Source organism: Vicia villosa, linkage group LG7 (genome assembly GCF_029867415.1).
Source record: "Vicia villosa cultivar HV-30 ecotype Madison, WI linkage group LG7, Vvil1.0, whole genome shotgun sequence".
NCBI classification, from domain to species: domain Eukaryota; kingdom Viridiplantae; phylum Streptophyta; class Magnoliopsida; order Fabales; family Fabaceae; genus Vicia; species Vicia villosa.
The window spans coordinates 16,092,218-16,164,306 of record NC_081186.1 but is presented as its reverse complement, the minus strand read 5'-3'; the positions used below and the strand labels follow the sequence as shown (position 1 = coordinate 16,164,306).

Sequence of the window (72,089 nt, the reverse complement as noted above, 5' to 3'; positions counted from 1 at the left end):
GTAAGACTTCAAGGATCGGTTCAGAAACTGGGTGGTCAGAAACAAGAATAGGCGCAGTGCCTTTAGTCTTGGGTGAAGGAGGAGGGGTGAGAACTTTGGTGGTTGGAGGTGATTTAGTAGGGGCTTTTTCTGGTTGAATTTTTGGTTGACAAATTTGGGGAACTTCTGTTGGTACAAATTTTGAAGGTAAAACAGGTACAGAACCAGGTTCAGAAAGTACAATACCTGAAGATCCCTTCTTGTGAGGCCTTTCAGGTTCTTCTCCAACTATCTTCCTCTTCTTCTGAAGCACCATCTTCTGCTTTCCTTTTAAAATTTCCTTCTTCCTTTCTTCTTCCTTCTTCTCTTCTTCTACCGTCTTCTTTTCTTTTTCAACTACTTTCTTTTCCAACATCGTTTCTTCTTTCTTTTCTTCTTCTTTCTTCTTGTTGTCTTTCTTCTTATCTTTCTTCTTTTTCTTCTTCTTTTCTTGTTCCTTCTTATCATCCTTCTTTTGTTTTTTCTTTTCTACTTCTCCTTCTTTCTTCTGTTCCTCCTTCAGCTCATCAGCCTTCTTTTCATTTCTCTTCTCTTCACTAATTGATGGAAGGTCTAACCTTCTCTTTGTTCTCCTTTCTTGCACAACTTCTGGAACTTCATCCTTAGAAGTCAGAAGTTTCTTCTTGCTTATCCAGATAGGATCACAGTCAGAACCAGCTTCCCTGTGCATAGTGTAACGCCCGTATAATTTTAATATTAATTTAATCAAGAATATTGAATTAATAATTAGAATTATTAAGGATTTTGTGAAAATAATAAATAAATAATGAGTTATGGCATTTGGGTCATGTGAGAAATAGTAAAAGGGGGGTGTGATATAGGAAGGCCCTTTACTAATATTATTATTATTTTCATAAAATAATTGGAATTGGGAAGAAGGAAAGAACGTGAAAGAACAGAAGTATGAGGAACGAGGAACGTGAAGGAGAACGGTAGAGGGAGAGACCAAGAATCAAGAAATTTGTATAAGGTAAGGGGGGACTTATCTGATTATCATCTATTATAGGGTTAGGGGTCGATAATACTGAATAGATGTGGAATTCCGGTCGATTGAATCATATGATAAGTTTAGGGATTGAGTCAATTGTAGGATGTTTGATCTCTATGTTTGAATCTATGATGTCTGCGTTGTTATGGTCTCAATTGATGTGTAATTGGTCTATTATGAGACGTATTTTGTGTTGTTTGTGCATTCTATTTCTCTAGGTTCGTACTGGTATGGTTTGGGTGTGTTTGGGTGTGTCTGGAATGCATAGAATGTTGTTTTCTGCAGGTTGGGGTTTCTGAAATCGCCGGTTCGCGCCGCGTGCACAGGGTGGCGCCGCGAACAGGTGGGCAGAATGCCAGGAAGTTGTGATACGCTCAGGTCGCGCCGCGTACCTGTGTTCGCGCCGCGAAGGCGTAACTTTTTCTCGTTTCGCGCCGCGTGTGGATGTTTGCGCCGCGAACAGCTTGGCAGAGAGCCAATGAATTTTTGGGACGCTCAGTGCGCGCCGCGAACTGGTGATGGCGCCGCGTGCTGTTGGTGTTTTGAGATATTTTAAAAGTCCAAAGATGCATAACTTTTTAACCGTTGGTCCGTTTGATGCGCCGTTTTGAGCTAAACGAACCTTGTAGGATAATCTATATGATGATGATTGATTGGTTTTTAGAATGATGAAAATACATGTATGCTATTCTTGTTGAGTATGATGATTGATGCAAATACGTGTATGTTTTGTGTATGATGATTATGGAATTGTAATTGAATGATGTTAATATATATGAACATACTTGAATGATGATGATGATGTTGATGATTGATGATGATGATGATAGTAGAAGTATGTTGTATACGTTGCATTCATTCATGCTCATTGATGATACTGTATCCATAAGGGTGTGTTGGATCAGTGAAGGGCATGATTCCCATCGTGTGGAATCTGTGCTGGCAAGGCTGTATCTTGGACGATGTTGGATCGGTCATGGGTTATCCCCATTTGATGATGATTGGTACCACATGCATAGTGTCAGTTCATACATATGCATAATTTATAACATGATTGGATGTATTCCAGTGTTGTAAATATTAATGATGTATTGATTTTGGTTTGATTGTTGTGAATGTCTGTTTATGAAACAATTGGGTGAATGATACAACTGTGATGTGTTATGGCTTTATAACCTTATAACATTTGTTAATTATGATGAGACTCACCCTTACATGTTATCATTTTCAGATTGAGGATAGCGGCTGTTCGACTCGGTGAGGATTAGCTCATGAGTCAGTGTTTTAGTAGCGTCAGGTGTCATGCTCTGATAGTTGTAACACTAGGGACGCGATTGTTTAGAGTTTATGATTATGACTCTAGTTATGTTTTGATGTTTTGAAGGATAAGTTTTGAAGATGTTAAACTTAGTCCGTTTTTGATAAATTTCCGCTGTGTGAACATGAAACGTTTTAATTTATGATGATTACCTCAGTGAATGCATGACATGACTGAATGATATTTGCTTATTATGAATTGTGGCACCCTTATTTCATGTGCTCTGAATAATTGTTTTAAAATTGCCGCGGGGTTAGTAAGGGGTGTTACAATAGTGGTATCAGAGCATAGTCGGTCGTTATGACCAGAGTCTTAGTGTCAGTTTTGCTTTCCTGTGTATGCAACTAGTAAGAGTTAACTGTCGATACTTCTGTTCTGATTAAATTGGTTGTGATTTAAGCAGAACAATGGCTGGAAGAGGAGGAAGAAAAGATGATGCGATCGCTGAGGCTCTGGGCATGATTGCTGGTGTGCTGGGAGGAAATGCCAATGGAGCTGCGATCGGTGCTGACAGGCAGCTGAACAGTTTTCAGAGGAACAATCCTCCATTGTTCAAGGGCACGCATGATCCTGAAGGTGCTCAGAAGTGGCTTAAGGAAATCGAGAGAATCTTCAGAGTCATCGATTGTGCTGAGGATCTGAAGGTGAGGTATGGTACTCACATGTTGTCTGAAGAGGCTGACGACTGGTGGCTTACTACCAGGACTGAACTGGAAGCTGATGGTGTGGATATTTCTTGGGCTGTGTTCAAGAGAGAGTTTTTGAGAAGGTACTTTCCTAAAGACGTGAGAGGTCGAAAGGAAATTGAATTTCTGGAACTAGTTCAAGGTAGTATGACAGTACCAGAGTATGCTTCGAAGTTCGTTGAGTTGGCAAAGTACTACGTCCACTACAACAATGATGAAGCTAGTGAATTCTCGAAATGCGTCAAGTTCGAGAACGGTCTCCGTGATGAGATTAAGCAGGGTATCAGATATCAGAGAATCCGGAGATTTGTAGACTTGGTGGACTGTAGTAGGATCTTCGAGGAAGATAATCTCAAGCTGAAGTCATCTCACTCTCGCGGGTTAGTTGACAGGAAAGGGAACAAGCCTATGGATAAGGGTAAGCCATATGGTAGAGGTAATCCAAAGACTGGTGGTTGGAAGAAGCCTAGTGGGGGAGACTCCAGTGCTTTTGTCAGGTGCTATAACTGTGGTGAGGTCGGGCACCGTAGGAATGAGTGCAAGCTGAATCAGAAGAAGTGCTTCAAGTGTGAAGAGGTGGGTCATGTTGCCGCTGATTGTAAGAAGAAGATTGTGACTTGTTACAATTGTGGTGAGGAGGGTCACATTAGCCCACAGTGTCCTAAACCGAAGAAGAACCAAGCTGGTGGGAAGGTCTTTGCTTTGTCTGGATCGGAAACCACTCCGGAGGATAGACTAATGAAAGGTACATGTTTTATTCATGGCACACCTTTAGTTGCGATTATTGATACTGGAGCAACTCATTCTTTTATTTCTTTGGATTGTGCCGAGAGGTTGAATTTGGAAATATCTGAAATAAATGGAAGTATGGTTATTGATACTCCAGCGTCGGGGTCAGTAACTACTTCGTCTGCATGCTTGAATTGTCCGGTTGATATTTTTGGTAGGGAATTCGGGATGGACTTAGTGTGCCTTCCGTTGAAACAACTCGATGTAATCCTGGGGATGAACTGGTTAGAATTTAACCGTGTTCACATCAACTGTTTTTCGAAGACAGTAATCTTTCCTGAAGAAGTTCATTCTGATGATCTGGAGATGACGGCTAGACAAGTGGGTGAAGCTATCAAGGATGGTGCAACAGTGTTTATGTTGTTCGCATTGATGAATGTGAAAGGAAAAGTGACGAGTAGCAAATTACCTGTGGTGTGTGAATTCCCAGAAGTTTTTCCGGAAGAAGTGAATGAATTACCACCGGAAAGAGAAGTGGAGTTTTCTATTGATTTAATTCCGGGAACTAGCCCAGTGTCAATGGCACCATACTGTATGTCACCGTCTGAGCTGACAGAACTGAAGAAGCAGTTGGAAGAATTGCTGGAGAAGAAATTCATTCGTCCTAGTGTCTCTCCGTGGGGTGCACCTGTGTTGCTAGTGAAGAAGAAGGAGGGTTCAATGAGGCTGTGTGTGGACTACAGACAATTGAACAAGGTTACTATCAAGAATCGGTATCCCTTGCCGAGGATTGATGATTTGATGGATCAGTTGGTTGCAGCATGTGTGTTTAGTAAGATTGATCTGAGGTCTGGGTATCACCAGATTCGTGTGAAAGACGATGATATTCAGAAGACCGCTTTCAGAACAAGGTATGGACATTACGAGTATTCGGTAATGCCGTTTGGAGTTACTAACGTACCTGGTGTATTTATGGAGTATATGAATAGGATATTTCATCCTTATCTCGATAAGTTCGTGGTGGTGTTTATAGATGATATCCTAATATATTCTAAGAGTAAGGAAGAACATGCAGAACATCTCAGACTTGTGTTGGAGTTGTTAAAAGAGAAGCAACTTTTTGCCAAACTGTCGAAGTGTGAATTTTGGTTAGAAGAGGTCAGTTTTCTTGGAAGTGTAATTTCAAAGAATGGTATTGCTGTCGATCCTACTAAGATAGAGGCTGTATCCCAGTGGGAAGCTCCGAAATCGGTGTCAGAGATTCGTAGTTTTCTTGGCCTTGCAGGTTACTACAGGAAGTTCATTGAAGGATTTTCAAAGTTAGCATTGCCGTTAACTAAATTAACCAGAAAGGGTCAGGCTTTCATTTGGGATGTAAAATGCGGGGAAGGATTCCAAGAGCTGAAGAAGAGGTTGACTAGTGCTCCTATTTTGATTTTGCCGAATCCGACAGAATCATTTGTGGTTTATTGTGATGCTTCGCTGATGGGTTTAGGTGGAGTATTGATGCAGAACCAACAAGTGGTCGCGTACGCGTCGAGACAACTCAAAGTGCATGAAAGGAATTATCCGACTCATGATTTGGAGTTGGCAGCAGTGGTTTTTGTCTTGAAGTTGTGGCGACATTATTTGTATGGGTCGAGATTTGAAGTGTTCAGTGATCATAAGAGCCTGAAATATCTATTTGACCAGAAGGAACTGAATATGAGGCAGAGAAGGTGGTTAGAATTCCTTAAAGACTATGATTTTAGTTTGAATTACCATCCGGGTAAGGCAAACGTAGTTGCTGATGCTTTAAGTAGGAAGACTTTGCATATGTCTATGCTAATGGTGAAGGAATTGGATTTGATTGAACAATTCAGAGACTTGAGTTTGGTATGTGAAGGTACTCCTACTAGTGTTAAGTTGGGGATGCTGAAGCTGACCAGTGGTATTCTTGAAGAGATCAGAGAGGGCCAAAAGGCTGATGTCGAATTAGTCGACAAGTTGACTTTGATTAACCAAGGCAAGAGCGGTGAATTTAGAGTTGACGAGAATGGTATACTGAGGTTTGGAAACAGAGTTTGTGTTCCAGATGTTGCTGAACTCCGAAGAAATATTTTAGAAGAAGGACACCGTAGTGGATTAAGTATTCATCCTGGTGCTACCAAGATGTATCATGATTTGAGAAAGCTATTTTGGTGGCCTGGAATGAAGAAAGAAATTGCTGAGTTTGTGTATTCTTGTTTGACTTGTCAGAAGTCAAAGGTTGAACATCAGAAGCCATCTGGAGTTATGCAACCGATGTTTATTCCTGAGTGGAAGTGGGATAGCATATCGATGGATTTTGTTTCGGGTTTGCCGAGAACTGTTAAGAATTGTGAAGCTATCTGGGTTGTGGTGGACAAATTGACAAAGTCTGCACATTTCATACCGGTAAGAATGGATTATCCGATGGAAAAGCTGGCTCAATTATACATTGAGAAAATAGTCAGTCTGCATGGTATTCCTTCGAGTATCGTGTCAGACAGAGATCCGAGATTTACGTCTAAGTTCTGGGAAGGTTTGCAGAAGGCTTTGGGTACTAAGCTGAGACTGAGTTCTGCTTATCATCCGCAGACGGATGGACAGACTGAGAGAACAATTCAGTCGTTAGAAGATTTGTTACGTGCTTGTGTATTAGAAAAAGGAGGTGCTTGGGATAGTTATCTGCCTTTGATTGAATTTACCTACAACAATAGTTTTCATTCGAGTATAGGTATGGCTCCGTTTGAGGCATTGTATGGTAGGAGATGTAGAACTCCATTGTGTTGGTACGAAGCTGGTGAGAGTGCTGTGATTGGACCAGAAATTGTACAACAGACTACGGAGAAGATTAAGATGATTAAAGAGAAGATGAAAGCTTCTCAGAGTCGTCAAAAGAGTTATTATGATAAGAGGAGGAAGACACTTGAGTTTCAAGAGGGAGATCATGTGTTTATGAAGGTTACTCCTATGACGGGTATTGGTCGAGCTTTGAAGTCAAAGAAGTTGACTCCGCGTTTTATTGGACCATTCCAAATTTCAGAAAGAGTGGGAGAAGTGGCGTATCGTATTGCGTTACCGCCAATGCTTGCCAACTTGCATGATGTATTTCATGTGTCTCAATTGAGGAAATACATTTCCGATCCGTCCCACGTGATCCAAGTAGATGATGTACAGGTGAAAGACAATTTAACGGTTGAAACGTTACCTGTGAGGATTGAAGATAGAAGACTGAAGCAATTGCGGGGCAAGGAAATAGCTTTAGTCAGAGTAGCTTAGGGAGGACCAGCTGAAGGAAATGTTACCTGGGAGCTAGAGAGCCAGATGAAGGATTCGTATCCAGAGCTCTTTACCTGAGGTATGTTTTCGAGGACGAAAACTCTTTTAGTGGGGGAGAGTTGTAACGCCCGTATAATTCTAATATTAATTTAATCAAGAATATTGAATTAATAATTAGAATTATTAAGGATTTTGTGAAAATAATAAATAAATAATGAGTTATGGCATTTGGGCCATGTGAGAAATAGTAAAAGGGGGGGTGTGATATAGGAAGGCCCTTTACTAATATTATTATTATTTTCATAAAATAATTGGAATTGGGAAGAAGGAAAGAACGTGAAAGAACAGAAGTCTGAGGAACGAGGAACGTGAAGGAGAACGGTAGAGGGAGAGACCAAGAATCAAGAAATTTGTCTAAGGTAAGGGGGGACTTATCTGATTATCATCTATTATAGGGTTAGGGGTCGATAATACTGAATAGATGTGGAATTCGGGTCGATTGAATCATATGATAGGTTTAGGGATTGAGTCAATTGTAGGATGTTTGATCTCTATGTTTGAATCTATGATGTCTGCGTTGTTATGGTCTCAATTGATGTGTAATTGGTGTATTATGAGACGTATTTTGTGTTGTTTGTGCATTCTATTTCTCTAGGTTCGTACTGGTATGGTTTGGGTGTGTTTGGAATGCATAGAATGCTGTTTTCTGCAGGTTGGGGTTTCTGAAATCGCCGGTTCGCGCCGCGTGCACAGGGTGGCGCCGCGAACAGGTGGGCAGAATGCCAGGAAGTTGTGATACGCTCAGGTCGCGCTGCGTACCTGTGTTCGCGCCGCGAAGGCGTAACTTTTTCTCGTTTCGCGCCGCGTGTGGATGTTTGCGCCGCGAACAGCTTGGCTGAGAGCCAATGAATTTTTGGGACGCTCAGTGTGCGCCGCGAACTGGTGATGGCGCCGCGTGCTGTTGGTGTTTTGAGATATTTTAAAAGTCCAAAGATGCATAACCTTTTAACCGTTGGTCCGTTTGATGCGCCGTTTTGAGCTAAACGAACCTTGTAGGATAATCTATATGATGATGATTGATTGGTTTTTAGAATGATGAAAATACATGTATGCTATTCTTGTTGAGTATGATGATTGATGCAAATACGTGTATGTTTTGTGTATGATGATTATGGAATTGTAATTGAATGATGTTAATATATATGAACATACTTGAATGATGATGATGATGTTGATGATTGATGATGATGATAGTAGAAGTATGTTGTATACGTTGCATTCATTCATGCTCATTGATGATACTGTATCCATAAGGGTGTGTTGGATCAGTGAAGGGCATGATTCCCATCGTGTGGAATCTGTGCTGGCAGGGCCGTATCTTGGACGATGTTGGATCGGTCATGGGTTATCCCCATTTGATGATGATTGGTACCACATGCATAGTGTCAGTTCATACATATGCATAATTTATAACATGATTGGATGTATTCCAGTGTTGTAAATATTAATGATGTATTGATTTTGGTTTGATTGTTGTGAATGTCTGTTTATGAAACAATTGGGTGAATGATACAACTGTGATGTGTTATGGCTTTATAACCTTATAACATTTGTTAATTATGATGAGACTCACCCTTACATGTTGTCATTTTCAGATTGAGGATAGCGGCTGTTCGACTCGGTGAGGATTAGCTCATGAGTCAGTGTTTTAGTAGCGTCAGGTATCATGCTCTGATAGTTGTAACACTGGGGACGCGATTGTTTAGAGTTTATGATTATGACTCTAGTTATGTTTTGATGTTTTGAAGGATAAGTTTTGAAGATGTTAAAATTAGTCCGTTTTTGATAAATTTCCGCTGTGTGAACATGAAACGTTTTAATTTATGATGATTACCTCAGTGAATGCATGACACGACTGAATGATATTTGTTTATTATGAATTGTGGCACCCTTATTTCATGTACTCTGAATAATTGTTTTAAAATTGCCGCGGGGTTAGTAAGGGGTGTTACACATAGCAATGTAATGAACAATAGCTTCTGGTCGTTCATTCATGAAGAACACCTCAATATCAGCCAAAACAGGACCTCTTCTGGTTCTAACTTCTGGGTTTGCTTGAGGAGTGGAATCAATAGACTGAATTATACCCATCTTCTTCAGAGTATTAGCATTCAGAGTACTCCCAATAATGGTGTAAGGATTATTGATTGTACCAACAGACTCCAGATGTTCAACAATCTTTGATTGAACTAGAAGGTTTGTGATGATTCTCCCTAAAGGAATAACATTCCTCTTTTTGCTTGGACACTTCAGCCTGTTTTCATCTCTAGAGTCATTCACAGCATGCCACAAGTGATTGAATATGATGAAGGGAACATCCACCTTTTTCTGTGTACCAATGCAATACATAATGTATTGCTGGTCCTTGTTGACGAAGTTTGATGAACTAGTTGATTTCCTATGGTAGAAACAACCCAGAAGAATCTTAGTCCATACCTTGTATATGGTTTTCAGATCCTTAACTTCTTTGGATTTCTTCCCATTCTGAAAGATTTCTATGTAGACAGCATCCCAATCAGTTCTTGGAGTTTCTTCAGTAGCACCTTCAACATTCATCAACCCAAACAACTTTCTTAAGAGGGTTTCTGTGATTAAGAAGAGTTCACCATGAACGAGAGAGAGAATAGCTTTAGGCATTACGGTTGCATGAATCCAGAATTCCTTCACTAAGTCTGGATAGACTGGTCCACACAAATCATAGAACATTGGTGCCCATCCCTGAAACCTCATATTTTCTTCAAGACGAATCTCATGTTTCTCCAGATTTTCAACATCTACCATTAACTCACAGATGACTTCCAGTTGATCCAATGGAATCGAACAGGTTATTGGTGGAACAAGTTGTTGCTCTTATTCTTGTTCATGTTGTTGCTGAGAAGACGAACCAGCATTCTGAGTAGAAGGGGAAGCCATTGAAGCTCTTCTGAGATTTTTGGTTTTCTTTTTAGGGTTTGAGAAAAGAGAGAAAAGGTTGCAGAAACGCATAAACTTAGAGAGAATGAATGTGTGAAAAGAGAAAATGAGAGAATGAGAGATGTTTAAATAGACATGGGTTTGAAACAAAATGCAATTAAATTCTAAGAATGAACAGTTACAGAATGCAGAGAATCAAATGCATTTAATGTTGAGTGACGTTAGGGTAAAACGTGATATTTGAAATGATTTGCACAGTTACCTAGGGCGGCGTCTCATCAACTGCACGCATGCTTGTACCTTTAGAGTGAACATGTGTTCATCTTCTGGAATAGCTGGTGACAGCTGTTTGGCTTTAAAAGAAATTTTGAATCAACTTAGACATATGAAACGTTAGTAATAACAGAATCAGAATATCTAACTGATTAATAATTTCAGAACTTCTGATAAGAAAATAAATAATCATTTCAAATCTAATCCATATATCAGATCTTCTCATCCTTTCATTCTGGGCATAAATCCATACTGATATTTTTCAGAATGAACTTAAACCTATCTTCAGCAAGGGGTTTTGTGAAGATATCAGCCCACTGATGTTTAGTATCCACAAAGTTTAAAGAAAGAACACCCTTCTAAACATAGTCCCTGATGAAGTGATGTTTGATCTCAATATGTTTAGCTTTGGAATGTAATATAGGATTCTTAGATAAACAAATAGCAGAAGTATAGTAATGTTACTCTCATATATCTGATAATCTTCTAGCTGACTCTTCATCCAGAGCATCTGTGTACTACATTCAGCAGCAGCAACATATTCTGCTTCTGTTGTAGAGAGGGCAATTGTAGCTTGCTTCTTGCTGTGCCAAGAGATCAGATAACTTCCAAGAAACTGACATCTTCCAGAAGTACTTTTCCTTTCAACTCTATCTCCAGCGTAATCAGCATCACAATATCCTACTAAGTTGTATTCTTCAGATCTTCTGTAAACTAAACCAACATTAGTAGTACGTTTTAGATACCTCAGAATTCTCTTAACAGCGGTTAAGTGAGATTCTCTAGGATCTGATTGGAATCTTGCACACAGACAAACACTGAATAAAATATCAGGTATAGAAGCAGTGAGATATAGAAGAGATCCAATCATACCTCTGTAGAGCTCCTTACTTACCTCATCCTTACCTAAAACACACGTTGGATGCATAGGAGTTTTTGCTTCTTTGCTTTCTGAAAGATTAAACTTCTTCAGAAGTTCTTTCACATACTTGGTCTGATGAACATAAGTTCCTTCAGAAGTTTGATTGATCTGGATCCCAAGGAAATACTTGAGTTCTCCCATCATGCTCATTTCAAAATCAGCCTGCATAGACTTAGCAATTTGCATTTGATAAATGTCTGGAAAAAGCCGTGCGTTAGGCTGGAGGATGGGTCGTGCGTTAGACCTGATCCAATTTTGCATCGTTAGATGTCTGGAAAGCCGTGTGTTAGGCTGAAGGATGGGTCGTGCATTAGACCGGATCCAATTTTGCATCGGTAGATGTCTGGAAAGTCGTGCGTTAGGCTGAAGGATGAGTCGTACGTTAGACCGGACCCTCTGTGTTGATAGTTGTTAGAATGCACCGTACGTCAGGTTGCATTCTAGGATGAGTCGTACGTTAGACTGAATCCTTTGTATTGAGAAGTATTTGTTGGAGGTCGATCATACCAGCACTGTTCGTGGTGACAGAATTAGATCCAAGTCTCTTGATTATCTCTGAACTATTCGCGGAGAATACCCGAAACTAAGTATCAGAACTAAATCATTGTCTTGATTATCTCTGAACTATCTTCGGAGAATACCTGGAAATAATTATCAAAATTAAATCTCTGTCTTGATTATCTCTGAACTATCTCTGGAGAATACCCGGAACTAAGTATCAGAATTAAATCCTCGTCTTGATTATCTCTGAACTATCTCTGGAGAATACCCGGAACTAAGTATCAAAATTAAATCTCTGTCTTGATTATCTTTGAACTATCTCTGGAGAATACCCGGAACTAAGTATCAGAATTAAATCTTTGTCTTGATTATCTCTGAACTATCTCTGGAGAATACGCGGAACTAAGTATCAGAATTAAATCTTGGTCTTGATTATATCTGAACTATCTCTGGAGAATACCCGGAACTAAGTATCAGAATTAAATATTGGTCTTGATTATCTCTGAACTATCTCTGGAGAATACCCGGAACTAAGTATCAGAATTAAATCTTGGTCTTGATTATCTCTGAACTATCTCTGGAGAATACCCGGAACTAAGTATCAGAATTAAATCTTGGTCTTGATTATCTCTGAACTATCTTTGGAAGATATCCAAAATTAAGTGTCAGAACTAAATCTCTGTCTCGAATGAGCGCCAGAATTAAATCGTTGACTTGATTATCTCTGCATTATATCTAGCAGATACTATTCATTTGGTTTGTAGGAATAGACTGAAAAGAGCAGTATTAATTTTTATGCAATGTCGTGATGCATGTATTGTAATGTTTATTTTTTGAAATGAATGAGATTGTATGCAATGCCATGAGGCGTATGATGTATGAATGCAAAATGTTTGTTAATAATGATAGTAGATTGTAGCAACGTCTGGCGGGGAAAATAAATCCTTGAGTGTTGTGGAGAATACAGAACCCGAGGATACTTATCTGGGGATGTTTGGCTTCTGCTTAGGGATGAGAGCCTTTTGAATTATTGATCTTGATGTACCCTGACTGGGGATAAGAGAGATGAATAACCTTATTTGGAGAAGAGAAAAGAGTTGGGGAATCGGCAGTGTCGAAGATGTAAAACTCTGTTGAGGAACTAAGTCTTTGTTGGGACGAGAACATTTGAAGGTATCTTCTTAATGATTACTCGATGGGGATATGATCAGGTGAAACCAGCTTTGTGGGAAGATATGGATGTCTTAAATGTTGCCCCCAGTGATTATAGCACTTGCCATTCCTGGACTCGTACTGATTGGAAAACACCAATGAGTATTGATCGAAGTGTTGAACATGCCTTGCATAGCTTTGCCCCATCTATTAGGGAATTTTAAGAGATTCGCCTCGCGAGGACCTTATGAGATGTGTACTATGGGTGACATGCCCCTAGTATTCATAGACTTAAGATGATGCCCCATGTTGATTGGGAAGTAGCTGCAGATCCACTTGGGTGTATGCCCCTGGTTGTTTGGGAATCTTGAGAGATTCTTGGAATCTTGACCTGACCACCCCAGATTGATTGGATAAACCATGTCATGCCCCTTGTATACATAAGAGACATTGCTTCTGAAGTGGTTTTGTCTGTCGGGATGACTTTTAGTCATTAGTCGTACCCTGTGCAGGTTCTTTCTGTTGCTAACATTTGAAATTATGTAGCAAAATATGTTTAATAATGAATTCATGAGATGCAGTGCGTATGTCTGTCTTGACTTTTTTTTAAAGCATTAAAACAGAAGATGTAAAAAGCGTGATGTTTATGAAACGTGATGTTTATAAAACGTGAGGTTTGTAAAAGGAGATATCAACTCAGCTTTTATGGCAAACCTTAAGGAGTCCGGATACCTTTTTTTGTGACAGTATGCTTTCGAACTAACCATGCTTCAGTTAGGACTTTCAAGGGTTGTAACGTGGCTTGGTTCACGGTTTAAGAAACAAAGTATAAAGGCTTAAAGTTTATTTGTATCCATCCCAATCTTCATGATGTTCTTCGATCCTATGCTCAGTTAACTTTGCGTTTGAGTTATAGCAGGTCTTGAAGTCATAACATTGACATTTGATGATGGTTAAAGCACCGGGAGTTTATTGGACAGGCAATCATCCTCTTTTTGTTTTTGTAATTCTTTTCTTTTTGTCGAGGATTTTTAGTGACCTCTTTTTTGACTTTGTTATCCCTAATTTTTGCCTGAACTGTTTACAGTCAGCGGGATGTTTCGATTTTTTATAAGTCTCCTTCATAGGTTTTGACTTAACATTTTTTCTCTTTTTTCTTCTTTTTTATGGATATTGTCTGTCTGTCTTGAGAATTACGGGAATCCATCATCACTTGTGTAAAGCAACTGGTATAATTGAGTTAACTAAGAATTTATCCTGCCCCGGGTTATGATTAAAGGTTTCAATTTGCACATGAAAGAAAACTTCTACTTCTTAGGCTCAAAAGGGGTTGACGAGGGATTAACATCCTTATATCTCCACTGTTTAGGAATTGAAACAATGCATGTACATCGTCAGTCTAGTCCGTTCAAAAGCATATTGTATGAGGTTACGGTATTGTATTCGTCATCCTCCCTCAAAAGACTTACAGCTTAGTAGGAGTTGAATATCACAAAACATATGCAAAGTAAAAGACATAATTTAAATTGAGTGATAGCAAAATAATTTATTCAAGACAAACATATGCAATGCACTGATGATGATTATTAAAACAGATAATGTCTATCAGGAGTCGAATGTTTAAAGAAACAAAAAAGAAAGTTGCAAATGAAAGTAGATCTAATGATCCAAAAGTTCGTCCGTCTAAACATTAGTGATACTTGTCATGATTAGGCATGGGATCAGTGATCACCATAGGGGTCTTAGGAAGGTTGAATTTGATTTCCCCATCATCGATCAGATCTTGAATCTTATTCTTCAATGTCCGACCATTGTTTGTGTAATGTCCAGGACTGTTGGAATGGTACGCGCACTTCGCATTGAGTTTATAGCCAGGAGTGGAGGTGTTAGGATTCTTAAGAGGGTCCCTCAGAGTAATCAATTCGATCTTCAATGGATGTTGTAATGCGTGAGCCAATGTCATATTAATTTTGGCGAATTGACGCTTAGGTGCATCTGGCTTGCATCGTTGTGGTGGAGTTGGTGTAGAGATCAGAATTGTCCCCACAAATTGGTTGCGTTCATTAAGGCCTTTCTGGTTATGCGCAACATTAGTCATATGAGGTCCCTCAGGAGAATTGAAACCAGTGATCTTGTCATCGATTAAATCTTGGATCTTATGCTTCAATGGTCCACAATCCTCTGTATCATGACCAGGACTATTCGACTGATAAGCACATCTTGCATTGTACTTGTACCCAAGAGCAGGATTGGCAGGGCTTGAATATGGAGGCATTAGGGTTATCATGTTCTGATTGAACAGTTGTTACAGAATTTGAGACAATGGCATGCGCAATGGAGTAAACTTTGCCGCATATGCTGATCCTTTTTCTTCTGGGTTAACAAGGTTTTTCAACTCGTCTTGCCCCTTGACCAAGTTCAGAATCAAAACTTGGAACCGGATATTCTGAGCCTGAAGATTTTTGACTGATTGCTCGAGATCCATTTGTGCTGAAATAAACAGCGAGAGAGAATGGGAAGCCTATTGCGGAAACCTGTTATGCAATGTTTATGAATGTAGATGCAATGTTTTCAAAGATGATTGGTCACCGCTTCGTCTGAAGAATCTTGGCTTTCGTCTTTGAACGTCCATCTTTGGGAATCAAGCTCACCATATCGAGTGGGTCATCGCCTCTGATTCGGGATATCTCTGAATTTGAAGGTACATGGTTCGAGGAAAATAAATCATATTGCCCCTTGATAGGTATGATGTCTCTGAATTGGAAGGTATGTGGCCAGAGGAAAATAAATCCTCTTGCCCCTTGATAGGAATCTAGTCCTTGATAATTAGCACCTGAAATTGGGCGCCCTAAATTCCTAAGATCCTTGAAAGGGTTAGTTAACATATGATGTTATGATGCCATGATGTAATGATGTCATGCAAAATGCAATACGATAGGTAAAGCATAAGGTAATAAGGACGAAATGTCCTACAAACAAATCCTGCAAGAAAATAGAAGGGTTAGTAGCACACACAAACAAGTCACACAAATGTCCTTAGGTTTAAAGGCTTGCATGGAGTTTGACTAGGTAACTACCCTTCCCCAAAGGTACTTCTAAGGATAAGGATGATGTCAGCAACGGGTTCTACCAGTTATTCAGAATTGTCAGCCCTTCTAAAGCACCCTCGGACATGATACATTCGCATCATGCAATTATACTTTGAGAAAGAGCCTATCGGAATTGTAGTATCGGGTAGCGACTAGGTTCTCAACATTTGTCAAGAGTAGTCCCCCCACTACTTCCTAAAGGCCAAGATGGGTTAAAGGGTAACTAAAGGTCCTTAAGCTCCGTCGCACCCAAAGGTATATACATAGACCTCCCTCATTTGAGCAAGGTGTGTATATATCTATGGAGTCCTAACTTAAGTGTGAACTTCATATTGACTCATCTCCCACATATGTGAAAGAGGTCGCCATGACTATGCCACTCCTATCTTAAGTGTACTTGAATCCGGGTATAGGATTCGTCCTTCATTTAATTCCCAAGCAACCTTTAAAATAAATCAATCAAAACAAACAATTGAAAACATTTAAGTGATCCTAAACTTTAAGGTAACCCCTCTTTTATTCGAAAGCATCCCCAGCAGAGTCGCCAGTTCTGTAATACGGTGAACTGACTTTTTGAAATGTGCGGATAGCAAGAGTCACCATCGACTTTTATTTATCCAAATTAACAGAAAGGCTAAAAGAACAGGAAAAACCTTTTAAAAGAAATTTTGAGTTCGGGGGGTAATTTATACAAAGGGAAGGTGTAAGGCACCCTTTGCATCCATGGTTTTCCATGGGCTCTTAATTGCTTAGCTCGCTTTTTGTTAGAAAATGTTTGCAGTGAATAAAGAAAAAGATTTGAAATAAGGACTTTAGCTTGTAAATAAGCGTAGACTTTTTGAAGGTTTTTGATAAAGTGTAAGAAAAAGATTTTAAACCAAAGCAAGCAATTAGGAGGTAATTACCCTTATTAAAAATGTTCTTTTAGCCTTTCAGGGCTATTGTAATACGGTGAACCGACTTTAAACGAAATGTGCGGATAGCAAGAGTCGCCACCGACTTTTATTTTATCCAATCGGAAAGGCTAAAAGAACAGGAAAGACCTTTTGAAAAGATTTTGAGTTCGGGGGGTAGGTTATACAAAGGGAAGGTTTAAGGCACCCTTTGCATCCATGGTTTTCCATGGGTTCTTAATTGCTTAGCACACTTGTTTGTTTGAATTGTTTGAAAGAGTGTCGTGTGTGACTAGTAAAAACTTTGAAGAAGAACTTTAGCTTGTAAATAAGCGTGGTCTTTTTGAATTTGATTTTGAAAAAGAGTGGGAAAAATATTTGACTTTGATTTGAATGGAGCAAGCAATTAAGAACTACCTACCCTAAGATCGTCTTTCTTGTTCTTTAAGTCTTTCGGGCGAAAGGGTCTATCCATACCATGAGAGGGCAGGAAGTCTTTCAATTGGATGTTAAGGGTCATCGAGAAATCGTTCGCAATAAGACTGTCCCTTGCCATAAAGAGGGCAGGTAGTCTAGGGGAAGGATATAATAGTCATTCTGTTTAGGCATCATGCGAGGATACCTTAGCAATTGGGACAATCATCTTTTACCAAGGCAACTTCGAGGGACTTAGATGATTTTTATTCTTTAAGGCAGCCTTGCTTTAGGTATCCTCGGAATCGAGGGACTTGACTATTGAGTACACTTATAGGCAACAAGCAACAGATAAATAAGGCAATAGGCAACAAGAGGGGTTACCCTAAAGGTGTGTGTGTGTGTGTGTGCACAATCACGTGGTTAACTTCGATGATATTTATCTTATAAATTAGTGATCTAAGTCATTTAGCAGGCTTGCACTCCCTAGGATTACTAACCATAGCAGAAAGTAAAGCAGTTTAAATGTCCTACGCTATTACAATAAACACCTGCGGGGAGGGGAATAAAAACAGAAAATAAGAGGGAACAATAATTAGTTTTAAACATCTTTGAACGCCTTGATCTTCCTCGAACCCTTGATTGACTCTGAAAATTAAAAGGAAAATAGTATGGGTGAGTGTAGGAGAAATTCGTGGGCGATCGGAACTAACCCTATTTTAATCAAAGGCAAAAAAATTAAAATTAAAATGATATTTAAAAAAAGATAGTTAGAAACTTAGCTTTTTGACTTAAACGCGCGTGGCTGAAGGATCTTTGATTAACCCTGAAAAGTCAAACACAAAGAAGAGAAATGTTAGTGTATTAATTGGTCTAAACCCTAATTGATTACAAACCCTAAAAAGTTTACAAACCCTAAAAAGTTTACAAACCCTAAAAGGGTTATTTAAGAAAACTTATTATGACCCAAAAGGTTTATAAGGCTAAAAAAATGCGTTAGTGGATAACACCTACCTGAGGATTCTAGGGTTTATAAATGCATCAAGGTTAACAAACCTAAAAATTAATTATTAATTTTTAATTAATTAATTAATTAAAAGTATATACAAAAATAACAATTTTTATTGTTTAAAAACCATTATTTTTAATGTTATGAAAAAACATCGAGTGTTTCGATTAAATATAAATATATAAAAATTATATAAACACTAATTTGTAAACTAAATAAGAAATAAATAAGCAAAAAGGAAATTATAGTAAAATAAAATAAATAAAAAAAGTTTATGTAATTAAATATAAAAAGAAAATTAAAATTTAAAGAAACTTAGCTGGGATTCAGTGTTGTTGGCTTTTGAGTGTGTATGGTAGAGTCTCGCTTCAAGGTCTCTTGGATCTACGTTATACGAGATCCTAAAGTGGGGAGATGAGGGTACATGATGGAGCTGTGCGCACTACGTACACCGGATCTGCAAGGGAAGTCACTCAAAGAAAATTATGAAAAATCATGAGCAAGAGGCAGGGATCGAACCCCTGCCCTTGCACTCTTGGAGTCCTCGCGCTACCAACCAGGCTGCGTTTCCATTGTGCTAATTGAATAGTCAGAAAACAATAAATATAAAAACAAATCAATTAGTGGGAAAGGTCAAACGTGGGGCCCTCGCTCTTCACCACAGCCAATGAGGAAGAGAGAGAACGCCTTTGGATAGTTGACCTGCCAATGAGAATAACGCACGCATGGAAAGGATTTCAAAGCCTCTGACCCACCAATATGCAACAGCCGCATGGAATCCCACTAGTATCCATCATCTTCTCCAATTTCCAACTCTTATTAGCTACAGAATGGCTATAGATCCTATTCCTGTTTTGCTATGAATTTTCGTAGCTAATGCTACGAAACTTGAAACCTGCAGAAAACGATTTAAACAACAACAATAAACGTCCAGATCTTCTAATTAGCAAGATACAAACTCAAATATGGCATCGTTTTGGATAGATAGGGGCTGGAACGTGGAAAACGAAGGCTTATATCCTTGAAACCCCAACAATGGCAAGTGTTGGTTTTGGGCTCAAAGCTTTCGTATTATGCATCCATCCTGTTCTAATACATGTCAGGAACTCAAAGAAATTATTAGCTTCGGTCAACATACGAAAGAATATGTGTCATACCCCAAAATTTGCCCGATCAGATCTATATCTTTTAATTCATCAAGGGTCAAAATTAAGAGTCATGGGGTTTGACATTCCTATTGTCAAACCCGCCCTCTTATAAAATATCCTGAGAAATAAATGGGGTGCAATTAACAGGTGTTTCAAGGGTTTCATCATTTGTTAATATTATTTTCCTTTTACTAACATTTGCATTTTTTGGATTATTATTAGTAATTTTTATTACTTCTAACTATTAGTATTTAATATTATTAATTTTATTATTAATATTATTATTAATATTAATATTAATATTAGGTGATATTATTATTAATATTATCTAGAATTAGTACTATTATTTAGGTTATATTTATTGATTAGGGTTATTAGTTAATTTGAATAGAATAGTTATTAGTTTTAATTATTGTCAATTACCATTATTTTATTTTTTTATTTTTATTTGATTTCTTTTAGTAAATAATAAAATATAATTAGTATTTTTTTGTTAGTATTAATTGTTATTGTTAGGCTAGTAAAAAAAAAAAAGGAAAAAAAATCAAATTGGCCAAATTTTAGAAGTCTGTGTTCACTCACGTTCATGGAAAAAAAGGGATCCTATTTGCAAGATCTCCAATATCAGACCAAATCTCTCATACAAAGAAATCTATCAAATCTTCCCAAAAATAGGACAATCACAATTGATAGACTAGAATTTTGTTAACCTAATTCAGTGATATATAAAACGGAGAAACAACTGCAAAACGGGGGGGATTTTGGCTGCAAGAAGACCAGGGACAGTGGTTAAAAAAAACGTGAATCAAGAAGGGAGAAGGGAAAATTGCAGAACGATTGAGGTCACTCCAAGCCTCCAAATCGAACCCTCGTGGGCTCCTGGACGTAAACCAATCCTTACCGTCGACCAAACCAATCCGTAGCGCGTTATCGTGTTCTTGTTTCGTGTCAAATTCTTTTTAATTTGAATTCGTTCATAAACACATTATTAATCCTGTTTGAAAGTATAATTGTGTTTATAACATTGTTTGCAAGTTATCTGGGCTGTTTAATTAAAGTTTCGCTGCAGGTTGGAGGAGACACCATTGTTAGGTTTTAAGAAGCTTCGAATTGGGGCTTCTCGTGGCAGGCTGAATTGGGCGAAACTAATGACACCATTGCACTCAGGAGGGAATTTCGGGCTATTCTGAACTCATCCCATTGATTTCCATCGCGTTTTTTGAAGGATTGAAATATACAGGCCCTATAGCTACACTGCGTCCGTGGGTAAAACCCTGTTGCAACAGAACAAAAACGTGGCTGAAGGTGACAATTCGCAGGGAAGAAGATGAAGAGGAACGTCTGCGCGTTTCCTTCCTTTCTTTTTTTGAATTTTTTCTCATCGGTTTTCTTAATATTTTGTTTGATGGAGATTCGTATAACAACAAACGTGTATCGGCCTAGTGGAAGCGCATGTGCATATGACTCATGGCCCATTAGTACATCAGTTCGATCCCTGGCCAGGGATCCTTTTTATTCTATTTGGTATTTCTAGTTTCCACAGGATCTGGTGTGCGCGCTCCAGTTTGGTCCACCATACAATCTCATTATCTCAACCACATGATCACGCCAGATCCAGATCAAACGTCCCAGGCTGCGAGCTGACGGTGGACCCTTCCAAAGCGCATCGCATACGATTAGGCCCCAGGTTTTTGTTACTTTTTTTGTATTGTTTTTTTATTTTGTTTTTTTATTAGAACAAATATTTGTTTACTTAATTTATTTGTTTTAATTAGAATATAAATCAAGTTTTATAATATAGTTAGGATTAATACCGTAATTATTCCCGACTATTTCCCCGATCATTTTCCTCGATTTTTCGAGTTAATTTATTTAATTATTTTTTTGACAATTATAAAAATCACTAAAAAACCTAGAAAATTAGTAATGCATTAGGGTTTGCCCGATCCCATTGCCCATTTGGCAAAACATTAACCCTTAATTAATTCTCTCCTCGACCCGACTAAATCTATTAGTCGCGTTAGACGAGAGATAAAAAATACAAAATCTAAAACACATCGAATTTGCTGCCCGCGACGATCAATCTATCGATTTGAGTAACCAGCAATGCCCCATAATCCGTTAGCTATACTGACCAAATCTATTGGTCATCGCATCTAACGGTGACATATCAAATCAGGGTTGTACGCCCAAATCTAAAACATTCAAAACACTTCAAATCAAATTACGGATTTTTATCCTTTTCAATCAGGCAACTCAAAAAGCCTTCAAAACAACTTCAAATACATTCAAATCAAATTCAATTCTAAGGCGTACAACCCTGTGCCCGAACTACGTTGACTCTGATTCTCCCTAAGGAGATACGTAGGCACTTGGATAACCAAGGCGAGTTCCCCTTCCCCTCCCTAAAATCTCAATTCACTTAAAATCTTAATTTTGCCCTTTTCACTTCTTTAGCTATTAACCTTAACTTTTAGCCATAAACTGTTGCCTTAGATTCAAAGCCTTAGGAAAGGGTTGAGGGTGCCTAACACCTTCCCTCGACCTGATTATAATAACTTACTCCGATCTCTTAACTGCGTAGGGTTTCCTATTCGCCCTTCAGAATAGGTGGCGACTCTAAAACCTTTATTTTTAGGGCAGGTTGCTACAATATGGAAAACGAAAACCAAATGCCTATGAACATGAAGAAAGAAAAGCATTCGTTTTAAGGTGTTTTAATCACACCTCATGATCCATGCCTATCCTTTGATACCTAGGAAGAGAATGGAACGCTTGGAATGGATTGAAAGTAACCTCAACTTGCAACACGAGTTTCAACTTTTCTTTGAAATTTTTGCACCCTTGAACCCTAGTCTCCTCACCTATTTTTCGTCCCCTATTCTTGTGAGTTTGATAAGTATATATAATAGAAAATATTAGGTCAACAATATGGGAAGGAAATCATGTAATTGAGGATTTGCAAATATTGAAAAAATTTGATTTGATTTTGTATGAAAATTTGCTATTTTCATTCAATCTCTTTCCAATCAAATATATCTTATTTATTTGAGCCCCAAGAATGATATTTGAATGGAAAGATTGAATCATATACCACCTTGATCTTTATTTTATTTTCTCTTGATTTAATCTAAATAAAATAAAAAATAAATAAAATAAAAACCAAAACCATGCATGAACGAAATTCTTTGGTCTTCAAGGTTCTTCTTGGGCTTTTATATGATCCAAAATAAATCCCCATGATTTAATTCATTATTCTTGGTATTTTTCTTAATTTATTTGCTATTTAAATGAATAAACTTCAAATAAATATAAATAAAAATTCCAAAAATATTAGAATGGTTTTATAGGTCCTTATTTGGGTCAATATCATGTTTGAAGTCCAGAACTTAGGCCCATTAGTCAAGAAACTCAAAATTGTTCAATTAGGATTTCATGTTCTTCTTGAATTTCGCCCAACTTGTGCAAGTCACAACTCCTTCATTTTTTATTGTATGGAAGTGTTCTTGAGCTTTTTAGAAAGCTTAGATTGTCCTCTAAATGATGCTTTTGGTTTCATCTCAATTAAATATTTCATTCTCAAGTTATGAGCTTTGACCCAAAAGGTGTTTTCGTTTACTTTTTTGGAGGACCTGTAATGTATTGGCCCATATCTCCCAAATGGTGCATTTCTAGCCTTGGCATGTGAGAGACGAAGTTGTAGAGAATTCAATTTCCTTCAAATTGAGATTTGGATGTAAAATTTCTGATGTTCCATGTGAAAGTTATGGCTGGTCAAAGTTCAGTTGACTTTAGGTCCAAAAAACCCTAATTTAGAAAGTTTGAGTCTTGATGATTTTAGAGCTTTCCTTGATGAATCATGATCAATACTTGATCAGATGATGAATGATACTTCAAAATAAGGATGTTGACCAAAAATCAGGAATTTTGACTGTACTTTGACCACAGTTGACTTTTAGGTCAGATTAGTCGACCGTTGACTATTTGAGCTTTTGTCTAGGAAATCTTGTGAATCAGAGTTTGAATCTTGGCATGAGGACCCTTTTAAGCATATGAGAGGCCATGGAGTCCACTTGAGGTATCAGAAGTTGATTTCTCTTTGAGAAGATCAAAACCCTAGTTTAAAGGCATTCGTTTAGGAGGTAGGTAGCTTTGAGCAATTGGAGATCTTTGAGAAATTGAAAGTCAGATGGACTGAAATATGATTAAATATGATGGGCAAATTTTGGGGTATGACAGCTATCCATACCATAAGAGAGGCAAGAAGTCCTTTTATTTGGAGGTTGAAGGGTCATCGAGAGTTCGTTCGCCATAAGACTGTCACTTGCCATAGAGAGGGCAGGTAGTCTAAGGGAAGGAAAAGAATAGTCATTATTAGGCAACAGTAAGGATACCTTAGCAATCGAAAGGACTATCACCATTTAATCGAGGGGTGATATCATATTTATCGTAGGCAACTTGAAAGGTCGGAGGGACATGGTGATTTTGAATCAAAGGCAGCAAGCTAAGGTATACCTACATCTCAGGGACTTGACTATTTAGTATAATTAAAGGCAACAGGCAACAGTAAGAGGAGTTACCCTAAGAGTGTGTGGGTGCACAATCAAGTGATTAGTTCAAATATATTATCTTATAAAATTAGTGATTCAATGTTCAATTCATGGTTTATCACTCCCTAGGATTACTAACCATAGCAAGAAAATAAAACAGTTTAATGGTCCTACGCTATTACAATAAACACCTGTGGGCAGAAAAATTATGGCGGAAATATAAATCTAAATTATTACAATAAACACCTGCATGGAAAATAGAGACAAAATATAGAAAGAATACAATAATATTGCAAGGATTAAACCGGCAAGGAAAATGGCATAAGGCAAACCCAAAAGGGGCAAATACAAAATTATGACTAAAAAGGCGAGGCAAGGCAAAAAGACAAATAGCCTAAATAAATAAATAAATAAATAAATAAATAAAGGCAAATAATTTAAATAAGAAGGAAAATTAAATAGAGCATTCCACAATCAATGGAGTATGAGATGAGAAGAGAAATTCGCAAGATAATTAAGAAATTCAATGTTTGATTACAAAAAGGTAAACCTAAACCTACAGTTAATGGGCAACACCTACCAAATATATGGTTTTTAGGATTAAGGGCAAAGATAAATGATGATATATGATTTTTAAGATTAAGGGCAAAGATAAATGATGAAACCTAAGATATTGACCTGAAAACCCTAATTTGATTAAATTAGCCTAAGCCTAAAATTTATATTATTAATTAAACCTAAATTAAAAATTAAATTGATTTTATTAAAAAAACTAAATTAAGAGTCAAACCTAAATTAAAGAAATATTGATTTTATTAAGCCTAAACATAAATTAAGAATTAATTATTTATGGTTATTTAAGAAAAAAAAGTTAATAAAAAGAGGTTTAAAAAAGGTGATTAGTTAAAGAAACAATTGGTTGAAAAAAAAAGAAACAAATAAAATTAAATAAACAAAACACTAAAACCTAGAGCAGGGATCTGATGTATTGCTCCTCTTGAGTGTCCATGGTGAGCAGCCTTCGATGGACGTTGGTGTGTTACCATTCCTGCCTAGGATTACTAACCATAGCAAGAAAATAAAACAGTTTAATGGTCCTACGCTATTACAATAAACACCTGTGGGCAGAAAAATTATGGCGGAAATATAAATCTAAATTATTACAATAAACACCTGCATGGAAAATAGAGACAAAATATAGAAGGAATACAATAATATTGCAAGGATTAAACCGGCAAGGAAAATGGCATAAGGCAAACCCAAAAGGGGCAAATACAAAATTATGACTAAAAAGGCGAGGCAAGGCAAAAAGACAAATAGCCTAAATAAATAAATAAATAAAGGCAAATAATTTAAATAAGAAGGAAAATTAAATAGAGCATTCCACAATCAATGGAGTATGAGATGAGAAGAGAAATTCGCAAGATAATTAAGAAATTCAATGTTTGATTACAAAAAGGTAAACCTAAACCTACAGTTAATGGGCAACACCTACCAAATATATGGTTTTTAGGATTAAGGGCAAAGATAAATGATGATATATGATTTTTAAGATTAAGGGCAAAGATAAATGATGAAACCTAAGTTATTGACCTGAAAACCCTAATTTGATTAAATTAGCCTAAGCCTAAAATTTATATTATTAATTAAACCTAAATTAAAAATTAAATTGATTTTATTAAAAAAACTAAATTAAAAGTCAAACCTAAATTAAAGAAATATTGATTTTATTAAGCCTAAACATAAATTAAGAATTAATTATTTATGGTTATTTAAGAAAAAAAAGTTAATAAAAAGAGGTTTAAAAAAGGTGATTAGTTAAAGAAACAATTGGTTGAAAAAAAAAGAAACAAATAAAATTAAATAAACAAAACACTAAAACCTAGAGCAGGGATCTGATGTATTGCTCCTCTTGAGTGTCCATGGTGAGCAGCCTTCGATGGACGCTTGGATCTGAACCTGCAGAGGATCCTATGGCTGGGAGTCGATGGAACACCATAGACCGCGCGTGGGTGTGAGTATTGAATCTGGAGGTTCGAACTCGCGTCTCCAGCGTGACCAACGTTGGTGTGATACCATTCCTGCCATTTTCACACGTTGTAAAGTAAACGCAGCGAATACAACATATAAAAAACAAAAGATTCAAAAAAAGAAATTTAAAAGAACACGCCATTCCTTCTTCTTCTTCGTTGGGTCTTTGTGAAAACGCAGATACCTATAGCAACGGTTTTATACCGTGGCCATAGACCTCCCTCCTCAAACCTGCAAATAAATCATCAATCAACGCAAAAAGATAAACCAGATCGATCATATGCGAGCCTACGAATCTAACGGTGTCGTTGGTTTTGACTAATTTGCGCTCTAACCGGCCGTCCCCAAATCACTACCATTAAACCCTAGCCATGGTGAAACTTGCCACCTGCGTTCAAACTAAAATCAAAACATACAGGAATCATAGAAATCATGTTAGGAATACAAATGTATGATCGATTCATGCTGAAAGTGCCTGTAACTATGAAATCGAAAACTCAAAAATATGAAGGAAAAGAACACTGTAATTCCCTGTTTCCGGATTTTTCGCTCGTTTGCAGGGGTATGGGACGATTCGGAGGGCCGTCAGGAAGCTATTGGGACGCCTGGAATTGTTCGAAACAAAACGAAATTCATTCTGTCCCTTTTTCATTGTCCACGGTTTTTTTTAGGCTTCTAAAGGGTTCCTCGGCTGTCATCCTTCTTTTCTCTTTCAGTGGTGAGAACTGTTATATATAACCGAATGAATTAGGTCCGGAATATGAGATTCAATCTTGGTAACCTTTGAAATTGATATTTGATTTTCAATCATATGCCAATCTTTCCAAGTTGGCTTCAATCTCCTTCCAATTATGTTTAATGGCTTTCTTGTGTTTCAAGAGGATTTGAAGGCTTTTTAGAATGAGGTGAATCAAAACATATGCCTAAAGAGATTCACTTCCTATTTTTATGTGATTTATTTTGATTAAATTGAATTTTAAATCAATCAAAAATAAAATAAATATCACAAAAACGTGGGATTGGGCTTGGATGCTCTTGACAACCTTAGAATCAAGTTTGGATCACAAAATGATAGGCCCATTTGGAAAAAATCCAAGTTTGGTCCTTATTTGTTTCATGTATTTTCTCAAAAGTTAGTCAAATTCAACAATGCATATCTCTTCCAATTTTAACCCTATAAAGGTGTTCTTGACCATTTTAGAAAGCTCAAGATGTCCTCTAAAACCTCCTTTTGGTTTCATTTCAATTGAGTTTACCATGTTCAAGTTATGAGCTTTGACCCAAAAGGTGTTTTTGTTGACTTTCAAAAATGACCTATAACCTTTTGATCCATATCTCTCAAATGAAGCATTTTTAGGCTTGGCATGTGAGAGACAAAGTTGTAGAGAATTCAATTTCCTTCAAAATGAGCTTTCTATGGGAAATTTCTGATGTTCCATGTGAAAGTTATGGCTGGTCATAGTTTAGTTGACTTTAGGTCAAAAAACCCTAATTTAGAAATTTAGGTTTTGTTGATTTCTGAACTTTCCTTGATGAATCATGATCAATCCTTGATCAAATGATGAATGATACTTCAAAATAAGGATGCTGACAAAGAAAAATCAGGAGTTTTGACTGTACTTTGACCGTAGTTGACTTTTAGGTCAAACTAGTCGACTGTTGACTTTCTAAACAGTCGACTGGGCAATCCTTGGAATTGAAGCTTGAATTTTGTCATTGAGATAGTTTGAAGCATCATAGGCCATATAAAGTCCTTTGGGGACCTTGATTCATTGATTTTCTTCAGAGAAATCAACACCCTAATTCCTTGAGCCATTGTTTAGGAGAGTGTGTCTTTGAGCATTGCACTTTGGTATGAGCTTGAATAAGAGAAATGGGATGGGCAAATTTTGGGGTATGACAATTTTGATGCACATTCCTCTATGTTTATACTTATACATTTGCATGGTTTTCTTGTCTTATTTTTGTATTTTATAATGTTTTTATATTTTAATTTATTTTTATTGTTATTTGGTTTTCGTATTTAATTTTCAGCTTTAGCAGTCTGCACAGAAACGATCATAACTGGAGCTCCGGAAATCAGATCGACGCATTCTAATAATCGTCAAAAAGCTAAGAGAAAGAGCTACAACTTTAGTGTTGGAGTCAAAGTCAGATTCGGAGCGCATATTTTCTAGATTTGGGTCGTTAGTTTTGGGCATGGGTTATGTTTGTTTGACCCAGTTGGGTTATGACCCGAATTTGGATTTTCTCCCATTTACCTAGTGTTGGCCGTACTGATCACTTTCTCTCGTTTTACTTTTCACGAAATAAATTTGAAAGCTTTGTACGAATGATGAGGAACTAATCCCCGAAGGCAATTTCTGCTGGTTACGGTTTCCAATACTTTGAGGTTTTTAATCTTTAATTCAAGTTATTTTCCCTTTCGATATTAATTTATATGTCTTGTTTGCTTAATTCGAGTTATATAGAATATTATTGATTTATACCTATTGATTGATGTTCCTTTACCTTTATCGTATTTTATCGTTGCTTAATCGTTAAACTGCGAAAGTTAGAATCACGTTTGCTTAATTCGTGAATGTGCTGATCTGTTTGCTTAATTCGGAAAATAGGAATGAAATCTTATAATATCAAGTTCGCTTGTTATTTGGTGTTGTAATCGGTAAGGGAATAGAATCCTCTAAGGGGATTGATATTTTATAAACCAGTGATAAGTTGGTACCCGAACTAGTAAAACTATTGTTTCAACTTATTTTTAATCACTTTTGTTAATCACTTAATTGCAATTTTTTTCATAAATCGATCTAAAACTATAAACCCCCAATTAGATTTATATTAGTTAATATCAAAACAAGAATCCTTGTGATACGATACTCGAGTTGTCGTTACCGTTAACTACAGTTTTCAAAAATACTCGTTTTTGATATGTGCGCGATAGTGGATCACCTGCATATCCCTTTCAAGGAATCAGAGAGTGGTAGTTCTGCTCAAAGATTTTGGTATGTTTGTGTTTTTTAGTGAATGATGCTAATTTCACATTCTACTGCTGCTCGGCCTTTGGAGACTCATGCAATTACCGTAAAAAGGAATTAACATGTTCTTAAAAGCAAAAGAAAACTTGATTGGTTGGTGTTTTTTGTTGTAGATAATGATGAGTAGATCCCACTGCAAGGACACTCACCCCCTCTCTACTTTATTAGTGTTTAAGACTTGAACCACACAAAAGACTACGATTGAAGAAAAAAAACGCGAGGTAGGGACTGCACCCGTTCACCCTTTTTCATCACTTAAGGCTCGTGGAAGTATGGTTCTCATCAACATTTATTAAGTGTTTTATGTGTTTTATTGGATATTTTTTATGGGATGAGTTTGTGACTTGAATCACACCAAAGACTATGAATGAAAGAAAAATGAGGTAGGGACTGCACCCGCCCACTCTTTTCCATTGCTTAAGGCTCATGAATGTGTGATTCTAATCATTATTTATTAGATGTTTTGAAATTTGAAAATAAAAACAAAGATGATGCAAAAGACTAATCAAAAGGGAAACTCAATCCTACTTGTTGTCACTCTTGTGGACCTAAAGTTGGGATAAAAGGGAGATCTACCTAATATTAGTATGCATGGATAAACATCTTAATGTCTACATGATTCATTTTGAACAAGATAGAATCAAATTCCTAAGGGAACATGGTGTACGCGCGGTTTTCTTTCCAAGGTGTTTCCACCCTATCTTTAAGGGGTTACAGTAGAACTTTTAATTTATCCTAGAGCATTAGGAAGGGAAAAAAATCTAAAATAAATACTGGAGGTGTTCTTAGGTGTGGGTATATTGTAACACCCTGGATTTCCGCTTACCCCGCAGGGCTTCCGGCCTACCAAGCATGTCACCAGCTTAATCAATAATCCCCCTAGGTCCGCTTATCGGCTACCTAGGAAATATTGTTTTTGCCTCCCGCAGGAATCGAACCACGTACCTAGGGGTTAAGTACGTATTCATAGCAATTCCTGCTACCAATTGAGCTAGTAGCTCAATTGGTAGCAGGAATTGCTATGAATACGTACTTAACCCCTAGGTACGTGGTTCGATTCCTGCGGGAGGCAAAAACAATATTTCCTAGGCAGCCGATAAGCGGACCTAGGGGGATTATTGATTAAGATGGTGACATGCTTGGTAGGCCGGAAGCCCTGCGGGGTAAGCGGAAATCCAGGGTGTTACATTAAAAAGTACTCTACGGGAGCCCTTTGTTGTTATTGTTTGACTTTCGAGTTGTTTGCTGCTTGATTACTGGGAAACTTTCTCCTTTGTGATAGAAGAGAGAATGAATTAAAGAAAGACACAAAAACTGATTGTTTTTGGTGTTTTGTTTGCTCGCAAAGATTCCTTATGAACCTATGCCTACATATCCCTAATGGAAGTCAGGGCTTTTGTAGTTCCGGGAACTAAATAGGGAAATGACTGAATTCAGTATGCCTTGTTCAAAGCTCAAGGTTGAAGCTGGAAATGATCTCTGTTTAAAGAAAAGAGACAATTCGTCATCTTAACAGAGAGGTATCTCTTATATTTCACCACAAACATTTAGAAAGTGACAGAAAGGAGGTTCTTTTCATAATAAGAGAGGGACCTTACTTGGATGAAGCAAGTATGCCAGTCAAAATCTTTTGAATGAAAGAACAGTTTTTCAACCATTAGGGAAGGACAACAAGCATGGATTTTTGAATCAACAGAACATGCCACTTACATCACCTAAATGCGAAAATGATTTGATAATGATTGATAATGTTTGTATATTTGAATGTGGTGTAATAGAAGAAATGTCTTTTCTGTAGATATGAATCATGTCTCACTTTTGTATAGAAGATCTGAATTTGTATTGACTTGTACAAGGCCCAAGCTTGAGGCTTTAAAAGGGATTTTGAGACTGATTTTGTTGGAGATGTTTCCACTGGGGATTGTTTTGAATGAGATATTTTTGTGTTCTGTACTAAGCCCATAATTGAGGCTGACTCAGTGAGGAATGGACTTTGAATTATTTTTGTTTTGTATGGAGTCCATGATTGAGGTTAACTCTGGGGGAGTGGAATACTTCTTGTTTAAAGCCCAAGATTAAGGCTGACTTGACTGAGGAGTAAATTTGAAAGACATCTGAGTGAGGTAGGCATGGTGAGGTCACTTGGAGAGAAGCTTAGGAGTGAAGAAATGTGAAATATCTTGAAAACGCAATGATGATTTTTTTATTCCAATTGATCCAAACCCTAGACCTTGATTTGATATGATCTTGCAGATCATTTCTGATGTTTAGAGGCATCCATTTGGCCTTGGGAAGATTCCTTTGGTGATTCATCATTTGGTCATCATTTCAATTTGGTAATCATTACTTTTCACAAAGCACTTGAATTCCATGGTACCTTGATATTCTTTTGCAAATGATCTAAGACTTGTACTACTTTGCTCTTGGCAGATGATAAGGTATTAACATGTGCATAATTGGTGCAAGACTTATGCAAAAATTTACCATGGGCAAAAGACTAGTTATGCATAAGACAAGTTCATGAAGCCTTCTTTGAAAGTTCATAACTTCTAGCTCAAGTAAAATCAAACCATGTTCTAAAGCTTTTTGGAAATCTTAAGTGATGTACTTCAACTCTCTTGTTAAGGTCTTGGAAGAATTTATCTTAGATCTTTGTGAAAAAAGTCTTGGAAGTTGGTGAAAAAATTGTTAAAAAAGACTAGAATTTTTCTAAGTGTTTTTGGAAGGAACTTCATGGGCTCATATCTCTTAAATGGTTGATCTTTTGAGAAAACTTTATATGTGAAAAAGTTTTTCATTGGGTCAAGATCTACAACTTTAATGTTGTAAGATTTTTAAGTTGTATCCTTGAAATTGAAAGTTCCTTGCCCATGAAGTTATGACAAAAACACTTGAAAAGGAATTTTCTAAGTCTTTGAATTTTCAAACTTTTGACTTTTGTTGACTTTTTTATTCTTGATTGATTTTATTGAATTTCTTTGATCAAATGACTTCAATAATCATATCTTGATGATTTTGATCCTTAAAAGTCCACAGTTAACCAAATTTCTAAAAAGTCAAACGTGATTTCAAACAGTTGATTTTTCCTGATTAATTATAATCTTCAGGATTTCAACTGAGGCAATCTCTTCTAACCAAATGAGTGATATGAATGGCTTATGATGAATTATTGGAGACCCTTGAACTATGATTTGAGCCATGGGACCTTGTCCTGGTCAAAAGTCAACTCCCTAGGTGAATTAGGTCAAAAACCCTAATTGTGGACCAGATGAAATTGGGAGTTGTTGAACTTGAATTGAAGTACATCTTGCATTGGATATTTATGTAGGAATCATTTGAAGATTCTTGAGCTCTTTGGATCATGCTTTAAAGCTTTATGAGTCTTCCCAAGTGAAAGCCCTGAATTCAGTCCTTGATAGGCTCAAAACCCTAATCTAGTGACCATGATGGATTTGAGACTCAATGCTCTGAGATTGGAGATCATATGAAGATGAATGGAACATCTTGATCCCTATGATTGTGTTGAGGATCATTTCCATCTTTGGTTGGTCCTTTGACTGAACTTCCTGGCTTGAAACCCTAGTTTGAGTACTTGGTGACCAAGTGACGGCTCTGGGTATCTGCTTTGAGTTGATGAATTAGTTGAGATGTGACATCTCAGGAGGGTCAAAAATTAGGGTATGACACATGGCATCAACACAAAAAATAATTAAACACTTCCAAGATAAGAGATGAATATCTCAAAAGAAAGCAATCAACACAAGAATGAGAAGTGAACACTTCAAAAGCAAACAAGAATCCAAGATGGATCACGGAGTTGGAGTCGATGGACTAGAATAGGCTCAAGCAAAAAGTGAGCAAGTCGAGTAAATACTCAGAGCATCAATGTCTAAGAAACGGGAGCTAAGTATCGCCGAAACAATGACAAAGGTGTGGGGCTGAATGCGGGCCCTTACCACTTTATTGACTCGATTAATAAGAGGAGAAGCACTATTCAAAGCATTAACATGTAATATGAGCTAAGAATGACCAATGGACTTGAAATGTGGGGGGCGAATGCGGACCCTTCCCACTTTATTGACTCGATTGCAAGCACAAAGTAAACTTCCTACTAAGTAGGACTTCCAGCAAACATTGCCTACTAGTTAGGACTTCCAGATAATCAAGAATAAGATAAACAAAGAAAGTACCCAACAGAGAAGGTTTGTTGTCTTTGCCTAACAAAGCATAAGAAATCCGAAGATCTTCGCGAAAGTCTCACCAACAAATAAAATAGGCAGAAATAGAATGCACCAGGTGGGTGTCGAAACATCGTTATTGTGAAAATAAATCACAAGCCGAAAGTGCGTCAAGCATGTCTGAATATCAAATAATAGTCCTGCATAAGATACAAATCCAGACAAACAACAACAATCCACGAGTCCAGTAATCAAGAAGCAAATATTTGATTAAATACGAGCAAAGGTGTGATAAATCGCTTTCTTGAATCGCCTTGGAGAGCTTGCACAAGTCAACAAATGAGTTAGTAATAACAAGGAATGAAAACCAAAGTTAAGAATTCATATCACCACTCAAAACAAGCTTGATTCATGAAGAAACAAATTCCAAATAAGTGTCGGAACACCAAAAACAATTACGGAACAGCACCGTTTCGACTCATGAAAATGCTCGAAAACTCAATTTAAAATCATCAGAACTCATACCGATATCAAACAATCACCGAATTAAGTCAAAACATGTGTCAAAAAAGAATTAAATCAAGTTTTACGTGCAATTGCAAGCATGGGGCAGTACCGCTTCATGTGTCGGTATTCACCAAAAACCAATTGAAAATCATCATTTAAACACATAAAGTCGAATACCGAGATTTAAAACTTCACTTGGAATTAACGAACAACTTGCAAAAATTAAATCCACACCGACGTAATCGGTTTTCAAGCATCCAAACAATTATTATTCAAGCATTAAGCAACTCGAAATCACATTGAAAGCAACTCGAAACAACTCGAAATCCAACTTCGACACATGAATTCAAGCAATTAACAAACAAATAATCAACTCATGAAATTCAAACAACAATCATTCAACTCATGAAATTCAAACAACAATTAATTCCAACAATTATCCAACTCGTGAAATTCAAACAACAATCATTCAACTCATGAACTCGAAATCAAACACCGAGCGCGAGTTCACACAAATAGCACAATTATTCAAATATTCAACGATTCATGAACTCGAAATCAAACTCGACACGCGAGTTCAAACAATTGTCATGCAATTATTAATCGACTAATGAGATTCAAGCAACAGAATTATCAAATTCATCATCATCAAGAATTAATTAACTCATGAGATTCAAACAATTATTAGTTCGTGCAATTAACCAATTCCAACAATAAACATCAAGATCCAAATAATGCAATAATTATCAAACTCATCATCATCAAGATTCAATTAATCAATTAAAAGAAAATCCAAAACTTACCGAAAGAGATGAAGTGGAGTTGATGGGAGAATTGACTGGAGAGAGAGAGGAGGAGGAAACGTGATCGGTGCGTCGGGGAGGGAAGTCGCGCGTGGTCCAGTCAACGACGGCCGGGACGGTGGTCTACGGAGGTGACGGGCATAGAACCACGCAGTTCTATGATCGGCATGCTCAGTTTCGATGTGGTGGTTTGCGATGGTTGATCAGAACTTGAGAGAGAGAGAGAGAGAGAGAGAGAGAGAGAGAGAGAGAGAGAGAGAGAGAGAGAGAGAGAGAGAGAGAGAGAGAGAGAGAGAGAGAGAGAGAGAGAGAGAGAGAGAGAGAGAGAGAGAGAGAGAGATGCTTGAAAACTTGAGAAAGTTGCTTGAGAACTTGAGAGAGTTCTTGAAGTTTTAGTGTGAATTTTGTAAGAATGATAGAATCTCTTTTCAAAATGAGGTGAAAACAATATATAGAGAGGGATAAGCCTTGTTTGGAATTTGCAACTTGAAAAAAATGGTTTTTGGAGTCAATTTTCCTTACCTTTTCATGTCAAATTTAGTTGCGCAACTTTTTTATCGTATTTTCATGTACCGTCTGAGAAATAAGCCATAAACCGAAATTTTCTGAGCATAATTCGAACTTGAATCTCGGAACAAATTTCTAGATGACAAAATTTGTGAAATTGTGCCACTGAAACCGTCCCAAAATGTTAAAAATTGAGAGAGTTATGATTTTTACAATATTGAGAAACAGTGGACTAAAATCCAGTTCAACATGTAATTTCTACAGTATTTTGCAATTTCGGAGATCTTCTCCAACAAATTTGCTCTTGACCCGGGCAGATGAATTGAAGAGGATGTCAAGGATATTCACGTGCCCAAAGAACCACTTAAAAATGTTGAACGATGAAAAAGTTATGAATTTTAGAACTCGAACTGTAAAATGCTAAATTTCAGGTCAAACTATTTTGAATCAACTGAAACGCTTGATTTTCCTTGCAATCTGAGACATGTCGTAACACATTAGAGCTTGGAATGATAAGGACTTGATGAGTCACTGATTAAATAGCCTGGAGAAGCGCAATGGGCGCACTTCAATTTCGAATCCTTGAGTTCACACTTCACTGTTTGAAGAAACAGCAAAATCAAATTTACTGTTATAAACCCTTCGACCACTTAAAGTTCTGATGCTTCTTGAATTGATCAAAAGAATGTGGATAAGGGATCCTCCCCGTGTTGGTTAGCAAAACAACCATCTTTTACAGCTTGACGAAGCCACTAAGCACCAAAGTACCTTGATCCTATTTCAATGTATGAATGCATATGGTAATGAAACACAAGTCAATTAATGTTAAATGAAGAGGGAAAATTTTAGGGTGCAACAACCGCCCCTATTCAACCAAAACAACTTTTTCAATCAAAACAACTTACGATTCTCTACTTAAAACCTTATTAACTGTTGAACGACAATAATATCGCATCAGTCCCTGTGGATACAATACACACAATACTTTGATTGCTGAACATCAGTCTCTCATCACATGTTGTTTACAAAATCACATCACACCAGAATGAACATATATTAACATGTCGCATTGGTCTACTTCAACGACACGAAGCTCTCACTTGAATTCAGCAAGTTTGAGTTTTATACAGATAAAGATTTAAGAGTTATGTGGAGTGCATTTCACCATTACAAAACAAATGGTCCAATTAAAGTGGATGCGATAATTTCAAGATAGACCGAATATATTTTAATGATGTTGTAATGTCCTGATGAAATGTAATCTTAACAATTATCTATGTAATGTTAATATTATGTATTTTGATGTTTAATTTATGTTTTTCTTGAAGTTTCTACATTTGGAACTACTGATTTGTGGTTTGAGCTAACATTGTGTATTCCAGAGATTCTTCTTCGTAAAACTTGAGTTTTGAAATTAAGGTTATTACGGAGATACACCCCCGAATTAACCTTAATATAGATACGCTCCAAACATAATATTTAGGCAACATAGCGTCGCTCGCTCAGGAAAGCGTTGGTGGTCTTTAGGAGATGCATCTCCAGAATTCAGGCGCATTTGTGAGTTTTCACCGTAGTAAATGATCACCGCGTGGGATGGAAAAAATAATTCCCAACAAGTAATTCAAACAAATATAGTACAAAATGGAAGAAAAAAATATATCCATCATCTAAGAAAATGTATTTATATGCTAAGATGGTGGCAATCATCTCCCTGTGCTCAACAAACAATAACGGGCTAACTAACTATTAAATTGCTTCTAAGAAATACTACATCAAAATTTGATTTTTTTTTTTTATGATTAGAAAAAGTAAGTAGGCTGTTGCCCATTTCATACACAGATTCACATTAAAGAGGTTTCCCAATAGGGATGTAAGCTAAACATGTAAGCAAAGATAGAGATAAACAAAAATAAATTGACAATGGATCTTTTGCCATCTTAAGAATGCATTAATAATTCATCCGCAACTATATACAGTATAGAGAACTAGAGCAGGCCATTGAGTCTAGATAACAAGGGTTTAACAATGTAAACTTAAAACATAAACCTGCTATTAAATTAAACCTTTATGAAGTCTCAAAATTGGGTTTATCAAGAAAATGTAGCAGCCAAACACAACTATTCCAACGGCTTATTGCTTACTGTTGATGAAGACAGGAATTTGTCACAGTCCTTGGCTCCAACTTGATTAAACTCCTTAACAAGCATATCCACATATGCAGCTAAAGAGTTCTTAAACTCCTTTGAGCAGCTCTTGTCACCCTGATCAACATCCTGAACTCCACCTTTCACCAAACAACCAACTTGAGCACCATCCTTGTATGCTTTACAAGCCACTAAAATATCCTGAGCTCGGCTGCAGAAGTGCCCCTTGACAAAGTCCTCGAAACTCTGAAAAACTCAAAATAACCTAAATAGTCAGTTTTTATCCCAAAAGTTACAAATTACAAGGAAATAGTATACATAAATAAATAAACAAAACAAACTGGTCACTTATTATATAACCTGGCTTACCAATCAATCATAACAGCAGTGAATAAATTCTAGTGTATAGTCAGAGAAACCTGATGTGATAAATTGAGGGGAAGATAGCCAGAGTGTTTAAGTTACCATCGCATCTCCTTCCCAATATGCTTGTGTCTGCGATTTCGTCTATGTGCCCATTCCAAAAATTATACTGGAAACACTTTCTCACCTAGGACGGCATCAGGTATGATCGATGAGATGACAAGTCTAGAATCTAACTAGACTTGGACTCTTGTCCCCTCACCTCCAGAAAAATCTATTGGTGGTTGTCGGTGGATATTCGCAATCAAGGTAGGATCAGATGGTCAGTTAGATCGCTTGAAAGCTTGTTTTGTTGCTAAAGGCTATACTCAAATTTTTTGTTTGGATTATGGCGATACTTTTTCTCCAGTTGTAAAGATGACTTTCTTATTTAACCAGGGTCCTCACACATCCTTTTCTGTAAGTGATGATAGTTGGTTCTTTACTTAGAATCGATGAATTTCTTGCATAGCATTGACAAATGACATATATCATATCATGTCCGGTAAATTGGAAAGAATATTGTGTAATTATTATTAACTTCTAATCCTATCTAAAGAGAGTCCAGTGTCCGGACAACGTTCAGGTGGTTGGATTTGTTGTGGTATGTGACAACAGTATCATCACGGTGGTGTCGGCTGTGATTGATGATACATGTCGAAGGGTCCCCTAGAGAAAAGATGTGTTGTTGCAAAAAGCCAGAAAAGGATCGTCTAAAATAAATAAGAATGTTTTGGAGGCTCTAAGAAAAGAGATACAGATGCTGGAAAAGTATGGAAGCTTGCTGGCTGCTGCAATAAAACCCTTTAGCTACCGGATCTGATAAACCCCATTAGCTACCAGATCCAACCCAAGGGTAAGGCTACTAAAGCAAGCCCACCAACAAAAAAATATATTTTTTTTATTAAATTTTATAAACAAATGGGTCTTGATGCTTACAAAAAAATCAAATATATTACAAATTTCTTTAGGCCTCATTGATCATTGAAAATTATATAGTCGGCCTTGTTAGCTACATATCAGAACCTGCTCTAATACCATGTTGAATTTGTGATTCTGTGTGTCTAAATTAGACTACATTCACCTCTATTTATAATAGTATATAGAATAAATATAATAAATACTAATTGATATTACTTCCTAATTCTAATAGTAATAATAAAATCAAATCCTAATAATAAATATTTGGATTTGATTCTTTGATTCTAACACTAATTATGATTCCTAAACGTCTTTAACATTAGTTAATGGTTTTATGGCAAAGACTAGAAGGATCACCACACCAAATTTAATTTGGTTGTTGGTGCTAATTGTGAGTGCTAGGAAATGTTATCAAGTCTTCTCCCCATCCCTCCATAAAATCTATTTGTCATCCACACCTCATAGGTGAGTTGGTTTATGAGCAGGCTAAAGTGTTGCATAAACACGTCTCTATGGATTATTAAATGTCATTGTATTTGCACCGGAAAATATTGATGGTTTTATTTCTTCTTATGTTTAGTCCATATTGCACTCCATAACTTTAATGAGCCACTATCTCCTAGAGCAAATAGAACAAAGGTCTTGAGCAAAGCATCACCTTTTGCATGCTCTTTACCCTTTACAGTTTGCCTAAGGGTATTTTCCCTCTGGTTATCAGATTATGGGGTCAGCTATTGTATATGTGTATATATATATATATATATATATATATATATATATATATATATATATATATATATATATATACAATAGCTGTATATATCTATATATCTATATATCTATATATATATATATATATATATATATATATATATATATATATATATATATAGATATAGATATATAGATATATAGATATATACAGCTATTGTATATATATATATATATATATATATATATATATATATATATATATATATATATATATATATATATATATATATATATATATATATATATATAAGACCTATGTTATCCTTCTTAGAATTCCAGCTAAACACCTTAGTAAACCCCCTACTGAGATCTTTGTTGCCTTTACTCAGTGACAATGCTGCCCTTACACGAGAAGAACCATCCACCTTCAAACCTCATCCCAAATGTGAACACTGTTATCTATGTTTAGGATATAATCGCTGGTGAAAATTGGATGGCCTCCCTCCACGCCAAGTAAATAAGACACTCTCAACCATATATACTCGTAGGGCTCTTCAGCGAGAGAACTATGAAAATCCTCAATCCAATGTTTCGGTTGTGCACACTGGTGGTTCTTTTTTCAGCATCTCTCGGTCACCTTCCTCGGGACCTAGGTTCTTGATTTCGTCCTTCCCTCTATATATTTTATTATTTAACTCTTGTTGTAGTTTTAGCCAATAGTTTCGAAACCCAATCCCAAGGGATTGACACTATCCAAATTCTCTCTTCTCTGTCTGTTGCATTTGTCCTGTTGCATTTGTCCTGTATATGCTTGGATGTCCATTTAATATAAACTTTATCAATCAATTGATTGTGTTGAAAAAGAATTACAAGTGTGAGTAGTGTGGAAAAGTCCCACATTGGTTAGAAATGTGGACACTTGAGCATTTATAAGTGGGAGAAATCATACACCTATCACCTTAAGGTTTTAGATGAGTATGTGGTGTGTCTCTCACAACGGTGTGTTGCTCAAAAGAAAAGTCCCCAAATGTAAAGATGCTCCTTCGTGTTGACCCCTCGAATTGCCCCCAACAAATTTATTATTATTATTTTTTGTAAGAATAAAAACATACTACCTATTACTTTTATTCATTCTTATAAAAAAATTCATGCAGGGTACTAAATTAGAAATAATAAATGTGATAAACACTTACCTTTTCCACTTATTTTATACAATATTTTTAAAAATGGTCTAATTAATATATAAATCTTGACACTTCGAATTTTGTGGCTGTTTAACACAATAATCATAAAATAAATACTTGCCCCTTAAATTTTGTAAGCTTGAATTTGTTGAGGATTTAGCTTCCAAAAGCTTTCATGATTCCACCAATATCCAGAAGAATTACATTGTGTGATATTGATGCTGTTAAAAATTGTGGTTGAACCTAACTCATCCTTACAAAACTGGCTAGTAGGGTGAGGATTGTCTCCACTTATATGCACATGTTTAGGCCATATATTATCTGATGTTGTAACTCTTAACACACCCCCTAACGCCCAGGACTAGACAACTGTAGCGTGAAAATAAATGGTAGGTGACCCGATAGCGGAAATCATAATAGGTGTCCCACCGGATCTTAAAGGAGGCTCTTCCATGTTATGAAAAATGATTTGACCTAACTCAATCCTACAAAACCGGCTTGTAGGGAGAGGATTGCTCCCACATATAAGCACGTGTCCAGGCCATATTATGTCCGATGTGGGACTCTTTAACACTCACTCACGCCCAAGACTAGACAATTGGAGCGTGGAAATAAATGGTGGATGGCACGATAGCGGAAACCTGATAGTAGGTGGCCCACCAGATCTTAAACGAGACTCTGATATCATGTTAAGAAATATGGTTGGACCTAACTCATCCCTACAAAACCGGCTAGTAGGTGAGGATTGCCCCCCCTTATAAGTACATGTTTAGGCCATATATTGTTCGATGTGGAACTCTTAACAGATGTCAAATCCTTTATAGTGAGCTTGAGAAGGTAAGGCGCATAATTCCAATTAATTGAAATTCCACCAGAACCCATGAACTTGTCCTTATTGTTGGATCAATCATCATTGTTTTTGTGGAATACATTCCTCTTTTATTTGTTGGATTCTTGAACACTCTTGTAGCGATTTCATTCACAAAAAATACTAATTGTTTTTCATTGCATGAAATGTATAGTTATGAAAATCAAGAGTTGTATCAAGTCAAAGATGAAATTGTTGTAATGTCCATTAGTAAAATTGTTTGTATGCAATAAATAAGGCCATTTGTTATTTCTACCTGAGAATTCAAAGTGTATTTTATCTTGAGTAGGTCCATCATCTGAAATCAAATAAAAATTGTGATCACAGCGGTAGAATCCTTTTGAGATATTTTAATTTTTGTGCTGAATAGTCTTGTACCATATCGTTGGCCAGAGGTAAAACCAGATCATGAATGTTGATCCAGTGTAAGCTGAACATCATTGCCTTGGTGAAGAATTCTCATATTTTCTTCTCCCCGTAGAGAAGTATAGTTTAGCGTAAATGGAATATTGTCCAAATTATCACATTTTACGTGTAACAGGGAAAGAACGCAAAGCAATAAAAAAATGATAGACCAAAGAAACACATTCTAACTTTTTTAATGAGAAAAAGGAGAAAACAAAATATATGAAATAAGAGTTGACAATTTACTACGAATAAAAAAGTGGAGAACAGATTGAAGAAAAAATGTACGAAAAATAGAGATAATTTGGACAATATTCCATTTAAGCTAAACTATGTTTCTCTATGGGGAGAAGAAAATATGAGAATTTTTACCCAAGGCAATGAAGTTCAACTTACATTGGATCAACATTCAAATTTTGGTTTTACCTCTAGTCAACGATACGGTTCTAGATTGTTCAGCATAAAAATTAAAATGCCTCATGCTGTGATCACGACTTTTTATTTGATTTCAGATGATGGACCTACTCGAGATGAAATAGACTTTGAATTCTTAGGTGAAAATAACAAACGACCTTATATATATATTGCACACAAACATTTTAACTAATGGACATTGTAATAAGGAGTAACAACTTCATCTTTGGTTTGATCCAAATCTTTTTTCATAACTACACACTTTTTGGAATGAAAAACAATTAGTATTTTTTGTGCATGAAAAACCTATAAGAGTGTTCAAGAATATAACAAATAAAGGAAAGATGTATTTCACAAAGGCAATGATGATTGATGCAACGATATGGACAAGTACATGGGGTTCTGGTGGAATTCCAATTAATTGAAAAGATGCACCTTTTCAAACTCACTGCAAAGAATTTGGCATTAATGGTTGTCAAGCTCAAAGTACCAATATCACACAATGTAATTCTTCTAGATATTGCTGGAATCATGAAAAATGTTGGGAGCTAAATCCTCAACAAATTCAAGCTTACAAAAATATGAGGGGTTACTTTATGATTATTGTGTTAAACAGCCACAAAATCCTGAGTGTCAAGATTTTTATTTTAATTAGATCATTTTTGAAAATATTTTATAGAATGAGTGAAAAAGGTAAAGATTTTTATATTAATTAGATCATTTATGAAAATATTGTTTAGAATGAGTGAAAAAGGTATTGTTTATCACTTCCATTATTTCTAGTTGATTATTATGCATGAATTTTTTTTATAAGAATAAATAAAAGTAATAGGTAGTATGTTTTTATTCTTCAAATAAATAAATAAATAAATAAATTTGTTGGGGACAATTAGGGGGTCAACACAAGGAGCATCTCTATATTAGGAGATTTTCCTTTTGAGCAACACACATTTGTGAGAGACAGACCACATACTCAAAACCTTAAGGTGATAGGTGTGTGGGTTCTCCCGTTTATAATTGCTCAAGTCTCCACATTCCTCACTAATGTGGGACTTCCCCATACTACTTAGACTTGGAATTCTTTTGAAAACTCCCCCTCAAGTGAGTCTATCCACAATACTCCCCCCAAGTGGAAGCTCTTTCTTTCACAAACACTTGTACCGCTGTTGACACTTTTCAACGAAACACTCTTACCCATCACCATGTGGGAAGTACTTTTGATACAAGTAAGTCGGTCCCTTCACTCAAAATCAGTGGCTCATCATACTATTTGATAGAGTAATTCGGAAGGGTCAACACGAGGAGCATTTTTACACTAGTGGACTTTCCTTTTGAGGAACACACTTTTGTGAGAGACACACCACATACTCACCCAAAATCTTAAGGTGACAAGTGTGTGGGTTCTCCCACTTATTGTTAAGAAATGTGGTTAGGCCTAACTCAACCCTACAAAACCGATTTGTAAGGTGAAGATTGTCCCCACTTATAAGGACATGTTCAGGCCATATATTGTCTAATGTGGGAGTCTTAACACACCCCCTCACGTCCAAACTAGATAACTGGAGCGTGAAAATAAATGGTGGGTGGCCCGATAGCGGAAACCATAGAAGGTGGCCCACCGGATCTTAAACCAGACTCTTGATACCATGTTAAGAAATGTGGTTAGGCCTAACTCAACCCTACAAAACCGGTTTGTAGGGTGAGGATTGTCCCCACTTATAAGGACATGTTCATGCCATATATTGTCTGATGTGAGACTCTTAACACTTATAAATGCTCAAGTCTCCACATTCCTAACCAATGTGGAACTTCCTCACACTACTCACACTTGTAATTCTTTTTCAACAACTTATTATCATGAATATCTTATTATTTTTACCAACAGAAATGTTATGTTGCAGGTTCGGACTTTGAGACGATGACTGTCATAGGATGTGAATTTAAGGGCCTCTATAATGTCTTTACCAAATCGATGGTATGCCCTTCCATAAATTTTCCTCTTACTATACACTCTAATTTGGATCATCTGAATCTTTTAGAAAGTTGGTGCCTAGTATTTTCAAATCATTTAGCATTTTCCAACACGAGATCATGGAGAGAAGTTTCTGATAGCCACAAGTGCAAATGACATGTGAAACAAAATCGTACAAGAAATTTGATCAAAAAAGATGGTACAAAAATTAGGGAAGTAGCTAAAGAGGCATTAAAAGAATCAAAAGGTTATGAATCTAAAGGTACAGAATTGTGGTGGTGGAACAAAATTGCTCAGAGTAAAGTTAGAGTCAAAAGAAAATGTTAATAATAACACTTGAAAAAAATATAAGAAAGTTACAAAAGAGACCAAGAAAGCACTGAATGAAGCAAGAACCCCAAGCTTTTGACGGGTGATACCAATCTTTAGGAACCAAGGAGGGAGAAAATCGATATATAGGCTTGAAAGAGAAAAAGACAAGAGATTTTAATCAAATGAAGTGTGTTAAAGACGAAGAAGGTAGTTACTTTCAATGTATATAACAAAAGAGATATACAAATGTCGAATGAATGGTGAAAAAGCAAGTTAGTTTCAATGTATAACAAAGGAGATATACAAAATTGTACAAATTATAGAGATGCTAATCATATGAGTCATACCATTAATTCATGAAAAAGAGTGATTGAACAGAGAATAAGAAAAGATACTCAAATTACTAATAATCAATTTGGTTTTATGTCAGGGAGGTCAACCATAGAAGTGATTCATTCACTGCAACGTATGATAGAGCAGTATTGGATGGATAACAAGATTTGCACTTAATTTTTATTGACTTAGAGAAAGGGTATGTTAGAGTGCCTAGAGAAATTTCGTGGAAAGCCCCAAAGAAGAAAAGGGTTAGGATTGTCTATATTCGAGCTATTCAAGTTATGTATGAGGGGAGGGGGTATCGACTAGTGTGTCGACACATGGTGGAGAGATGGACGATTTTCCCATAACAAGCCTTGACGATGGAGAGATGGAGAGATGGAGAGATGGACGATTTTACATGACACAAAAGTACCACTCAAGCTAAAGGAAAAATTTTAATAGACGACGGTAAAACCTCCGATGTTTTATGGGACAGAATTTTGGACGGTTAAAAACCTACAAGAGAATAAAATAAGTGTAGCAAACATGAGGATGTTGCATTGGATGTGTGGTAAGATTAGACGAAAGCACCTACGAAAAATGATGAAAAATAACCTTAGGTGGTTTAGACATGTAGAAAGAAGACTTGTAGATTTTGTAGCAAGGAGTAGATCAAACGAAAAGGATTCATTTCAAACAACTAAAGATTTAGCATATATACTGGATACTTAAACAACTGCTTAGAGGTACTTAAAATAATTGCTTAGAGATACATAAAGACTGTTGTGAATTGTGAATAACGTAGATCCAGTATGTCTAGCTTATATATCACAGGAAGAATATATATTTTGAAGGGGACTGAATCATAATTCTCTATATCATTTGCCTATGCTTAGGTGATTGTTCTATAATGTTAAATTATTTTATAAATTAGCAAAGACAATGGCTATCATTATTCTCTTCTGATTCTCCAAAGCTTACCAAAAGGCACATCAGAAGAATTTCTAGGCATCACTTTGCTGAGAAGCAATGAGTGAACGTGACAACTAACAAAAGAAATTATTTAAAACACAATATGTTATATGAGAATAGATAAAGAGTTGAACGAAGAGATGCTTCTAGAATCGAACCTTTGGAGGCCTTCTTATCAGATAAACCATTGTCCTCAGTGATAAGAGGAATGTGTCTTCATTATACCGCAAGGATCTAGTTTCACCCTCAGCAGAACCACTCAAACGTGCATATCCAGGCTCATTAAAATAAGGCTTTGTGTTCAAGATTAGACCTTGTATGGAGACCAGGACCTGTAAAATTGTTGAAACACCTGGGAGCCACTTCTCATTCTTATTGCCAGACCAGGTGTTTAGTAGACTAAGGCACACCTTGCCACAATTATATAAATTTGGGTTGAGCCGAAGTCCACCAGAGTGGTAGTAGACTTGCTGCATTGAAAAATGTCCCAAGAGTCAGACTTTGAATTAGAGGTTAAAAATGGTGTACATAATAATACTGCAAGTTAGATGCAGTAATCTCAACAACATACCGGAGGTACATTGGGAAAGCCACTTGGAAAGGAAACATCAAAAAAGAAAAGGCCATCATGATAAGGAGTTCCCTCTGCTCCAATAATCACAGCCCTCAACAGATCTATTCTTGACTCATAAATTCTGACAAATATTGAATCTAATAGAAATAAAAGAAAATGTCAAAAAAAACAGCTAGAGATTGTACAAAAACTCAGTGACAGGTTGCTCATTATGATATTAAAAACACAATTCACAATTTTAGAGATTTTTGAACCTCTAGCTTCAGAACAAGTATCTATCTTTATCAAGCAAAAGAAAGACAATAACTATTGATGTACACTTAACAAATGCAGCCAAACTAATGGCCTTTGGGTTTGACAAAAACCGCCCCAGTATATTAAAAACAATGAAGTCAAACACACAATAAAGATCCTCCAGCTTTAAAAAAAAGACAAATACTAAAAGTGATACGATATGGAAAATATTACATCCAATGCGTGACATAAATACTGAACAAACAACTTTACCTGGTAAATCCTTCTCTAATAACTTCCATTCTTCCTGAATTCTTTTCACCCAATTCTTTGAATGCTGTTCGGGAAACAAATTAGTGGCTAAACAATATAATTAAGATTAAAACTGGAACAAAGTACATTTAAAAAAAATTTACCTGTGACGTGGAAGAATTGGTGCGAACATAGTAATGGTCTGAAGTGTCGTCAATAGTGTCAAATTGCTTAAAATTTTGAAATTTCTCAAGAATTTCCTCTCTGGCTTCATCAGATATGGTGACAACAGTACTATCAGCAGTTGTACCGTTATTCCCATCTCTTGCAGTACTGTGAACCCAAGGGTTATTGAACGTTTGCTCAGGTGTGGTATGAAGAGGAACGAATGGATTGAAAAAACCTGGATAAGGTGTATAATTTGGAAATGGATTAAAATGAGAAGAATTCAACCAAGGATTTGCAATTCCAGTTCCTGGAAAATGAAATGATCCATCTGCAGGTCCATAGAAATTTGAATGATGTGAACTGATACTTCCAGTTCCAGCTGCTTTCTTTGCACTTTCAAGTAGTTTCCAATGAGGTGAACCACCTCCATGTGGCAGCTTCATGACCCCTGAGTTGTCTACAGAGCCAAGGTCATCAGGTGAAGGACCAAAAAAATAAGGCTTCTTTTTACCAGAAGGTCCCAATGACAAACTAGATGTAGATGACTCCACTCCTAATGCCAACTTTAACTTGCGTCTCCTGTTCTGTGTGGCATCAATTATTTTCTTACTAGGGTCAATTTGAGAAAACATTTGAGAAGATAAGTGATTTTGCATACTAGAACTACCTACTGCAGGTCCTTGGATATCAGGCTTAATAGGCTCAAATGACCATGTAGGCTGAAATAAGCCATTAACTTGAGAATTTTTAGAATCAGATTGCGGAATATGAAAGCTAGGGTACAATAAACTACTTTCGGCGTTCTTAGAACTTAGATCATATTCCTTCAACCAAGGAACAGGTGCCTCAATACCAGGAGGTATGTTTGCATTGTCAAAATGCTTCTGTAGTAGAGTATAATTATCTACATCCATATAATCATCCGGAATAAAATCACAGAAGCCATCATCATCATCGTCATACGAGTGGTCAGACTCATCCCCATCAATGTTGATTAAATTATTTGATACAGAAGTATAACCATTGGAAGACTCTACCCTACTACTTGGTCCAGATTTGTCAATCACAGGTGGATAATATATATTATCAAAGTCTCCCTGAAAATGGTTTCACAAAAATTTTAGTCATTGTTAACATTAGGGACAATAATATCAATCAGCTACAAGAAAGAATTCTTATTCACAAACCATAGTTTGATGATCGCCATAACCGTTGTGAACAGATTCAGTTGTCTTCCCCTTATTATTTTCAACAATGGTTTCACCAATTAACACTAAATCTGTTGAGTCATCATCATTGTCGATGTCAATCACATCCCGAAAAATGACCTACAGAAGAAAGATATTGTTGTGATTTCCAAGAAAATTGCAGACATCGAGAAACCATTAAATCTTAGAAAACAAGAGTGCAAGGCAAGTTAGAACTAAGAATACAGGTGTGCTTTAGATGTGTACATGAAAGACATAAATGATATAATCCAATCAATGTCAATTTGAATATCTCCTAGTCAAAAGTAGGAAGGGAAGCAGTGCTCCGTAAATAAGTCAAATGGATATACTTACGCAAGGGAAACAGGTAGTGTAACAGAAAAACTATGGAAACTAATTTTCAAGTGAATATTCAACCAACCCATGCAAATTCCTTGAAATTAGCATCAACAAACAATCTGATCAATCCGTCAGGGGGTGAAAATCCTCCTATGTATAATGAGGAAATAACAAAGTGCCATCTAATTGATCAATAAGAAACAAAGTCAATGGGAGAAATGCTGGTAAAACACCCAGCCCCTCCGCCAATTTGAACAAGCAATTCAGCCCACTTTTTCCCCTTGATAACCTTTTTTACGTGTGTTGCAGAATTGTGTTGTCACATTTCCGTATTCTTCTTCAATCTTCACCCTTTGTCATCTTTTTTTCTATTCCATTAAACATAGCTCCCTTCATTGTTCACTCTCTCTTTTGGTAAAATTGGTTATAACCAATGTAGCAACAAATATAAACTGAGTTCAATCTAAATTGAATTCCCAACAAACCAACCAATTTTTCAAAAACTTCAACTACTTTTGGTACCAACAATAACCACACAAAAAAAAAGCACATAAAGCAAACTAAACTGGCCTTTTCAAAACAAAATAACACCCAAGATTGACAATGAATCAGATTAACAAAACTCATAGCATACAAAGCATGGAATACATTCAATGAGGAACATGGTTGTTTTTTGTGGTTTGGAGGAGGAACATAGATATTGGAGTGATAACACAGTCGTGAATTCAAACAAGAAGTTTAGAAGAAAAAATTAATCAAGCCACTTATATAATCGCGGAAAGGAATCAAAAGTTAAGAAGTAAACCTAAAAACAGAGAACAGAACAATAAAAGATTAGCGATGAACGATACCTCTTTGTGCGGCTTGTTAGTTCGCGGTGGTGGTGGAATCTCGATCACATCAGGGTCCATGAAGCTGTGAGAACTGCTACCAGAATACACACTCCTCCTGTGACAGAGCAAAAAGAGTGAGTATGTGTTTTCAATTTCAAGCGTATGTAGCGGCGATTACAAGCAAATCAAAACTCGATAAAAGAAAAGGTAAACCGAAAAGAGAAAGAGAAACCGACGAGTTGGAACTCTGAAATGAATGTTCAGTTAGCGACATCGGCGGCGGAGGCGGCTGCTCAACCGATCGACTCATCAAGAATTGTTCCAAAACTGAATAAACAACTGGGTCAGAGAAAAATCAGGAAATAAGAGAATGCAATGTTTGTGAAGAATGAGTGAATATGTTTATTATGACACTGCCTTGCCTTGGCGCGCTTGTGATGAAGATCAATCACACCGTGTTATTTACTTCTCACAAACCCCTTTTTGTTTTTCTTTGGTCTTATCTAAAAAGACACGCTTTTTCTAGTAATTTACGTTTTTGCCACTATTGTTTTTGGAAAGAAGAGTGAGGTAATGTTGTCTTTTTTGGTTCTTTTACTATTTCCTATACGGTCGGTTTTATTTCCACTCCAGCTAAATATTTTATTTCAATAAGCAAACAAAACTGCTTTCCTCACCAAAACTTTTGTTTTTTTTATCTATATCGTAATTTAAAAACATAAAAATTTCAGAATAATTATTCGGATATTTTTCCATTTTGTTTAAATTTGTTTTTCATCAGGAGTGTGGATTTAAGGATTTAAATCCGTGATATCTCACTTGTTTATTTTTAAAATGTAAATTATAGTTTTTAGACTACTTGATTTAAAAAATAATTTTCTATATTAAAGTATATGTGTCATAAGATGCAATGAAAAAAAATTTAATGCGGTCCTTACAAATGAAACATGAGCAGTGATAGAAACGGTTATTGCTTGTTGTAATAAACAGAGTGTTTTTAATTTCAATGCTAGCTTCTATGAATGAAGATCTTGAGAAAGAAAAAATACGACTAGGATTCAAAATTGAATTTCATAAGCGTAAAAGCTTCTGCACAAGGGTTCTGTTTATAAAATATATTGTGTAGGTTGCAAGCCGAAAAAACTCACTTAAGTTCATTGTACCTTACGCCGTACTGTATTTCACTAAGTACATTACGATATTCGTATTCCACTTAAGTGCATTGCACCTTACGGCATATTGTATTTCACTTTAGTGCATGGTACCTTACGGTATTATGTATTCCACTTAAGTGCATCATACCTTACGTTGTATTGTATTTCACTTAAGTGCACGACACCTTACATTTTGTATTCCACGTAAATGCATTGTACCTTACGGTGTTCTAAAACTCACTTAAGCACATTGTATTTTACGGTGTTCTGAATTCTATGTAAGTGTGTCATATCTTACGGTGTTCTACAACTCACTTAAGTGCACTATATCATACGGTGTTCCGTAATTCTTTTAAGTATATTGCACCTTATGGTGTTTTGCATTTCACTTATTCATTCTATGTCTCATCAATCTGTCGCTATGTGTGTGATCATATAGGTTCTCGTGACATTGCCAATTATATTAAATCACATATTTAATATAATAAACAGTGAGCGATATCTAGCAACACATCACTACTACCCAAGTCAAAAAATTGCCGTGTGAAATTATGTTCCTCATGGGACAGATGTCGCACGCGATGTCCTGGCAGCTGGTTTGACAAGTTAAACCACAATCATCACAATTTGTACAACATGATGGAGCAAAAAGATAGTAAATAACACAATCAGTTGGTAACCCAGTTCGATGTAACCTGCACCTACATCTAGAGGGTTAGCTTCCAACCCAAGAAGGGAAATTCATCATTAGTAATATGTATAGTACAATTAGTCTTACAAGCAACAGTGAACTCTATGTTGTTTAGTGCCTCTTCCTAACACTATCCAATGACTTTCTATTTAAGACTCCTCCTAAATATGAGACACACTCTCAATTTATTTTTCTCTCAAACACTAACCCCTAGTGTTTGGGTTTCAGTCACTAAACCCTTGTGATCAGCTTCAATCAACAAGATGAGTGATGTTGAATTTACAACTCAACTATACATACCTAGAACTATGTCAAGTTACTGAAACATAGTGTGGTGTAACAAGGACTCTTGTAAACCTATCACTCTAAAATCTTCAATGTGAATGCTTGAATTTTATTGCAGGAAAAAGAGCAAAATAAACCCAAAAAGTTTTTAAATCAAAAAACTAATAAAAAGCAGAGATCTTATGTACGGGGGTTGATTATGCAAGGGGAAGGTATTAGCACCCCTCACATTTGTGGTACTCCACAGGAACCTTTTTGTAAATTTGTATTAAAAAGAATTGTGTGCAAAAGAAAGTTTATGTTTGGTTTTAAAAACTATGCTCGGAAAGACATTACATCTTGTGCCTACATACCTCCTGAGTACAATGGAGAATTCAGAGCAAATGTAGTTCCACTTAAAAGGAAAACAAATATTTTGGTTTAAAATAGGATAAACACTTGATTATCATAGGGAAGAAAACTCAGCCAATCATTATTGAACATGAGAACACATGGAACCTTTGCGTCACAAATAAAAGAAGGGCTCCAACTTGGATAAATCAACAAGTATGCCAGTAGCTCTTTTAAGTGGAAAAGAATCTATCATATTAATCAATATCAAGATCTTTTGGGGGATTACATCTCCATTAAAACAACCATTCACGTCTAAACTTATAGAAACAAGATTTAAAGAAAGGCCACAAAGGACAAAAGATCTTTTAAAGAAAGTTTTAAAGAGAATTTTAAAAAGTTTGCAAACATAAGAAAATTTTGAAAAAAGGAGAAGATTTTGAAAATTTAAGAAGATGGAAGGAGATGAAGGGATTATCCTAAAGCATAAAGTAAAATCTAAGGATAAGAACAATCTAACCAATAAGAAGTCAACTCTTAACATAAAGAAGTCAATGTGGATTTCCATCCTTTGGATTTACAAACCAAGCAATCTCAATACTAAGTACCAGGTGAAATAAGCCCCATATAAACATAAATTTTCCATATTCATAACTTGTACAAGGTTTTGGAAACGCACCATAAGAACTTGAGACAAAAATTGGGCAGAGTAGTAGTTGTGTAGAGAAGAATTCCTAATCACAATACCTTGGAATTAACCCTTAAGGACTTTATACAGAATATATGGAACTCAAATAACCCGTACACAAAGAAAATAACCCAATTTCTTAGAGTAAACTCCAAGGACTTCCTGAATATAAACAAAATACAATCAAAGTGTCAAGGTCTCAGTCCAATAGTTCATCCTCTAAGCTCAGGGTATAGTAACCAAATTCCAAATCCACATTAAGTTTTTTATGGTTTAAGTTTATTATTAAAGTTTTAAGAACAAAGTAAAAGGTCCAAGTGGACAAAGGAAAAAATGCATAAGCATAAACATATGTCCAAGTGGACAAAGGGAAAATAAGCGTAAACATAAACATGATGATGAATGAGGCATAATAGTAAAATAAAGCACAAAATAATAAAGGAAGCATAAAATAAAGTTAGAAGTTAGTAATTAGTGGTTAGAGGTTGGTTCTCAAAGTTAATGATCAATAATGGTTGAATAATGAACTTAGGTCAAAGTTAATGAAAACTCATTAGAGGATTGATAGAATCAAAATATCTACACAACAAGTTTTCAAAGGTCTTTAACCAATTGTCAAATAATCAACCATCCTTGGGCTTATAAAAACATAGGCTTAGGCCACGAATGATCATTTTCCGATACAGGTCAAATTTAGTGCTATGTTAAGCAATCGCCAAGTAACTTATATACAAGTCAACCTACAATGAGGCCGGACAATAACAATTTATGTGTTTAAGAACAAGTTAGAGAAATTATATAGAAGATCTTTCTCCAAAAACTTGCAACACGTGTAAAATAACAAACAAAAACAAGAAGGGATTAAGATGAAGAGGGAGGGGAATGAATCAAAGTAAAACCAAATGTCCAGATGAATTCCTTTTGATTTTTATGGGATTTCATCTGAATGATTCATCAGAAGAATGATAAAATCACAACCTCTACATAATGGATACCTCAAGACTTACACCCACAAATCAAAAAGAAAAGAGATGGAGGGAGAAAATCAAATTAAATATTAAACAATTTTTCAAAATAATTTTTTTAAAAAAGGAAATAAGAAGCGAAAATCAAATCAAACATCTAAGCACCAAATAAATTCAAACCAAATATCACCATAGGTCAAAGACCATCATAGGATCATTTTTAAATTTTTCCAGAATTTTATAATGCTCAAAAACAATTTTTAATCTAATTAAAACTCAAAGAAAAAGGGAGAAAATATTACAAACATCAAATGGTAAAATAGTCATAAAATAAGAAATAATTCAAATTATTTTTGGTATCTTTTTCATAATTTTTGGAATTAAAATGAAGGAGATATTAATTCTTAAAATACAATAAAAGAAAATGAAATGGAAAGAAATTAAATCAGAAAATATGTGGCGCGTTGGATATAGATTCATTAAATGATGTGGCACATCCAATGAATCTGGATGGCGCTGAACACCATGAACCCTCACTGAAGCAACAAACCACGCGCAAAATAAATCAACCACTAAAAACATAACAATTGTCAAGCTATTATTGGTTAGATGATGACAACTCATCATCTTTAACCTCGAGCATCAAAGATTCAAAGGAATCTGCAGAGATTCGAGAATCATTCAAAGTGTAATGAAATCAAGTGCTAGTGGTATCATTGTGTTCGTCTTTTCTAGACGATCTCAACCAGATCTTCGCGAAAAATTTATTTAAAATATAGCTCACTCGTTTTAGAAAAAACCATAATAACTATGAAAACAATTTTTGAAATTATGAAAGGTTAATGCATCTATTCAATAAAATAAAACATCTAGACAATATCAATAAGTTAAGAACTACATTGTGGTATTAAAGATGAAGCAAATGGATGCCACAAACTACATGTTTGAAGTAAGGAAAAAGAGCTCTAAAACTGGACTTAGAATGAGCAGATTAGGGCACAATTTGCTTTCGTTTCAGTTGATTTAGCTTCAGTAAATATCAAGCAAGGTTTAAGGATAAAAAATTTGGAGCTGGGAGCTTTGGAAAGATGAATTCGATTTCTATTTGGAGGTTGAATAGTGAGTTTGGCAGAGGTGATTTGGCTCTCAAAAGCTGCAAATTGAAGAGGGAAAGGTCCCGATTTATAGGAGGAATTAAATGGAATGTTGATGTGTGGTGAATGATAAGTATTGGATTGAAATCATGTGCACCTTTCACAAGAATGAAGTGTGACTTGAAATCCTTCAAAACTCACCAATTCCATGCGTTTTGATTGCTAATTATCTACTGGAAGCTTTTTAGACTTAATTAGAAACAAAAAAAGCGTGTTTAAGTGACTTGTAATTAGATTAAAAGCAATTCAAATTCTGATCTTAAAGGAATCTTCAGCCCTAGGTAACCAACTTCAACAACACGGGGCAAACAATGTAGGGACCTTTATGATGTAATCTTGTACTTTTTGGAAATCTGAGTGATAAATCTTTACAATATGCTTGGAAAGGTTGCATTTGCTCAACTGAGAACAAAGATACAAGTCTTAAAATTGGTGACAACAGCTGCTTCAACATTTAGATAATTTCCTAAGTTTTTGCCCCTATGATTGCACAACTTTGAACGAAGGCTTCTTGCATTTGGCTTGAGCATTTTCTATTTTTATTTTAGCCAAATAACCTTCTCGTCTAGATGAATACAATGCAAAAAGAATCAAATTCATAGGTGTTGGTTCTGTGTGTTGGCAGCAATTTTGGTAAAACATATTATTGGGTTGGTTTTCAAGATGTCAAAGCAGATGTCTTGACATCGTCTGCTGAAACTGAATTGAGTGTCAGTCTCTATTTTAGGGTTTTGTTTTTAAGCTGTTTGTTTGCGCGTTATGTTTGCATAATCTCAGGATGAATTTACTCAATCTACTCCAACAATATTGGAGTAATTATGACATGATTTCATGGAGGTTTTATGAGAAGATTGAACCCTATTTGATGGCCCAAGCCCACTCTTGCTCGCTGCTTCTTTTGCTACATAAAGACTTGCTAACCCTTATTCTGATGTGGCTTTTGTTTTTGTTTAAGGACTCTGTGTTTTGTGCTTATCTAGTATTAGGTTTTCGAGTCCTTTATTGTGTAACTTGTAATCCACTCTAGCATTGGTTTTGATACAAGAGGTGGTGTGGTTCTATTGAGTTGTAATATGTTTGATCTCCGAAGCTGTTAAGCAAGGAGAGTAAGTGTTAGTTCTCGTAAGCTTTTAAGCATTGGGAATTGTGTGTCTTGGAAGAGTGTCATCTACTTTTGATTGTTTGTGTTGTTTGTCACTGGTTGTGACTGAGGGAATTTGAGGAGGGCCTCATACCTAGGTGAGTCTTAGGTAGAAGTCATAGGAAGGGTAGTGATTAAATGAGAAGTTGTAAACGCAGGTCTTTAACTTTGAATTGATATTATCCTATAGTTATTTCATCCCTGGCTTGGTAGCCCCCAGAATAGGAAGGTTGTTCCGAACTGGGTAAACACATCCTTGGCTTTATTTCTACTCCAGCTAAATATTTTATTTCAACAAGCAAACAAAACTGCTTTCATCACCAAAACTTTGTTTTTTTTATCTATACCGTAATTTAAAAACGTAATTGTTCTGGACTGGGCCAAGGTTAGGCCCACTATGATTTTCGGCCCAATAAACCTCAGAGGCCCACGTTCCTCTGCGGCCCTCCTACGCAGATAGGATGTCCACCTTAGACATGCTCGGCTGCGCTATATCTCCGAGCATATGACACCGACATGCTCGGCACTGACGACCCCGCGAACACCTTCGTTGCCGAGGACTCCGCTCGGCGCACGGATCCTTCATACTCAACCCTCCGAACAACTCGGACTCCACGTGGCTCCTGAAAGACCGCGTCTCCCTGGAACTTCGGAGCGGTTAACCAGGACAGAGGGCATACACGCACCTCCGATATTTCCGCTCAGGAAACCTGGCAGTCTCCTAGTTGGGCTTGGGATCCAACCCAATAGCGAGATCATGGCCCAGCGCTGGGGGCTATATATACCCTCTTTGACTAGAGGGTCAGGTATTCAATTCTTACTCACTCTTAGCTAGTACTTGCGCTCCTTTGCTCGTCAACTTACTTTGGCATTGGAGTACCTTGCAGGTACACCCCCCCCCTTCTCCTTCCTAGAAGATCCAGTCTGAGCAGCCTACGACGATCCTTCTGATCAGGTACGATCAGTGGCACCGTCTGTGGGAAACTTGCTTCCCCATCTTTAAAGAACAAAGATCAAAGCTAATCATCTCCAATCGTCATGGCTGACAACAACAACAACATCCCAAACGCTGACCCTTTCCTCCTTCACGAGCTGATCGAGGAATCCTCCCGCGAGCTAGCTAATCATCGTCGGGGGGATCGTCGGCGACAAAGGTCCGGGCATGAAACCCAGGACACTCAGCTGTTGCAGGTCCTACAACAGGTCCAGAATGTTGACCATGTTCCTCCAGAAGGGCACGTTCAGAACGGCGAGCAGATCCGAACGACCAACGTGCCGGAACATGCCCAGAATGTGAATGAGACCGACCTCCGAGACGGGAAACATGCTTCCTCATTCACCCACACCTCCGAGAGGCGGAGAGCCCGTCATGGAGAAGAAGAGGAACCGCTCAACATTCCCGAGGATGCTGACCCCATCACCGTCCGCTTGCTCAAAGAAATACAATTGACGAACAGCCTCCTCAGAATTCAGGACGACAGAATTCACGAACTGGAAAGACAGCGACGACGTCGCCCCTCTCCGCGGAGGCACTACAGGTCACGCTCCTATTCCTCCTCGCGCTCACCGCCAAGAAGATACCGTCGGCGTTCCCCGTCTTCTTCAAGGTCTCCCCCGAGAAGACATCGCCGCCGGAGGACTCGTTCCTGTTCTCCACCCAGAAAGAACAGGAAGAACCAGAAACCTGAAACCGCTGAACAAAGAAACCCATCCCCCGAACAGGGTCGTCGGGGCCCTTCCAAAGCTGCGTTGGGTGACAACCAAGAGGATTCCCGACGAAACAGGCACTACCATTCACCAGGACCGAGCGACGAGGAGGACTTCCGCAGCCCCTTGTCCGCCAGTATCCGGAGAGCCCACCTCCCTCGGGGGATGGAAAAACCGCCAGTATTGGACCAATACGACGGAACCACTGACCCCGACGACCATATTCGGAGCATCGAAGCGGTCATGGACTATCACGTCGTCAGAGGCTCGATCAAGTGCCTCATTTTTCCGACCACCCTCAGGAAGGGAGCGATGAATTGGTACAGGAACCTCCCTTCGAACTCCATCCATTCCTGGACCGAGCTCAAAGAACTCTTCTTGAGCCACTTCACAGCCTCCCGACGACAACCGAAATCGGAAGCCAATCTCGAGGCCGTGGTACAAGGACCCAACGAACCTCTTCGAGATTACCTTGAAAGATTCAACAAGGAGGCCGTCCAAGTGCAGATAGAAGACTACATGAAGAGATACATCTTGGAGCGAGGACTTCTCCCCGGCAGTGACTTCAAGAAGGCCATTAAGATTGAGAAGGTGCACTCGATGAATGCCCTCCTCCGCAAAGCAAAGGCATTCATCGATTTTGAGGAAGGCGAGGCAGCCGCGATCAAAGCCTCGAGGGGCAGTGATGCCGCTCGCAGCTCAAACCTCGAGGATCCGGGGTCACGCCGAGGACAAGACAAAAGAAGGGACGACAGGTCCCGAGATGTCAAAGAACGGCGAGGACCAGCAGGGCGTTTCAACGACTACACTCCTTTGAACACCTCCCGGGAGAAAATCCTGGCCGACTGCCAGAACGCCGAGTTCAAGAAATCCAACATCAGGCCCCCGAAGTCAAATCCTACAAGACCGGGGACGGACAAGTCCAAGTACTGCAAGTACCACAAAAGTCACGGGCATATGACCGACGAATGCATAAATCTCAAAGATGCCATAGAGACCCTGATCAAAGAGGGCCACCTGGCAAGATACACCAAGAAGGGAGAACCCCCCAGAAGAGACATCCCTCGAAACTCTGACGAGGGGAACTCACCAGACAGCAGACCGCTTCAAGTCGCACTGTCCGTAACCCGACCGGAAGACTTCATCCCTTCGGTCGGCGTGACGACCGCCCTCAGCACCTGGGAACATTTCCCCACCGCAATGGTCATCTCCAACGGCGGGGACCCCGGCTCTCTCACCGTCAGTTCAGTCAAGAGAAAGTTCGACGAGCTACTCAGCGCCAATGCCGATCTCGGCCCTACTCTGCGGAAATTCCGAGGAAAGTCAGAGCCAATCACTTTCTACCTCGAAGAACTGCCCGGCGGAGCTCCAAACGCCACCATTCCCCTCCTCGTCCGAGCCAGAATGGCAAACTTCGACGTTCGACGGGTCCTGGTAGATGAAGGTAGTTCAGTCGACATCATGTACTCCCACCTCTTCCAAACACTTCAGCTGGACGACTCGCACCTCACTCCCTATGTGGGTTCCGACCTCCAAGGTTTTAACAGAGCCACCACCAAACCATGGGGCTACGTCGAGCTGATTGTCACTTTCGGGGAAGGGGAAGCGTCCAGGCAAGTCAAAACCAGGTTTTTGGTAATCGACTGCAAAACATTGTACAACTGCATCATCGGGCGCCCAACACTGGCCGAGCTAACCGCCGTGCCCTCCACGGTCCATCTGAAGATGAAGTTCTACACGAGGACAGGGAAAGTGGCCACCATCAACGCCGACATTGAAGCTGCGAGAAGGATCTTCGATGCATCCGTCAAAGGACTAGAGCTGATCGCTCCTCCGACCAGCTCCAACAAAAAACCAAGAGCCGAAGACAAGCATCCTCGGGAAGATCAGGTTCCAACGGCCAACGTCAGCTCAGTCGACCTCGATGCAAGGTTCACACAAGAAGAACTGAAGACCGGGGAAGAAACACAATCAAAGGCCCCTCATCCCGTCCGGCCTGTCCCCGACGGAGATTTCGAGCTGATCCCCCTGGGAGACAACCCCGACAGAGCAGTGAAGATCGGTAAAGGCATCCCTGACCTACCGAGGAAACAACTTGTAGCCTGCCTTCGAGCCAATGCCGACCTGTTCGCCTGGAGCGCCGCAGAGATGCCCGGACTCGACCCTGAGGTCGCCTGCCACCACCTCTCCATCAATCCAACCACCAAGGCCGTAGTACAACGTAGGCGTCGGCAGTCTCCCGAGAAAGCGGAGGCTGCCGAGAAAGCTGTAAAAGACCTCCTAGAGGCAAATTTTATTTCCGAGGCCAAGTATTCAACTTGGCTCTCAAATGTTGTACTTGTTAAAAAATCTAATGGAAAATGGAGAATGTGTGTTGATTATACTGATGTTAACCGGGCATGTCCAAAAGACGCCTACCCTTTACCTAATATGGATAGACTGGTCGACAACTCGGCCGGCTATAAACTGTTGTCCTTCATGGACGCTTATTCTGGTTACAACCAGATTCCCATGGCGAAATGCGACAAGCAATGCACGGCTTTCATGACCGAATCGGGCAATTATTACTACAACGTAATGCCCTTCGGACTCAAAAACGCCGGGGCAACCTACCAGCGGATGATGAACAAGGTCTTCCGAGGAGAAATCGGCGACACGCTCGAGGTGTATATGGACGACATGATCGTCAAATCTCGAGAAGACTCCGACCATACGCTACATCTCGAGCGGGTCTTCAAGCAGGCCAGGTCCTGCAGGATGCGCTTCAATCCGGAGAAGTGTACCTTCGGAGTACGGGCAGGCAAATTCCTCGGCTTCTACTTAACAGAACGAGGAATAGAAGCCAACCCTGATAAGTGCCGAGCATTCTCAGACCTCCCTACCCCCACCAATAAAAAATCCATCCAAGTACTAAACGGAATGCTCTCGGCATTATCCCGCTTCGTCGCGAAATCCGCCCAGCATGCACTTCCATTCTTTAAGCTTCTTCGGAAAGAAGCAGCTTTCGAGTGGTCCGAGGAATGCGAGCAAGCATTATCCCACCTCAAACAAGTGCTCTCCAAACCCCCGGTGCTATCCCGACCAGACAGCAACGAGGTTCTCTATCTCTACTTGGCCGTTTCAGCCGAGGCGGCCAGCGCGGCCCTGATCCGAGAAACGGAAGACGGACAGAAGCCAGTGTACTTCACTAGCAAAGCCCTACAAGGGCCCGAGGTCCGTTATCAACAGATAGAAAAATCGCAGTGGCCCTAATAACGGCCGCCAGAAGACTGAGGTACTACTTCCTCGCCCACACTATCATCGTCCGGACAGACCAACCGATCAAGCAACTTCTCAGCCGACCAGACATGGCCGGGAGAATGCTGAAATGGTCCCTCGAACTGTCCGAATTCGACATACAATACGAGGGCAGGAAAGCGTTAAAAGCCCAAGCACTCGCCGACTTCGTGGCCGAGATGACGACGATCTCCAACTCCCCAACACCCACCGAGAATAAGTGGACCATCTATGTTGATGGCGCCTCAAGCCACGCGGGCAGCGGAGCCGGGATCATCTTGGAGAACGACGAGGGGCTCGTCATCGAAGTATCCTTAGTCCTATCCTTCACCACATCGAACAACCAGGCCGAGTACGAAGCCCTCCTAGCGGGCCTACGTCTCGCCGAGGACGTGGGCGCTCGGGAAGTCATGATTTATACCGACTCTCAACTGGTCGCGTCCCAAGTTAGCGGCGATTACCAGGCCAAAAACGACACACTAGCCGAGCATCTATCGCTCGTCAAAGAAAGAATGAAAGGATTCGCAAAGGCAGACGTCGCACACATCCCTCGGGAACACAACTCGCGGGCCGACCTTTTATCCAAGCTTGCGAGCACGAGAAAGAAGGGAGGGAATAAGTCGGTGATACAAGAAATCTTGTCCGATCCAAGCATAGGCAAAAACACGCATGCCATACAAGTGTTTGCCATCGGAGACGACCATTGCTGGATGACCCCGGTGTACAAATACCTCACGAACGGCGAGCTCCCCGACGACCCGAAGGAAGCCTCAGCCATTAAGAGGAGAGCCTGCTCGTACACAGTCATCGAAAATAAACTCTATCGACGGGGCTTCTCCGTTCCCCTCCTTAAATGCATCGACGGCTCGCAAGCACTGGAAGTACTGCAAGAACTTCACGAAGGGATCAACGGCCAGCATCTCGGCGGCCGGTCGCTGGCGAGGAAAGCCCTCAGAGCCGGCTACTATTGGCCGACTATGCAGCAGGACGCCAAAGAGCATGTTCAAAAATGCGACAGATGTCAGCGTCATGCCGACATGCACCTAGCTCCCCCCAACGAGCTTAAATCCCTCTCCTCTCCTTGGCCTTTCTCCACCTGGGGAATGGACCTCCTCGGCCCTTTCCCGGTCGGATCATACCAGAATAAGTACCTGGTGGTCGTCGTGGATTACTTCACGAAGTGGATAGAGGCCGAACCTCTCGCCAAGATCACGTCCCAAAACGTGCTACGCTTCTACAAACGAAACATACTCGCTCGGTTCGGGGTACCACAGGCTATAATCACCGACAACGGCACCCAATTCACTGACAGGAAGTTCCAAGAATTTGTGGCCAAGCTCGGCACAAAACAGCACTTCACCTCAGTCGAACACCCTCAAACGAACGGGCAGGCGGAGGCAGCCAACCGAGTCATCCTCCGAGGACTGAAAAGGAGACTCGGCGAAGCTAAAAAAGCTTGGGTCGAAGAACTACATAGTGTACTTTGGGCGTATAGAACGACGCCCCATTCGAGCACAGGCGAGACTCCTTTCAGATTAACCTACGGCACCGAAGCCGTAATCCCCGTGGAAATCCGAGAACCTTCTCGGCGAACCGAATCCCCCCTCGAGGAAGAACTTAACGACGAAGCCATGAGGGAGGAACTCGATATGGTAGAGGAGATCCGAGCAGGATCCTCCCTCCGAGAAGCCAAACTAAAACAACAAATAGCTCTTCGCCATAACGCCAGAGTTATAAAGCGCGAATTTGAAATCGGCGCCCTAGTGCTCCGCAGAAACATGAAAGACTCGCGCGAAGGCAAACTAGCCCCAAACTGGGAAGGCCCATACCGAGTTTATGACAAAACCGAGAACGGCGCCTACTACCTCGAGGATCTTCTCGGCGAAAAACTTGCTCGACCCTGGAACGCTGAAAAACTCAGACGTTATTACAGTTAAACATAAATTAAACGCCCGGCCCCTTGCCCAAACTCAGGTAACAGACGGGCACGGATCCACGTCGTCGGTACGGACGTGAGTATTCCACGACAGCAACTGTCGATCCCCCTCGTCAGAGGGATGGACCGACCCCTCGGCGGATTCTACACCTAGACCCTCCGTGGAAGTACCTGCATGGCAGAACCCCAGCTCGCGATGGGATCGTTCACGCTGCGAACGCTTGGCCGCAACCGCGGTCTCGCGCTCGTTAAAAGCGCACACCTGCTCTGCGCACCCGGGCCGTACTCAACACGCCCGGGCAATCAATCTAGGCCGAGCATAGTCCATAAAACCAATAATATCACAAGTATATAGGTAACTCTCCGGCGTATCCGAGCAAAAGTCATCAGTTACCTAGAGCAATCGAAAAATATTCTAAGTATAGAGAAAATACCTCGTCATACAAGCGCAACAGGGAAGTTATCAAAACACGAGCATACAACGATAACGCCGAAAGTGCAGATAAACAGATATAAGCAAGCAAAATTATAAAACATTAAAATTGCCGACCAACTTGATCGGCGATATCCAAAAGTTACAATCAAAAAGCCGGGCACGCAGGCCCCCAAAGTACTCCGGGCATTACCCAACAAAAGATAAAATGGCACGCAGGCCGAAGAAGAAGAGCACGCAGGCCCAGGACCACTATCTACTCTTCACTCTCTGGAGACTCGGGCACCAACGCGCCGTCCACAATCTTCGAAGAAAGCCCGATATTATCCTCCTTCAACCCAGGGTTTAGAAGCCTCAGTTGACGAACAGCACGCTCGAAACCGACTTCAGCCATGTCAGCCAAGCTTAACTTCAGGCCATCTATCTTCTCCACGAATTCAGCCCTAGTCTGCAGAGCGGCCACGTCCGACGACTCGTCTGCCGAGGGAGCCCACTCAAGCCGAAGGTCGGCGAGCTTTTTCTTTTCCGCCGCAATCTCCCCGTCCTTCTGCTTGAGAACCGCGTCGATCTTTCTCTTCAACTCCTTGCGATTAGTCTCCAGGGTCTTCACCCTATCCTCGGCAGTCTTCTTTGCCGCCTCCGCCTCCTTCAGGGCCTCAGACGAGCCCGAGCCACCATTGGCTAACATTTGGGCCATCCCCAAGACCCTCATCACGGCAGCACCGTCGCGCGCCAGCTGTTTCTGGAGGGACGGAGGGTCCATCTCACCGATCCGACGTGCTTCATCCGGAGAAGTAACCAGGGGAAACTTCTCAAAGTAACTTCCATCCTTGTAGCAAGGAGGCAATACAAAGGCACGCTCGGGACCTAAGCTCGACGGCTCATGGCGTCCCCCCTCGGTAGCACGAGGTCTCTTGGAAGCCCTCTCGTCCTCCTTCATCCGAGGAGAACCTGCTGAGGCCGAGTTCTCTGCAGCACCAGTTCCCCGATTCTTCTTCTTCTGATTCTTCCTTGCATCCAGAGCCATCTTCAGGACTGGATCCTCCTTCTCCGGCATGGCATCTGCAAAGAAAAATAAAAGGAGTTAGCAAAAACACAAGACAAAACAGGAAAAGCAGGGCGAACGAATACGACCTAACAACGACCGGGTCTCCTCGGGAGTCTGACAAGATAACAGAGCCTTGGTATTAATAGGCCGCTGCTCCACAACCGGCACACCATTCTCGTCCAGCACGGGACTGCCATTCCTCGTCACCCACCGAGACATAGTGAAGCTGTCTACGTATTTGCATAGGACCGAGTAAGACTCTGCGTCCTGCTCGTCCAGGTCCCCATCTTCCCAAACGTAATGCTTAGGGGGTGACGAGAAGTGACCTTTCCACCAGAAAAACGGGAACCTTGTGCAGAATTCCCTTGCTACCTGCCCATCCTCACCCCTCACTAGCTCCCCGTCGGCGTCACGAAGGACCACGGAATCCGACACATCGTAGTAAGCCATCGGGCTGAGCGGACGAACAACAAAGTACCGGTCCTTGAAGCCTTTCACAGAATCAGTGTACATCCCGAAGAGCTTCCGCTCGGCATTTTTGAACGAAACCCAGCCATATCGCCCGTCTGCCGCCTGCCTTTGGACGCGAAAACACCGGCCAAATAATGCGGTCGTGGCCCCAATACCCAAATAATTACAGACGATCTCAAATGCTCGCATGAAAGCAAAAGCATTGGGATGCAATTGGGACGGCGCCAAGTTTAGAAACGCCATCATCGATTTCTGAAAGTCAGAGAAGGGCATTCGGAAGCCGAGCTCCTTGAACACATATTCATACATCGCAAAGCCATCCCCGTCGAACCGAGAGCAAATGCGTTCGTCCCTGGACGGGCACGTCACTTGGTAATTTGGCGCTTCGCCATCTCTCAAAACCTCGATCTCTGTGAAAGCCCCGTCCAGAGACTCAGTGTATCGGGAAATGACCGTTAAAGCCTCCTCGGCTATCCAGTCGGCCGCAACCGTGCATTCGTAACTAAACAAGGGCATTGGGGAGACCCCTCCCTCGGCGTCCGGGCCGGGAGAATCAACATGGTCGTCGTCATTCAGAGAGGGCGCATTTTGATCCTCGATGATCTCGACGTCTGAACTTGTGGCCGTTGAGGCGTCTGACTCGCTACTCCACGACGAATCAGATCCCGAGCTAGACTCCGAGCTAGCGCTCGAATCAGATTCACCTGCACGCAGAAGGGAGAAAGTGAATTCGACAGTTCATCAAATCCACCCTTCCACCGCAATGCAAGCGAAAGGGTAGAGCAGGAGCGGCGGAGCCCCCGGCTAAACCCCCATCGAGGAAAGACGCCCGTCAGCCGAGGACTCGCGAAAAGACGTGACACGACAACGAAAAATCGTATCCGAACAGGCGCAACGGTCCAACGCCTACGTCATCTGGTCCACCGACCCGCGCTAACCCCCGGGCATCGCCTGGATAACCCAGGGAGGAAGCAACGACCTCTCGGCGGACCCAGCCTACGTCTACGACGACGACCGCGAAAATAAAGCGCACGAAAGCGCACAAACCCTAAGGAAAATAAAGCAACGAAGAGGGAAGCGGACTTACGTGAAGACATGATGATAACCGGATGAGCTTCTCGGTAGACGAACGGTATGATGAACAATTTGGAAGAGTATCTTCCGAGGAAAACCTGTCTGATGCCGAGCAAGTAAACAGAGAGAGTGAAACTTCCAAATGAGAGGATCCACCCCCTTTTATAGGGAAAGGGCTCGGAAGGCGAAGCGTCACTTCCCCTGACAAGCGCCGCCTCCTAGACCCTAGGCCATTATTACCTATGCCACGTCAGCGCGTGTCGCCCACGCGCGACGTTTCGTCCCTCCGCAGGCTGTTCCTCCGAGCACATCTGGTCGACGAGGAGCCATCTCATCGAGCATCTCCCCGGCCCGTGCATCAGGTAAAGTCACAGCTTCTTGACCAGAAAACTCCGACTTGGGGGGCTCCTGTTCTGGACTGGGCCAAGGTTAGGCCCACTATGATTTTCGGCCCAATAAACCTCAGAGGCCCACGTTCCTCTGCGGCCCTCCTACGCAGATAGGATGTCCACCTTAGACATGCTCGGCTGCGCTATATCTCCGAGCATATGACACCGACATGCTTGGCACTGACGACCCCGCGAACACCTTCGTTGCCGAGGACTCCGCTCCGCGCAGGGATCCTTCATACTCAACCCTCCGAACAACTCGGACTCCACGTGGCTCCTGAAAGACCGCGTCTCCCTGGAACTTCGGAGCGGTTAACCAGGACAGAGGGCATACACGCACCTCCGATATTTCCGCTCAGGAAACCTGGCAGTCTCCTAGTTGGGCTTGGGATCCAACCCAATAGCGAGATCATGGCCCAGCGCTGGGGGCTATATATACCCTCTTTGACTAGAGGGTCAGGTATTCAATTCTTACTCACTCTTAGCTAGTACTTGCGCTCCTTTGCTCGTCAACTTACTTTGGCATTGGAGTACCTTGCAGGCACACCCCCCCCTTCTCCTTCCTAGAAGATCCAGTCCGAGCAGCCTACGACGATCCTTCTGATCAGGTACGATCAGTAATAATTTCAGAATAATTATCTGGACATTTTTCCATTTCGTTTAAAGTTTTTTTTCATCGGGGGAGTGTGGATTTAAATTCGTGATATTTCACTTGTTTATTTTTAAAAAGTAAATTTTAGTTATTAGACTACTTGATTAAAAAAATATTTTCTATGTCAAAGTATATGTGTTATAAAATGCAATGAAAAAAAATTTAAAGCGGTCCTTACAAATGATGCATGATCAGTGATAGAAACAGTTATCGCTTGTGGTAATAACAGAGTGTCTTTAATCTCAATGCTAGCTTCTACGAATGAAGATCTTGAGAAAGAAAAAATACGACTAGGATTCAAAATCGAATTTCATAAGCGTAAAAGCTTCTGAACAAGGGTTCTATTTATAAAATATATTGTGTAGGCTGCAAGTTGAAAAAAACTCACTTAAGTTCATTGTACCTTACGGTGCACTGTATATCACTTAAGTACATTACGATATTCGTATTCCACTTAAGTGCATTGCACCTTACGGCATATTGTATTTCACTTAAGTACATGGTACCTTACGGTATTATGTATTCCACTTAAGTGCATCAAACCTTAAGATGTATTGTATTTCACTTAAGTGCACGACACCTTACGATATTTTGTATTCCACGTAAGTGCATTGTACCTTACGGTGTTTTAAAATTCACTTAAGCGCATTGTATTTTACGGAGTTCTGAATTCTATGTAAGTGTGTAATACGGTGGGAGAACTGACATTTTGAAATGTTGCGGATAGCAAGAGTCGCCACCGACTTTTATTTTATCCAATATATAGAAAGGCTAAAAGAACAGAAAAAAACCTTTAAAAAGACTTTGAGTTCGGGGGGTAAGTTATACAAAGGGAAGGTGTAAGCACCCTTTGTATCCGTGGTTATCCATGGGCTCTTAATTGCTTAGCTCACTTTTGTTTTCAAAATGTTGGAAGTGTTTGAAAAAAATGTTTGAATAAGAACTTTAGCTTGTAAATAAGCGTAGTCTTTTTGAAAGTAATTTGAAAAGGAGTGGAAAAGTATTTTGATTTGAATTTAAATTTGAAAAAGAGCAAGCAATTAAAAAGTAATTACCCTTAAGTTTAGAATTTTTGTTCTTTTATACTTTAATGGGAAAGGGCTATCCATGCCATAAAGAGGGAAGGTAGTCCTTTCATTGGATTTAAAAAGGGTCATCAAAATTATCATTCGCCACAAGACTCTCCCTGCCATAAAGAGGGCAAGTAGTCTTAGGGAAGGATATAATAGTCATTTTAGGCAACATGCGAGGATACCTTGGCAATGGGGATAATCATCATTTATAAGGCAACCTCGAGGGACAAATTTGATGATGATAATGAACTGAGGGCAACATTTATTTTGCTTAGGTATCCTCTGAACCGAGGGACTTTGACTATTTCAGAATCATAATAATAAAAAGGCAAGAGGCAATAAGGCAACAAAAAGAGGTTACCCTAAAGGTGTGTGTGTGTGTGTCACAATCAGGTGATTCAATTCAGTTATATTTATCTTATAAGTTAGGCAAACTAAATTTATTAGCAGGCTTGCACTCCTAGGATTACTAACCACAACAATTAATATCATACAGAAATTAAAGGCAGAGAATATAAGTTTCTACGCTATTACAATAAACACCTGTGGGCAGAAAAAATAAAGGCGGAAAAGAAAAAGGTCTTAATTACTATTACATCAAAATTAAATAGGCAACCTATACACCTTCTAATATTTAAATAACAAAAATTAAATAAATAAATAAATGACATGATTAAAAAGGAAAATTAAAATGAAGCAGAATTAAATAAAAGGCAAACAATTTAAATAAATAAATAATTAAAGACATGCGACATACACTGGAGTAGGAGATGAGAAGAGAAATAGCGAATAAAATATAAGTTTAGACAAAACACGGTTAAAAAACCTTATGGCTAAAAAAAACCTAATGGCGAACCTAGGGGTAAAAAAAAAAGTAATTACTAATCTAAAGATTAACTCCCGATTAAGGTTTAACATTATACCAAAATTAATCTAGTAAAACCTAAATCCTAATTTGTTTAATCTAAAATTAATCTAAACCCTAATTATTAAAGTAACTAATTTAAATAAAATAAAACCTAATTTTAAATCAATTATTTAACTTAATTTAAACTAATTAATTAATTAACCCCAATTTAAATTGGTTAAACCTAAATTAATCACCTAATTGTTAAATACTAATCCTAATTTAATTAACTTAATTAAATCCTAAATGTTAAATTGATTAATTAACCTAATGTGTAAATTTAGAAACTAATCCTAGATCTAATTTTAATTGGTTTAGAAAAAAAAAGTTAATCTACTATCTATTCAATAATAATAGATTGACCAAATTGCCTAAATTACCCTTTCATCAAAATTTATTTGCACTAATAAAAGGTCATTTTTGTAACTAACAAATTAAGCATTCACTCTTTCAACTTTATTGAATGGATGTCCCAAGTGTTAGCTTTTCATTGGTCCGAATTAAATAATATTTTCCCTACAACTTTATTGCATGAATGATGACATCACATGTAAGCCATGGATGATGGAAGTCATATTTAAATTTCTTTTACATTTCATTTTCCCACACTTTCTTACTTTTATTTTAATTTTTTTTAATTTATTTATTATCACAAAAAATATTAATAATCTATTTTTAAATTTTAATCTTACTAAAAATTTCAAATTTCCTTCACATTTCATTTTTTCATACTTTCATTTTAATTTTTCAACATTTATCTATTATCGCAAAAAATATTAATAATCGATCATTTAATTATTATTCTCAAAAATATTTAATTATTTCACGGGCCACTATCAACTCAATATTTAATTTTTTTAATCGATCATTACACATTTTCTCTATCTTCTACTATCTATTCAATAATAATAGATTAACCAAATTGCCTAAATTACCCTTTCATCAAAATTTATTTGCACTAATAAAAGGTCATTTTTGTAACTAACAAATTAAGCATTCACTCTTTCAACTTTATTGAATGGATGTCCCAAGTGTTAGCTTTTCATTGGTCCGAATTAAATAATATTTTCCCTACAACTTTATTTCATGAATGATGACATCACATGTAAGCCATGGATGATGGAAGTCATATTTAAATTTCTTTTACATTTCATTTTCCCACACTTTCTTACTTTTATTTTAATTTTTTTTAATTTATTTATTATCACAAAAAATATTAATAATCTATTTTTAAATTTTAATCTTACTAAAAATTTCAAATTTCCTTCACATTTCATTTTTTCATACTTTCATTTTAATTTTTCAACATTTATCTATTATCGCAAAAAATATTAATAATCGATCATTTAATTATTATTCTCAAAAATATTTAATTATTTCACGGGCCATTATCAACTCAATATTTAATTTTTTTAATCGATCATTACACATTTTCTCTATCTTAATTAAAATTTCAAATTTCTCTCACATTTTTTCACACTTTCTTACTTTCATTTTAATTTTTTTTCTCTATTTATTTATTTATTATCTCACGGGTCACTATCAACATAATGTCTATCTTATTTTAATCAATCATTGTCTTTATTTGAGAGATAATATCTTTATTTTTATTTTTTTTCCATCTCACGATTTTTTATCATTATTTAATACAATTAAATTTCCATGATTATTGTTTATTTTACATTTGTTTTTAGATATATTTTATATCGCATCAAAATATTTTTTTATTTCACAGGTCATTATCAACATAGTAGCTATTTTATTTTAATCAACAATTACTATTAATTGAGAGATAGTTTTTATTTTTAAATGTTAATATTTTATTTTTATTATCTCCATCTTATAGTATTTTTTTTATATGATTATTTAATATAATTGAATTTATATGATCATTTTTCATTTATAATTAAACCATAGTGATCTATATCATTTTCTTTTAATTGTTGTTGGACCGTTAATTATTAAATTACCTGACCCAATTTTGCTATTGTGTTCTTAACCTATCTTAAACATTTTTTTGTGGATTATTGTTTTCTATATAATTATTGTTAAATTTACAATTAAGTAAATTATTTCATATTTTTCATTTATATTTAAAATTTTACATTTGCATTTGTTAAAATTTTATTTTTTTCTCCAACTCACATGTCCTTTTTTATATGGTTCTTTATTACACACAAAATTAGCACATGAATACGATAATAATGTTTAATCTTAAGGGCCACTTTCAATATAATGCCTATTTTATTTTAAACAATAATGACTTTTATTTGAAAACTAAAGTATTTATTTTCAAATTTCAAAACGATTCCTATGGATATTCGGTTTTCAAAGAATTGGGAGTATAATAGAGCAATCAATAAAACTCTAACTCTATTCAAGTAAAACAATTCCTTTTAATTATGCATATTGCTTATAATTCCTTTTATTTATATTATTCATATCATTAAAAAAAATACTACACCAAAAAAAAATCACCCGTGCGGAAGCACGGGTCTCTGACTAGTGGTAAATAAAAAAGTGGTTTAAAAAGAAAAATAAAATTAAAATTAAAAGAAAGAAAAGAAAAAAGAGTTATCTGGCTGGGCGCGTGATCCTGCATGGTGAGGGCCCTGGGAGTTCATGGTAAAGCAACGCTCCAGAGACGTCCGATCTGGCGTTGGGGAGTACCGACGATTGAGATGCGCTGATCCACCATGCTCAAGTCTGGAAGCGCAACACTGAATCTACAGACATCTATAAGTAACAAATAGTAAAAAAATAAAAGCATGACCCTGGGGAGGATCGAACAGGCACCCTGTTGGCTTCCTAAGCAATGCAATGCGCTGACCATCTGTTCTACAGGCGTTAGTTGTTAGTGGATGAAACAGATATATTATATCATAAAACAAAACATTAGAAATTTGAATCAAAACACACGCACCATCTACTGTTCCTTCGTCATTCTTGATTTCTTTGAACCAGACCTTTACCTACAAACAAGTTTTGTTGGTATAACTTATACCAACGGTTTGCTTGCGTAACAGTAGCCCAGCAAACATCCATCTTATTACACAATTCAAATAAATTCCAGGTAATGACATGAATCGATTGGAAATCAGTTTCTGAATAAGATGGTGCCCTCAATTTGGGCCAATTTTACCTACACCGAAAGACCCCAAATTCAGAGCTTCAAAACCTATCAATGGTGAATCATGTCTCCTGCGCTTAAACGCAAATTAAACCATCCAAATAGGTTGCAAATATCATTAATTACGCGAATACATAATCAAAACATGTTTATGAGCAAGGAATGAATGGAATCGATTTTGAAAAAAAGTGATGTACAAACCGTGAATCCAGAGGTTGTTTCTGTGTGCTTGGATTGAGGGATACGACGTAATTATGTCCAGAAAGCTTTGAGGAATTGATTATGAGGCTTTGTTTGGCTTGAATCAGTCTCAAACCTCTTCTG

General features: G+C 38.2%; 1 protein-coding gene across 2 annotated transcripts; it reads right to left on the bottom strand.

Moving 5' to 3' along the window:
- Nucleotides 1–36,937: 36,937 nt before the first annotated feature.
- Nucleotides 36,938–49,742, bottom strand: LOC131620346 (probable ubiquitin-conjugating enzyme E2 25). 2 transcript variants are annotated; one of them, XM_058891397.1, is made up of 9 exons: nt 49,684–49,742; nt 49,498–49,588; nt 49,280–49,376; nt 48,069–48,209; nt 46,878–47,978; nt 46,735–46,798; nt 46,225–46,364; nt 45,812–46,123; nt 36,938–37,417 (listed from the first exon to the last, which is right to left on the bottom strand). In XM_058891397.1, the coding sequence occupies exons 2-9, from the start codon at nt 49,569–49,571 to the stop codon at nt 37,145–37,147; spliced, it is 2,202 nt and encodes a 733-aa protein (XP_058747380.1). In that variant the 5' UTR covers nt 49,572–49,588; nt 49,684–49,742; the 3' UTR covers nt 36,938–37,144. The 2 variants fall into 2 exon arrangements, with proteins under 2 accessions (XP_058747380.1, XP_058747379.1); XM_058891396.1 differs by having other exon boundaries at nt 49,498–49,725.
- Between the last annotated feature and the right edge of the window lie 22,347 nt (nt 49,743–72,089).

Excerpts from the sequence above, each read along its gene's own strand:
- LOC131620346 (XM_058891397.1), bottom strand. The coding sequence starts at position 49,571 with ATGAGTCGATCGGTTGAGCAGCCGCCTCCGCCGCCGATGTCGCTAACT. Across the intron at positions 47,979-48,068 it reads ATGGCGATCATCAAACTATG|GGAGACTTTGATAATATATA; the intron begins GTTTGTGAATAA and ends AACCATTTTCAG. Across the intron at positions 46,365-46,734 it reads ATTAGAGAAGGATTTACCAG|ATTCAATATTTGTCAGAATT; the intron begins GTAAAGTTGTTT and ends TATTTCTATTAG.